The sequence below is a fragment of the Peromyscus eremicus genome, chromosome 4 (assembly GCF_949786415.1).
Source record: "Peromyscus eremicus chromosome 4, PerEre_H2_v1, whole genome shotgun sequence".
Lineage (NCBI taxonomy): Eukaryota > Metazoa > Chordata > Mammalia > Rodentia > Cricetidae > Peromyscus > Peromyscus eremicus.
Window position 1 is genome coordinate 48,775,794 of NC_081419.1, and position 60,948 is coordinate 48,836,741.

The 60,948-nt window shown below is 48.6% G+C and overlaps 1 protein-coding gene across 2 annotated transcripts; it reads left to right on the forward strand.

Moving 5' to 3' along the window:
* Positions 1-7,081: 7,081 nt before the first annotated feature.
* On the forward strand, positions 7,082-46,916 carry Gad1 (glutamate decarboxylase 1). Of its 2 annotated transcripts, XM_059260664.1 has the most exons (16): positions 8,683-8,821; positions 12,013-12,075; positions 18,867-19,025; positions 20,222-20,464; positions 25,593-25,683; positions 32,283-32,395; positions 33,495-33,610; positions 33,694-33,773; positions 34,000-34,054; positions 34,984-35,100; positions 36,402-36,466; positions 38,782-38,860; positions 40,048-40,197; positions 43,097-43,204; positions 45,081-45,170; positions 45,983-46,916. In XM_059260664.1, exons 1-16 carry the CDS (start codon positions 8,743-8,745, stop codon positions 46,154-46,156), a joined length of 1,782 nt encoding a protein of 593 aa, XP_059116647.1. In that variant the 5' UTR covers positions 8,683-8,742; the 3' UTR covers positions 46,157-46,916. The 2 variants fall into 2 exon arrangements, with proteins under 2 accessions (XP_059116646.1, XP_059116647.1); XM_059260663.1 differs by lacking the exons at positions 18,867-19,025; positions 20,222-20,464; positions 25,593-25,683; ... (9 more) ...; positions 45,081-45,170; positions 45,983-46,916 and adding an exon at positions 7,082-7,221 and having other exon boundaries at positions 8,679-8,821; positions 12,013-12,083.
* The last annotated feature ends 14,032 nt before the right edge of the window (positions 46,917-60,948 follow it).

Below are 60,948 nucleotides of genomic sequence, written 5' to 3' on the forward strand. Positions count from 1 at the left end.
TCACAGCAATAGAAGCCCTAACTAAGACAATGACCCACCTGAGATAAAGACTAGACAGTGAAAAACACCAAGGGCAGTGGTAGGGGGGTGGGTATAGGCTACACAGGGTAAACAATGCACTGGATGAGACCCAGATGACTGCCTCATACCTCCCACCTACCCAGAGAAGAGTGAGAGAGGGCTACTTGTATAACTTCTACTAACCACGACCGTTCTGCTTAGCCATGCAGTCTGGAGTGGACATTCTCAACCCACCCTAGCTGGCGTGGGTGAAGGAGGTGTTCCTCCCTGCCTAGATTGAGGACCTCACAGGGACACCCTGTTGTCACCGTGGGCAGAACGGCCTGAGGATCATCGGAAGTTGTTGTGGTGAAAGTGAAGCCGCCTGGAGTCCTTTCAGGGCATCTAAAACTGCTGTAACCGAAGCAGAGACTCCCGAAGTTTGGCGGCTTCCATGAAGTCTTCGTCCTTCCCGCAAGTGAGCCGAAGTCTCCTGACTTATCTGCTACTGGCTTCACAGTCTCCTTCAGTCATTCAAAATCATCGGCAGGGATGGGGAAGCGGGACCTCAGTTTCTCTGCTCAGGCTTGAGCAGTGTGAGCAGAGGTGGGGGCCGTCACCACGAGGTTTTGGAGACTCTCCCAAGTGGCTCCTCCCCCTACCATGAGGCTGACTGGGGTTGCTGTTGCCCTGTTCTCCAAGGGCAGCGGCAACAAAATCCTCCATAACCTGCTGGACTTGGGAACTGTGGAGTCAACAGAAGGTTCTGTCCAACCTCCTTGGACACTGCTTCTGCTCCAGCTGCCCTCTGATGGAGGGGAAAGGGACCCACAACTCTCCCATAGGTAGCCTCACTGCTCCGGCCTGGCCGCGCCACTGTGTTTCATTTAAGAATTACATCCATGAATAGAATACATTTTGATTAAATCTACCTCCCCATTCTCTTCCCTCCGACTCCTCCAGTACCCCCAGGAACCACTTTTCCTTCCTAATCATCTGTACTCTTTTAAATCCACTGAATCCACTTCGTATGTGCCAGGGTGTAGGGTCATCCCCTAGAACATGGGCAGCCTAGCTTTAGTCATTTTAAAATGCAAAAATGTTAAGCTGTGTTGACAAAGATTTGCCATGAAATTAACATTTTCTTCGAGAAACTTTGATAACAATTGACCTCCAGCCAACACTCTCAGGGAGGCTTGAGTCTTCTTCCTGTCTCAAGAGATGCCAAAATTCCCTGAATTCCATCACGGCTCCCCTTAACCTTCTCGGTGTAAAAGACCATAACGATCTGCTGTAGCCATGATACTGATGCATAGCACATCACCCCAAACTCATGAGTCTGAAAATCAGTTTCTTACCAACGTCCAAACCAAATCACATGGCCAAACTCAACATGGAGGAGAGGGCAGAGAGGCGAGGAACTTTGAAGGCTCCTCCCACTCTGAGACTTATCTGTAGAGTTGAAATAAGTCTATAACCCCAGTAAGAAGATAATGATTCCCATTTAATCCTTACATTTACGAGCTGTTAAAAAAATTTCAGTTCAGCAGAATGGTGGCAGCACACGCCTTTAATCCCAGCACTCAGGAGGCAGAGGCAGGTAGATCTCTGTGAGTTTGAGGCCAGCCTGGTGTACAAAGTGAATTCCGGGACAGCCAGGGCTACACAGAGAAACCCTGTCTTGAGGGGGAAAAGACGCTTAAATGGATCTAAAGGATCCCTGGCTCACCCGGTCAAAGAAAGCAGGACTTTGGCCCCCACCTGGAACTACGATGGATCTACCCTCACTATGTGAGGGAAGCCTACAGCACGATCGGGGCAAGCCCAGTGAACTGTTCAACATAATCCCTTCACATAAAATGGACTGACAGGGGCTGGAGAGATAGCTCAGTGGTTAAGCACACTGGCTGCTCTTCCAGAGGGACCGGGTTCAATTCCCAGCACCCACATGGCAGCTCACAACTGTCTAACTCCAGTTCCAAGGGACCCAGCACCCTCACAAAGGCATACACAAGACAAAACATCAATGCACATAAAAGGAAAGTAATTTAAAAATGAACTGACATGCTGTAGAATATTACTTTAAGGTATGTTACTTTTGTTTACATTGCATTTGTTTAACTCTGTGAAACTGTGTTACTGTGCCTGTCTAAAACACCTGATGGTCTAATAAAGAACTAAACAGCCAATAGCAAGGCAGGAGAAAGGATAGGCGGGGCTGGCAGGCAGAGAGAATAAACAGAAGGAGAAATCTGGGAGAAGAAGATCAAGAGGGATCAAGGAGGACATCAGAGGCCAGCCACTCACCTGTACAGCCAGACACAGAGTAAGAAGGAAAGAAAAGCTGTACAGGAATAGAGAAAGGTAAAAGTCCCAAGGCCAAAGACAGACGCGACAATTTAAGTTAATAAAACCTGGCTAGAAACAGTCCAAGCTAAGACTGGGCATTGATAATTAGTAAGCCTCTGTGCGTGATTTTTTTGGGGAGGAAGCTGGGTGGCAGCCCCCCAAAAGAGTAAAAAAACAAATAACACCACTGACAGCTTTGGGAGTTGGAATGAATCCCGCCATTAAGGTCCCAGTTTTCTTCCCTGAGCACTGGTCAATGCCTGGGAAGGAGCCAGATCTGACTCCACAAGATTAAGTAACCAGATCCTCCCTGACCAAATCAGAACACTCCAGAACCTTCTCACAAACAGTACCAGACACATAAGTCTGGAAATAGAGATTAAATACCTGGTATTTTAAACCGAAAAAGAAATGCAGAAAAATATGACTTAGTCGTACTCGTTCACTAATTCAGTTACGCGATAAAATTCCCTCTGGCACATCTGGATCCAGGTCTGTGATTTCTGTGCTATCTGCCTTGCAGCAAAGCTGTTTCTAGCTTACAGTCAAAGGATTCCTTAAGGCACCTTTGGGATACAGCGGCAAGGAAAAGAAACGGATGCCACGCTGCCTGTCCCCTTTCATCAAAGGGACACACGAGCCTGGGTGTTTGAAGTTACATCTGGGGCATTTCTCAGCGTTTAAAAGGGATCTGCTTTGTAAAAAATAAAATAAAATAAACGGCATAGGCATACGCGAAATGGAACCGGCGGGCAGGCTTCCTTGAAGACCAGCTGTGTTTGGGGGCTGTTGTTCTCAGGAATTGTAATCTACCGCCCCCTGCTGGTCACTGTGTTCGTGCTCGGGGTGGCGAGAACTGGGCGTTTCTGGATTCACACAAACACAAATCTCCCAGCGCGGCTTGCTTGCTCGGTTTGTGCCAGAGTGTTTTCAGCAGCCTCGGACTATCAAAGGGGAACATGACAATTATCTGAAGACTCCAGCTCTCCACAAGAAATCATTGCAATTTCTAGACTCGGCCCAGCTGGAGCTCTTCCTCCCCGCCCCCTTTTAACCCTTCCACAGCCTGCCAGGAAGCTGCGCAGTTCTCTGTTAGGATGGGGTGTGCGTTAGGGCCCTCCGAAGAAAGTCCAGAAAGAGTCAGGGATCTATCTTTAAAGTATGGCCACAGAGCGAGAGGGACCTGCCTGCGGTCTGACTTAAAACCGCCTCCCTCGTTCTCCGGGGAGACACGTTTAAACGCGACTACTTCCATTCCTCCTTTTCCACCCTTTTGTTAAAATCATAATTTAATACTTTAAATAGACCTTTATGACCCAGCTAAAATGAACCACAAGTCACGGGTCTAAACTGCCGTTCTTGGAAGCTAATAATGCAACGTGCGTCAAAAGTCAGTTGACGTCTTATCTACTCACCTTGACAGAAAATATTTTAAGCAAAAGAGGGGCGGTGGGGGCGGGGGACTCCCCGGAAGCGGGTTGGGGAGCCTCTTTCCCAACGCTCCTCCCATCTGATTTTTTTTTCCCCTTTCTGGAAAAAAGCCAGGGCCCCAAACGCGTTTTGAGTATCTTTAAATGTCCCGGGGAAAGGGCACTGTGGGCGGAGAATGTCAGTGTCTGTCACTGTTGACCTAGGGGACGTCGTCCTTGGTAGACAGAATAGGTGAGTAGCCTGCCGGCCACCCCCAACGCCCGGAGGAGGGAGAAAGAACGCAGCCGAAGGCATTCCCTGCCCTTAGGAGCCTCAGAGCGTTGCTTTCCCATTTCTTCAAAGCGCTAATTCGTAGATCAAAATACGAACGAAACAGCTGGCCGGACACCACACCCTTCCAGGCACCGCTCACCACCGGTTCAAGTCCCTGGAGAGGAAGTCTTTTTTTTTTTTTTTTTTTTCATCCCCATTCTTCTAAGCATCACCCTCTGGGAGTATGAAGATAAAAAGAATGAAAACCACAAATAAAAATAGTCCAAATATTGTTTCTGAAAAGCCAAATGACAAGGACAGCTACCATCCGTCCAAATTCTTAGGCGGAGAAGAAAGGAGTGGGCGAAACGCTCCACCGCACAATCCCCTGCCAGGCAAAATAAACAACAGTAACTTCCAAGAGGGAAAAAGATGGGGCCCAGCCTGGGGCAGAGGCAGGGGGTTGGCCCAGCACTTGCAGTGAGTACCCAGCAAAGCCCTTAACGAGTGGCGCTGTCCTCGGTGCTGAAGGCTGTTCCTTGCCTCAAAACTCGATGTGCCAGTACTGAGCGGATTTCCAGGCTCTCTGTTTTTAATACCCCGCTGAGCCCAAGAGTCTGGAGTTGGAGCAGGAGAAAATCAGAGATCAACTCAGTCGTGAGTCTCTCAGTCGGTAGAAAGGTATTTATCCTTGGCTCACCGGGATACCACCTTCATGAGCGCAAAGATAATAAAACCCCAAAGGTCGCTAACATCCGTTCAATTGATTACTACTGTTCATATGCTTTTAAACTAAAAACAAGTCTTCATTCTCATCCTCCCCATCACAAAGGAGAGAGGAGAGGAAGAAGGGGGGACCACCTCGAAGATGGGCCCAGCCTGGTTTAATTTGCGATAACTATTGTTGTAAAATATTCTTTTGTTTCCAACATGGTTCTTTTTGCCAAAGCCCTAGGAGTGAGCTCTTCTGAATTTTGTGGTCAAAGACAGACATGGTTGAAAATTTCTCCATCTGCGGCCACAGGTGAAGCGAAGGCACGTTCCTTTGCAGGGAGTCTTGGAGGAAGGGTAAAGGGACAGAGGAAGGGCGGCATCCCAGCAGAACTGTAGGTATTTAGGACAGGAGGACTGGTGGCTTCCTCCCTTCGGCCCAGTGGGTCTTGAGTGACTAAGCAGTGGCACCCAGCTTCCACAGATCTTTTAATGAAGGCCCGAGAAGGGGGCGTGGAAGAAACTCCGAGTTCATCTCCTCAAAAACAGTTTCAAGATATTCCGAAAAGCCATGAGGTGCGCGGTTTGAAGGGACATTTCCCTCGTGAAACACACACACACACACACACACACACACACACACACACACACACACACACACACACACCCCTACCTAACCGGGAGCTGTGACGCGGCGGAACTTCGGTTTATGGCTCAGCCCACCCTTCGGGTGCTTTTTGTCTTTAAAAAGTGCGGGGGCTTTTTTTGCGAGGCGGAGAGAAAGCAGCCGTGTTTTCTTTGGTAGCAGGAGCAAAGCGATTTCAGTCTCTTTTGTTGAACACACCATATCTTCCCAATCCTGACTCTTCCAGCTCCCTCACTGAAATTTCGGTAGTTTATACGATTTTTCTTTTTTTGATGTTTCCGTTGCTTGGTGATGAAAATCGATAAGACAGTCACAGAAAAGGGACGGGTCTTGGGTAAACCATCGAGGACCCAGACGTGCGCATAAATAAACCCTGCCTGCTGCACCGCAATGTGAGGGAAATCACTATGAAAACGAGTAAAGCGATCAGCGGAGTACTCCCCATCACCCGGACAGACCCGAAGATCAAGTTTGTTTTGCCCCCAAAGAATAAGGAACGGAGGGAGAGAAAAGGTGGAGCCAGGAGGTAGCTGCGGGGCGGCTCGAAGAGGGCAGCGAGTTAAGAGCTGGGCGAGCATCTCCAGGTGTCGTCTGGGGCGCACCAGGGAAAACGCAGCCAGCGCAGGGTCCCTGGGCGTTTGGCGCCCTCTGGTGGAAGTTTTTCAGTTACCGCCGTTTCCTGCTGGGGGACAGGGGACTTCACCCCGCTCAGCAAGGTGCTTAAACACTGCTAAGAGAGAATCTTTAAACGCCCTGAAATTGAAAAGAAGTGAGGAGAGTGGGCCAAGACGAGGAGTGTGCTCTGTCCTGCCTTCCCGGAGCCACCTCCACGCTCGAGTTCCCCAGGCGTGTGGAGCGGCACTCGTGCGTGTTATTAACCTTCAGACATGATCAATCACGAAGATTTCTTCTCCCTTCCTCAAGGGAGGTGGGGGGGGGGGTGAGGCTCAGAGAAAGAGAGATGGGGTCCCTTTCCCCTGGTGGTACCAGGTAGCTGTGTTCGAAGGTGGTGGTTTGAGGATGCCTCTAAGGGGGTGAAGAGGCTGGAGTGAGGAAACTCCATGGTCTGGGTGGTCCCCTTGTCTCTGTCTGTTTTGCCTTTACAGCAACCCTGACTCAGTAGAGTGCCCCCCCCCCAGGACACCACCCATAGAAAGCCCTGTGGAGGGTCGTGGATCCTGGGCAATCACAAGAAAGGGATTAAGGTGATGCTGGCCTCTTCTTAATCACCGCTCATTTCTTAGCTCCAGCTGACCAGCATCAGCAAAGACACTGGTCTTCTCCAAGAGACGAGAGGGGGGCGGGGGGGGGGCGCAAAGAGGAGAAGCACCCAGTGAAACCGAATTCGTAGGAATTATCTTTTTCCCTGCTCTCACCCAACATTGCCTATCTCAAAAATTAAAAAAAAAAAAATAATAGAGCGTGCTGATTACGTTCTGGATTACTCATAGGACTTCGTTTCCCCACTTCTGATCGAAAACCCGTGAGCTGGATTTATGATCGCCCTGTAAAGCCCCGGAGGCGGTCAGACACCTGCAAAGGAGCCCCAGGGCTCCGCGGACGAGCTGCCCCCGTGAGCAGAGGCCTCGTGATTCCCCCCGCCGAGCGGGTCCCCGCCTCCCTACTCCGCCCCCGCCTCCCCCAAGCCCAGCGGCCGCCTCTCCGGATCTCTGTCTTCTCCAGGCTCTCGCGTGCCGGACTAGCGACCGTGCAAGCAAGGAAGCAGCCCCGGGGTGACACCCGGCACGTACTCCTGTGGCTGAGCCGAGACAAGCCGGGGACGCTTCGCCGAGGAGCCGCGGGAGGGTCCAGCTCGCCATCGCCCAACCGAGGTGGGTAAACACGGGATCGCCGGGACTTGCCAGCGCCCAGCCTTGGTTATTCAACCCGGTCCTCCCAGCCTGCGGCTTCTTGTCAAGCCCTATCCCACCCCACCCCGAGCGGGCGCCTGTCGCCCACCTTCCACAGCCTAGTGCTTCCCGCCAGTCCAGTCGCAGCTGTCTTTTGGCGCCCCCCGACATCCCCCCGGCCCTCCTCACTCCTGCGATCAGTATCAGTGGTTTCTTCCGGAGGACACACGGGAGCCGAAGTGACACCAGAGCCATTTTCCCTTTGCGCTTCGGGGATCGGAGCTCGCGGCTCTCGGATCCGCGCCTGGGTAGCCGCGGCGGAAGGTGCGAGGAGCGATAACCTGTTACTTCCCCAGCACCCGCGTTCCACCGCCGCCCGCCGAGCTTCGAGAGCGCGCGCGCGGGGACAGATGCCCAGCCCGGGGGACGACGTGCAAGCGGCGGCTGGTGGGCTGCGCTCTGCGGGGTCTTAGATGTACCCAGATTAGCGCTCGTTCTCTCTCTCTCTCTCTCTCTCTCTCTCTCTCTCTCTCTCTCTCTCTCTCTCTCTCTCTCTCTCCTCTTCCCTCTCTCCTTTCTCTCCCTCTCTCCCTCTCTTGACCGCAAGCAAGCACCAAGTAGGGGCGCCGAGCACTCAGCTCTATCCGAGGTCTCTAGCGCCCTGGGCGCAAGTTCGCCTCCTAGGTGATGTTCTCCTTTCTACCCTCCGCCACCTTCCCTGGCTCAGTGAAACGAACTCTGGGGACTAGGAAGAGTAGAAACAGGGAATCTGGGACTCAGCCTTGCCCTAGGCTTCGATAGCTAGAAACGAGGTGGGACAAGAGGCCGACCGGCAAGGTTCCGACCCGCTGCCTTTTGGCTGTCTGGAGTGCAAGGTGACTGGTTCCTAGTGGGTCAAGTCCTAGGGGGGGAAAATGAAAAAAAAAAAAGAATCCCTTTTCCCTCTCACCTTGTCTCACCCAAGTCCCTGTCCCTGGCGCTGCGAGCTTCCTTCTTTCCAAGGAATTAGCCAGACACAACAACGGGAACCAGACACCGAACCAGACGTACCCGCCCTGCGCGCCCTCCCCTTGTCTGCGGGTCGCCAAGCTGCTGGGAGCCCAATGGGGTTTGGCTTGGCTTGGCTGGAATTCACTCGAAGAGTGCTCCTAGCCTTGTCCCCACCCCATCCCCTGCGTCCTGCACTCGCCTCGGGAGCCCCTTAGCTCTCTGGGGTCACCCGGTTGAGCCTCCAGACTTGAGAGTCGCTCTGGGCTACTGTGCCTGCGCCCCAGTCTCGGAGCGAGCGAGCGAGCGCCTCCCCACCCCCTCCCACCAACGGCGCACCCGGACCTAGCCAGCTCACTGCCCTTGGTCTCCCTTCTGTCTCCGAGACTTCGGTGACCCCGGCCGCTGGACCCAGAAGCTCTGCCCAGCACAGCTCTCCCTTCTGTTTGCAGCCTGTTCCTGCGCCCAACCCGCAGGGGACCCTTGAACAGTAGAGACCCCGGGACCACCGAGCTGATGGCATCTTCCACTCCTTCGTCTGCAACCTCCTCGAACGCGGGAGCGGATCCTAATACTACCAACCTGCGCCCTACAAGTAGGTCCTGCCCTAGTTTCCTATTAAATGGACTGCAGCGAGGGTGGGGGCGCTGGGACCGCGGGAGGCTGCGAAAGGAGAGGGTGGAAATGATGGAGGCTGGGAAACAAACGGGGCCCTATCCCAGGTTCCTGCTTAGAGGTCATTTGGCTGCCAGGGACACGAGGTTACCGAAGAGCGAGGACTTCACAGGGGCCCGGAGGGATAGATCCTTAGGGTCTCAGCGGCGGGTAGCGGCGCGCAAGGCGTGGTGGTGGTGTTTTTTGTCTGCTGGGACAACAGGGGTCAGAACAGGGGGCCGGTGTGAGGAACCCGGAGTCCCAGAGAGAACAGTTTTTTTTTTTTTTTGCTGTAGCTTTGAGCTAAGACCTGACCTCTTCCTCTCCTCTCCCTTCCCCCGCCCCCAGCGCTGTACTCACAGTCCATAATCAGGGGAAATTTCGACGTTAATTGCAGCTTTTAGAAAACTCAGGGTCCCTAATTGCTCCAAATTTGTGTCTAGCTATTGACGAGTGAGGGCGAAGCCAGGGGCGTGAAAGGTGCACAAAACTGCCTGAGATTCAATTAATTACATCTTAGAGACAAAAAGGGCGAGGGGAGGGGTATTAGGCATCAGCCGGAGTGGCAAGACGTTGGGGGCTAACTGGGAGGAGAAATGGCGTGCCAAGCTGGGAGGCAAAAGCACCCCTATGCTTTCTCCTGCTGGAGAGACCTGTCAGCAGGTGACAAGTCTTGGAGAGATCAGGGAAAGGAGATAAAGGGGCATTTATGCTTCCTCACTCAATCTGTCTCTGAATCAGACTGACTTCCTGACTCCATATAGAGGAGCGGGGACGCGAGATTTGCTTGTCTTTTTTCCATATTGGGGTGAAGTCTTTCCCCACCCCTCTCCCACAAATCTATCAGCTCCAGACAGCTCTGGCCCCGGAATCTCTACAGGGGAGGAGCTGAGGGAGGTCGGTGTGGTCGAGAGTGCGTATTGCTGCGTTTTTTTTAAGCCTGTGAAAACAATTGTTCCCGTCCACGCAAGCGGCAAGCAGAAAGGCAGGAAAGCCCCCCTTCATTCAGTCTCTTGGTGCAGACTCTGGGGCAGGAGGCCCTAATTCCTCAGGCCACTTTGCAGTCCCCTCAGCAGCCCCCTCTTCCTGCACGCAGGCAGGCTACAATTGCACACACAACAAAGCGGGGCTCCGGAGAATCGTCAGCGCCGGCCGGCGGCACGTGAGCCAGGCGTTGGCGGCGTTGGGAGCCAGCGGTGGGAGCTGGCCTGGCAGAAATCGAGGCCTGCGCCCCTTTTGTCTGTTGACCGGGCCTGCATAGATTGCTTTTCCAGTCCTCCCCACGTCTTACTCCAGTTCTTATCCCCACAGCGCGCGCGCTTTCATTCCCTCTCCTGCAGGGCTGGGGGCAACCCTCCACACTAGGCACCCCTACCTGTATCCTGCATCCCCGCCAGATCGCCCTAGTCCTCAACTGTCCAGCCTCAGCAAAGGCGAGGCTATGGTCTGAGTCCACATGCGGCTTGGCGCCTCCAGAAACTACCTACAAGGAGGCCAGAGATCTAAGGACCCCCGCCGGGGAGAATGCCCTTCTCTAGGAACACCTAACCTTAACCGGGGAGCCCGGGAGCGCCGACCCCACGCCCGGTCCACTTTTTCGCCCTCCCCGGAAGACACACCCCCAGCTTGCTGTGGGTCTTAGCCTCTGCTGGACCCTCTGGAAGGCGTCCGTTCCGCTCTGTTACACACCTTCCACACCTGGTTCCAGCAGGCAGGAGCCCTCCCGCCTATCAGAAAAGGTGTTCCCAACTCCTGCCGCAACAAAGGGGCTCTCACCTACCTCTCTTCCTTCCTGTTTTCCTGTTTTTAATAACGCCTAACTTGAAGGGGGGAAAAAAATAAACAAACTGGATGTTTCTGAACGTCACCCTTAGGCCAAGTGACCTTGGGAAACTCTAACCTCTCTGACCTGAAATGTTTTTGTCACCCGAGTCTTAGACCCACACTCCTGAGGGTTTCGTGGGATGTTTTGATGGTTCGATGAGACGGGCGGGCGTTTGAAGAGAAAGCACAGATACGCGGAGGAAGTAGGGCTCCATGCTCCGGGTACTATTATGAGGGTTTTGCCAGTTGCACCGATTTCCTGTCTGTCAGTGGGATTCCATCTGTGACATACTGTCTCACGACGTCAGGCCGATTCTTCTCCCCTCTGGGGCTCTGCTGTGCCTGGGGTTTAATGGATGTCACTCCGCTTATCACAGCCAACACTCGTGCGCCGCTGGAGGAGTGGGCCCGGGTGGGGTGGGGGATGGGGAGGGGATTTCTCCTTGGGCCCAGCCTACACCAAGGCTTCTGGGGCCGGAGGCTGCCTCTTCGCATTCTTTGCAGGGAGTTAACACCTGAGCGCCTTGAGAATGGCGCGGTTCAGACCCGGAGGAGAGGTGCACGCCTGCTCCAGACTCCGGGAGTCGGAAGGAAGGGTTAATGAGGGGCAGGTTGTGAAGGGGGTTCGGGGTGGGCCGAGGACGGGGCGACTGGCGCTCCATTGTCTTCTCTACTCCTCAGTCTGACTGGGGCAGCCGTGCGCGTCCGATCATCTAGTCAAATACTATTTTTCACCCAATTAATTCCTGAACTCTTCCGCGACCCCATTTCATGCCAGTTTATTTTAAGCTGCCACTCGGCTGGAGACCCGCCAAGAAATTATGAGACGTTTGGGTCCCAGATGCCTCTATGTTCCCTGTCTGAGCTGCTGTGTGGTCCCCTTCAAGTCGGAGGACTGAGTCCCGGGGTTGGGCCGGGCGGGTGGGTGCTGAGCCACACAAGCGCCAGGGTCATCTCTGTGTGTGTGTGTGTGTGTGTGTGTGTGTATGTGTGTATGTGTGTGTGTGTGTGTGTGTGTGTAGCATCTGCCCTGGTGGAGACGCTTGTGGGTGGGGTCCATGGCTGTGAGCCTCACTTCTCCAAAACACAGTTCAGTACCTGAAGGCAGCAGCAGGCAGGAAGTCTGATGAGAGCCGGGAGCTCTGTCTGTGAACCAAAGATATAGGTAGCTGCTTGTTCTTCCAAAACAGAGCTTTTCGTGAGTTGCGCTGGAGAGGACCTCCACAGCCCTCGTCAAAACCATTGCTCTCTACCCAGTTCTCTCCGGCCTGCACCTCGCTAATTTCTTTTCCCTGTCTCTGCCCCTAGCATATGATACTTGGTGTGGCGTAGCCCATGGATGCACCAGAAAACTGGGCCTGAAGATCTGTGGTAAGTGAACAGGCTCTTGGGGGAGGGGGGTCTCCTCAGAGTGGAGCGACAAATGTACCAGTGGGTTTGTAGGAGTGTCTGGCCGGAGGGGGACTCTGGCCCTTGGACCTGGTGTTCTGACTGCTTTACAGTCCCAGCACCCAGTGGAGGCGGTCCTTTGGAGGCCCCGGGCCTGGGCGCGGGAGGTCTTTTCTTTTGGAGACCCAGTAACCAGAAAATGCTCAGATACGGGGGGGACTCATTTCACCCAATAAGGCCTTGGAAGAGAGGATACAGCACCCCCAAGCGGCAGCCAGGCTGTCCTCGCCGGCTGTGGGCTGCTTGGACTATTCTGCCCCCGAGTCTGTAAAAATTGCATAAGAATTGCCAACTGGTCTGATTTTCCGGGCAAGCAAACCAAAGGCGCAATGTTTATCAAGGCCGCTACTGACCCTCCGTGGTTGCCCAGTCCATCCTCTGTCCCCAGTTGAAAGTGACCACCCCACCCCCCCCAGCTTGAGGGCTTTGCACCGACTTGTCACCGTGATTCAAATTTCGTTCCTGAGGCTTCAGGGGCCCAAGAAAGGCACAGGATTGCTTGCAGCCCTGGGTGGCCTGTCTAGGGGAAGTGCGGGCAGCGTGGGCCTGACGGTTTGCCCTGCAGGTCTTCGACGGCCGCAGAAAGAAAGGAAGAGGAGGGGGGCAGGTGTGGGAGGGGAGCTGCAGGGAAGGAGAGAGGTCGCTGGGGGGTGGGGGTGGGGGGCGGTTGTCTGGCACGATTTGCCAGCAGGGAAGGAAAACAGATCTGAGTGGGGGAGAGGAAAAGGAACGAGAGGGTCTGAAATGAAAACGCCCAAGGGTTGTAATTTTTTTTTTTTTAAAGAAGAAAAAAAAACAAAAAAACGAGATTTGTTCGAAGGGACACAGCTGAGTGGCCCGGGCTGAACAATGAGGAGTTGCCTTCCTGACTACATTTCACTGTCTAAATTCTCTAGCCTTATCGGACCAGAAAATACGGGTGTCCCCGGGCAGGGGGTGGAGAGGCGGGGGAAGATTAACGAGGGGCTTATTAAAGAGCCATCCGTCAGCTGCTGCGCGCGAGATAGCAGCCGAGCGTCTCCGCCCCCCAACCTAGGGAGCTCAGGGACCCCGAGGGGAGTGGGTGCTGTCGAGGCCCGACCCTCCCGCCTCTCCAGCTCCTCCTCCCTATGGGGAAGAGTGGTTATTTAGGGCCTTTGGAAATCGGCGACCTTCCACGTTTGGCCGCGCATCGTCCTCCTTGCATCTCTGGGGTGAAAACGAGCTCAGCTGAAAACGAGACCTAGCGCCTATGTAGGAAAAGTCCAGCCCTGCGGCCATAGGACCCGGCGGTTCGGAGATGAGACCCAGTCCCCTGCACGCGAAACTGGTGGGCAACACCAGAAGCGGTCTCTACGCTGGGGCAGTCAACAGCCCAGAGCTTTGTTCTATTAATAGACCCTTCCCACTCCCACCCAGCCATTCCTGGCTTAATGGCCCGTTTCCCGCCTGGTCCCTTTTGGCGCGGTGGCTCTAGCCTTCTGCTGCCGTCACTGGCAACCTGGAGGCAAGCAGAACGGAAAAGACCCCTTGGGTCTGCCTGGGCCGCTCGTAGGGACAGGTTCCAGGTGAAGCCACTTTTTGTCTTAGGCCCCCGGCCTGTGGGAGCTACGGTGTGAAGGCATGGTCTCTACCCTCCCACCTCCTGATCTTGCTACTGGTCCTTGGAAGACGAGGTCCAAATGCTCCTGTTGGAGACAGACCTGATGTCCTGAAAGGGAAAGAGGCCAGGATAAAGTTGGGGCTTGACTGAGACCAGAGTCCAGGCTCTAAGTTGTTATTCTTGTCTCCTCTCATGCCACCAAGGAGAGGTTTGGGGCATGGCGGTGGGGACTGTCATCCTTAAAGAGATTCCTCTCTGTGTACACACACACACACACACACACACACACACACACACACACACACTTTGGGAGAAGTTGCAGCCTGAGAGACAGGAGGGCGCAGAGGACAGTGCTGTGGGAAAATCACCCTTTACCAAAATGCTGTGCCTTTGGAGTCCTCAGGGCTTCCCACCAGGCCTGACACTGAGAGAACACAAAAACAGTGTAAGGATTCAATTCGTTCACTGACTTCGGGTCAACTCCTTGCATTTTAAGCCAGCGGAAGTAGAGTGCACTCGTCAGCTAGTGCTGACCCCGAATCCACAGCCCCCACTCCAGCCCGTTCCCAAACTCCCTTCATCCCACACCTTTTTTCGCACCTGGAGGTTTGCACCCTCTTGACCTAACATCAACAAGATTGGCTTGACAGCCAAAGATCTAATAGTCTCTTTGTACCTTCAAATCCATCACCCTGGATGGCCCCCTCAGCGGCTGCATGCTTTGCTAAGATTCAGCTCTCACCCACCCCACCCCCACCCCGACCCCACCCCTCCTCCTTACTCCAGGGAAGGAAGCTGCAAGGCTGGTCACAGTGTCCCTAGTATTACCCTCAGCTCTAGAGGCAGAACCCCCGGGAGAGTAATCAGATGGAAGAAACCCAAGGTCCTACCAAGAGCGAGAGGGTGGCTGCAGGCCTGGTGGGGTGACCTAGATAGACTCCGTGGCAAGCAAGCCTAAGCTCCAGCTCTGCCCGTTCCCAGTGCGCCCTTCGGCTTCCATCACTTGTCTCTGGAGAGGTCCAAAGCTTACTGCCTAGACAGTCCCTCCACCCATGTTTTAAGTTTTTAACCAATAGCCTGTTTCAAAGAGATACCTCCAGCACCCCATATCTCTGGTTTCTTGTGAACACTGTAGGAGATCTGTTAAGATGCCGTGTGCCCAGAAAAATCAAAAAGGAGCTCCTTTCCCCAAGTGGCTTGGTGCTGGGTTTCAGCATCCCCTGTGCCGGTGACCATGTGTCTTTATGCAACAGCCAGCTTGGAGTTTCCCATGCAAGCAACCATCTGGAGCCTGGTGCTTTCTGTTTCTACACAGCTCACTGGGGCCCTGGCCATTGAGTTGGGCGATAAGAATGCAGAACACCCACCAGGCCAGAGGGGAAAGTCCTCTCAGGATGCTGCTCATCTTCAGTTGAGGGTGGGTGGACGGCCATCTATGACTTGAACCAATACAGGCTGCAAGCTCTCTCCCCTTCACCAGCTACTCACAGGCCAGCACTCTGTGGTGACTGGGGAACAGAGCAAGAGAGAATATAGGGTGCTTCTGGAAGTTTCGGGGACCCCTAGCCAGGACCTCTTGTTAGATCATTGTTAAAGCATTCACCTCAGTATCGTCCTCCACTTAATTTCATCCTCCCTCTTATATCATCCTCCACCACACCATTCCTGGAGAAGCAAGTAGATCCTCGCAGAGCCTCTCTGAGCCAAGAGGAGCTTGAACCAGATGATAGAGACTACAGAGTGGGTCTCAGACAGGCAGGACCACCCTTCATTGAGCCACATGGATTTGGTTTCTTGAGCCAGACATACTCTATAACCGTTGTTCTTGACAACGGGAAACAATGCCATTCTCCAGGCCCCTACAGCCCTCTAGTGAATGAGTGCTGCCTCCTGGCTCTAGACTCTTGATTATGTCTCAAGGATCTTGGTTTCTACAAAGACAGCTTTGAGAGCAGGGCACAGTGCTAGATCCAGGGTGGGGGGACATGCTCCAAGTTGGTAGGCGCTCCAGTCTGTTGGGTTCAACCCTGCTTCCTGGAGTGCTGCTGGGGGTATTTGCACTGTGTACCATGGGTGGGTGAGTTTTCTTCTCCTTCTTAGGGGAAGTGATGGGATGCTGTGAACCCCAGCCTGAGTTCAGAGTTCATTTCAGTATGCTTCTTGGACAGCGTCCTGTCGGTACTGTAACAGAGGGGGCAGCTGCCAGACTGAAGCTTCTGGAGGATGGGAGCTTGGTCTCACGTCATCTGTCTCATTCCAAATAAATAACAAGCTGCTCTTCTACAAGCAGTCCATAAGTACTTAGAGTTAGCTAAGCCTTTGTCAAGGCTGGAAGACGTTCAGGCTTTCTTGTCTTGTCTCTAATACTTTTATCAGTGGAGGCCGGTGCTTCAGGAAAGGCTGAACTGCATATTTGAGTCAAAAGTATTATACCTATATTTACCTGCTGCCAGAAAATGACATCTTCCTTAACTTCCAGGACCTTATCTTTCCTCCCTCTGCTGCCCTCACCCTCCTCCCTCTGCTGCCCTCACCCTCCTCCCTCTGCTGTCCTCACCCTCCTCCCTCTGCTGCCCTCACCCTCCTCCCTCTGCTGCTCCAATCAGCTCCCTCTGCTGCCTCACCCTCCTCCCTCTGCTGCCCTCACCCTCCTCCCTCTGCTGCCCTCACCCTCCTCCCTCTGCTGCTCTCACCCTCCTCCCTCTGCTGCCCTCACCCTCCTCCCTCTGCTGCTCTCACCCTCCTCCCTCTGCTACCCTCCTCCTCCTCCCTCTGCTGCTCTCACCCTTCTCCCTCTGCTGCCCTCACCCTCCTCCCTCTGCTACCCTCCTCCTCCTCCCTCTGCTGCTCTCACCCTCCTCCCTCTGCTGCCCTCACCCTCCTCCCTCTGCTGCCCTCACCCTCCTCCCTCTGCTGCTCTCACCCTCCTCCCTCTGCTGTCCTCACCCTCCTCCCTCTGCTGCCCTCACCCTCCTCCCTCTGCTGCTCCAATCAGCTCCCTCTGCTGCCCTCACCCTCCTCCCTCTGCTGCCCTCACCCTCCTCCCTCTGCTGCTCTCACCCTCCTCCCTCTGCTGCCCTCACCCTCCTTCCTCTGCTGCCCTCACCCTCCTCCCTCTGCTGCTCTCACCCTCCTCCCTCTGCTGCCCTCACCCTCCTCCCTCTGCTGCTCTCACCCTCCTCCCTCTGCTGCCCTCACCCTCCTTCCTCTGCTGCCCTCACCCTCCTCCCTCTGCTGCTCTCACCCTCCTCCCTCTGCTGCCCTCACCCTCCTTCCTCTGCTGCCCTCACCCTCCTCCCTCTGCTGCTCTCACCCTCCTCCCTCTGCTACCCTCACCCTCCTCCCTCTGCTGCTCTCACCCTCCTCCCTCTGCTGCCCTCACCCTCCTCCCTCTGCTGCTCTCACCCTCCTCCCTCTGCTACCCTCCTCCTCCTCCCTCTGCTGCTCTCACCCTTCTCCCTCTGCTGCCCTCACCCTCCTCCCTCTGCTACCCTCCTCCTCCTCCCTCTGCTGCTCTCACCCTCCTCCCTCTGCTGCCCTCACCCTCCTCCCTCTGCTGCCCTCACCCTCCTCCCTCTGCTGCTCTCACCCTCCTCCCTCTGCTGTCCTCACCCTCCTCCCTCTGCTGCCCTCACCCTCCTCCCTCTGCTGCTCCAATCAGCTCCCTCTGCTGCCCTCACCCTCCCCCCTCCCTCTGCTGCCCTCACCCTCCTCCCTCTGCTGCCCTCACCCTCCTCCCTCTGCTGCCCCCGCCCTCCTCCCTCTGCTGTCCTCACCCTCCTCCCTCTGCTGCCCTCGCCCTCCTCCCTCTGCTGTCCTCACCCTCCTCCCTCTGCTGCCCTCAACCTCCTCCCTCTGCTGCCCTCACCCTCCTCCCTCTGCTGCCCTCACCCTCCTCCCTCTGCTGCCCTCAACCTCCTCCTTCTACTGTCCCCGCCCTCCTCCCTCTGCTGTCCTCACCCTCCTCCCTCTGCTGCCTTCACCCTCCTCCCTCTACTGCTCCAACCAGCTCCCTCTGCTGCCCTCACCCTCCTCCCTCTGCTGCCCTCACCCTCCTCCCTCTGCTGCCCTCACCCTCCTCCCTCTGCTGCTCTCACCCTCCTCCCTCTGCTGCCCTCACCCTCCTCCCTCTGCTGTCCTCACCCTCCTCCCTCTGCTGCCCTCACCCTCCTTCCTCTGCTGCCCTCACCCTCCTCCCTCTGCTGCTCTCACCCTCCTCCCTCTGCTGCCCTCACCCTCCTCCCTCTGCTGTCCTCACCCTCCTCCCTCTGCTGTCCTCACCCTCCTCCCTCTGCTGTCCTCACCCTCCTCCTCCCTCTGCTGCTCTCACCCTCCTCCCTCTGCTGCTCTCACCCTTCTCCCTCTGCTACCCTCCTCCTCCTCCCTCTGCTGTCCTCACCCTCCTCCCTCTGCTGCCCTCACCCTCCTCCCTCTGCTGCCCTCACCCTCCTCCCTCTGCTGCTCTCACCCTTCTCCCTCTGCTGCCCTCACCCTCCTCCCTCTGCTACCCTCCTCCTCCTCCCTCTGCTGCTCTCACCCTCCTCCCTCTGCTGCTCTCACCCTCCTCCCTCTGCTGTCCTCACCTTCCTCCCTCTGCTGTCCTCACCCTCTTCCCTCTGCTGTCCTCACCCTCCTCCCTCTGCTGCCCTCACCCTCCTCCCTCTGCTGCCCTTGCCCTCATCCCTCCACTGTCCTCTCCCTTCCGTCTTCTGTTGCTCTTCACCCTGCTCCCTCAGCTGTCATCCCACTGGTTCCACAGCCCACACACCCAATGTGGTCAGCATCCTCTCTGGGTCTCTTCCTTCCAAACCCCATCCTGGGGCGGGTTACTGGAGTGGAAGCTGTCCTTTCAACTTAATTCAGTTTGTTGTCACGTTCAGAGAGGAGATGGGGCTCACTTGCTGTTCTTCTCTCTTGCATGACTGGGTCGGTGCCACTGATGCCACTTGACACAGCCCCTCCCCGCCTGAAGGCAAGCGGTGCAGAGTCACTGATATAAGCCACAGACACCCAGTGGCTTCTCTTCTCAGCAAAAGCGAGAGCCCTGCTCGGAGGGTCAGCGGGGTCAGGCAGCCGGCCTTTGGTAGCTGGGTAGTTCCTAATCTCTCTGACCTACCTTCTTGTACTTTAGGCTTCTTGCAAAGGACCAATAGCCTGGAAGAGAAGAGTCGCCTTGTGAGCGCCTTCAGGGAGAGGCAGTCCTCCAAGAACCAGCTTTCCTGTGAAAACAGTGACCAGGGGGCCCGCTTCAGGCGCACAGAGACCGACTTCTCCAACCTGTTTGCTCAAGGTGGTCCCTCCACAGCCCCACACAGTTGTGCCTCATTTGAGTGTCTTGACTTTCCCACCTGAAATTTTACTTCTTTCACTTAGAAACACCATTACTCTATGAACCTCACAAAACCAATTTTCTGACCTTTGTGTGTGGAACAGACTCCCTCCTTCCCTATTGCCCAGGTCCCTGCTGTTTTGAAAGGTAGGTGAGGGAAGTCTGTAAACCATTAAGTTCTAAAGACACTCCCAGAGACAAATAAGGACTTACAGAATCTCAGAACCTAAAGGAATCTTACCATCAGAAAATTGAATGATTCTCTTAAGAGCATTTATCCTCCAAGATTACCGACTGCCAAACACTCAACCCGCTCTGTGGGAAGCTGTATATCTGGGCCTCATGACCAAAGACGGGAGACTCATTTTCCCTTCAAAGGTCTTTTGTTAGCTCCTGCTGGCTCTGCAATGCAGGCCTTGAGAGGTGCTTTACCAGGTCCTCCTCAGAAGCCCATAGGTACTCTTTCCTTCTCTCAGCTCCCACAGAACCACAGAAGCCACAGCTTCATTAAACCTCTTGAGACAGCCATGCTGTGGATGGCTACACAACCTACCCTTGTGCTATCCTGGAAACTTCACTCAGGGGCCCCAACAGCTCTTCCTTTTCCTGCTCACCCCTCTTTCTAACTCTGCTCTGTAGAGCTGAGAGCCCAAGTCATCTCCAGATACCTAAAAAAATATCTAGTCCCCAAAGGATGAAGTCAACAGAAAGACAATGGTCCCCTCCGTCACCTTCTAGAGCCCATATTCACGGCAGCCCCACCTTCTACTACCCACAGATCAAGCAAATCATTAATACAAGCCAGATGCACAGGGACACCTGGTCCCTGGGAGGCTAACAGCAGTACTTTACATCGTGTTCCTCCCAGGTGTCCATTCAGCAGATGGACAGCTGCCAGGGTCAGCCGCTCAAGGTTTCTCTAAGCACGCCACTCCTCCCCCATATGAGCGACCCTGATTATCCGGAAGTGTGCAGAGCGCTCGGAATGCACCAAATGTTGTTGTGTGGGCAGAAGAGCATCCTTCTGGGGACTGGGTATCCAAAGATCGGTGCAGATCCATGTCCTGGAAAGCAACTGAGCCCCTCTAGAGGCTGACCCGGGAAAGACAGGTGTGAGGTAGGTGGTAATCCCTCGCTGGCTTCCCTTCTCCCCCTAGATCTGCTTCCAGCTAAGAATGGGGAGGAGCAAACTGTGCAGTTCCTGCTGGAGGTGGTGGACATACTCCTCAACTACGTCCGCAAGACTTTCGACCGCTCCACCAAGGTGCTGGACTTCCACCACCCACACCAGTTGCTGGAAGGCATGGAGGGCTTTAATTTGGAGCTGTCCGATCACCCAGAGTCTCTGGAGCAGATCCTGGTTGACTGCAGAGACACCCTAAAGTACGGGGTTCGTACAGGTAAGCGGAAGGACGGGTTGACCATTCATCTCGCCAAGCTGGTCAGGAGCACAGCCAGATCATGTTGAAGAGGCCCTGTCCTGGTGAGGGAGGACTCCAGGCGCTCAGTGACCACAAGGTCATCCTGAGCCACAGTGGATGCAGCAGCAGCCCTGGCAAAAGCTCATCCTTTCTTTTAAAACTAAAAAACGGTACAGCTATATAGTAATAGGTCATTTTATTGTTCGTTTGTTTGTTTTTGTTTAAGGCTGTTCATAACCTAAAAAGAACTTTTTTTCTCAGGTCTACCTCATTCTGGGGACTCCTACCTCCCTTACCTGTCACTTGCACTGGGGAACTGGCCGTTTTCCCTCTCTTTTGGTGTCAGTTTCTTTCTCAGGGTTGTTGTGACAAACTGTCGAAAACAATGAGGATTTATTCTTTCACAGTTTTAGAGGCTGAGCCTTCAAAATCAAGGTGTCAGCAGAGCCATGCTTCCTTTGAAGGCTCTCAGAAAAGACGCCTCACTGTGGCCTCTGCCTCCCTCCACAAGGCCTCTCCCCTGTGGGTGTTTGTCATGGTTTCTCTTCACAAAAGGACACCCCCGCCTTTGGGTTAAGAACCACCCCAATGCAGAGTGGCCTGTCTAATTTGTTTGCACCTGCAAAAATCCTATTGCCAAGTAGAGTCATAGTCACAGGAACAAGGGATGGGGCCTTGAATTCATCTTTTTGAGGAATACAGTTCAATCCAGAACACCCAAAAGAACATCCACCCTTTCTCTCCCTCCCTCCTGCCCTCCCTCCCTCTCCCTCTCTCCCCCACTTATTCCAAATGAGTCACCAAGTCCTATTTCGTACTTAGAGATTGTCCTTTCGCCCTCTTCCCCTTTCCTAAGTCCTCTCTAATCAGCAGACCTGGCTCAAGTGGTTACTTCTCAATCACCCCAAGTTCAAAGATGCTTTAAACCTCTGCATGAGCTGTTTCTTAGCAGTGACATAAAGAACAGTTTCTCTGCCTGGCCACTCTCTTCCTCTCCCAGCCTGGCTCTACTGGGACCTTAGGCAGACCGGTCTTCGGGGATTTGGGGTCCTGGGCACCAGTTGCCATCACAGGGGGAAGCCTTGAGGTGAGGAATGGCACGATATTACGCTTTCTGCTTCTTTCTCTCTCTACCTTTATTTCTCCTCATCTAAACCCATAGAAGATAGGTTGAAGGTCAAGATCAGAGAGGTCAAGATCAAGATGAAGCTGAGTAAGATGTCGGAAACAAACTGTGCTAATGAACTAATGAGGCTAATCAGAGAAGCTGTTTAAATAAGGAATTCCAAGCAGCTTTTGAGGCCAGCCAACCCCACTGGCCTGAGTATAGTCTCATTTTATAATTTCTGGATAGACCGGACTCAATCCCATGCACCAAGTCTGTGTTGTTTTTGAAGAAAGCACTTCTCAGTTCAGCTCCCCTAGCATCCCCTTGGTCTGACGGCTAGCTCACTCCTGAGGAGAAGTGCTGTTCCACTGGCTGAGAGGGGAATCAGAATTCCCTGTTTCAGCTTGACTTGCTGTGGCCAGTACTTGTGGCTCATCAGTTTGCTCTAGACACTTTCTTCGTGTTAGGGAATCATCTATCCATCTACCTATCTGTTATCTATCCATCCACTAAGGCCCAAAATATCTCCCAAAGAAAACACAGAATTGTGTCATGATAGCATCTCACCCCTGTGGTCAGAGAAAGCATATCATTAGCTCATTGCATATCATTAGCTCACTGTATGAATCCACTGAGATGTTTAGTCTGCGGCCATGCACTTCTGATTGGCACAGCAGCTTCCAGAGGCAGACATTTGCATTTAGGGAGTACATAATCTTCCACACCGCGTGGAACTTTCTGCTGCCCTTCACGGGGTTGGCACTGGTTAAAGGACACCATTGCCGCTGTATCAATAGCTCCTGGTTGCTGGCCTATAACTTTGAGTGTACCTTCAAATGATAGGCTAACCCCCAACACACGTGAAAAACATTCTGAAGGGTACTAGTGCCCAAATAATGAACTGGGTTTTAGAAATGAAGCATACTGCTCCAGGTACAGTCTGAGAAGGGATGCGGTGGCATCTAAACTGTTCTACGAATTAACAAAGGACCAGCACATGATTTTCGATGAACTGACGCAGGGACAGGCAGCCTTCAATCACAGCAGCCACTTATGGATTGCTGGCTGGTTCTTTTTTTAACTTCTCATTATGGAAATTTTGAACTTATACCAAAGTAGAATTGAATAATGAACCCCTGCACCCAACACCCAGCTTTAACTGTCCCCAGCTCCTGCCGACGTCACTTCACCCTGACCCCTTTTCGGCATTGGATGGAAGCAAGTCCCCAACAGAGTATTATTGCATCAGCACCTATCTGCACCTTCAAGAATTTCTTTTAAAAATCATGTCAGTGTTCCAGCTGCAAAAAAAAAAAACCCACTTAAGATCCTCAATGCTATGAAATATTCAATTGCTTCATGAATATAGAAGGGCTTTTGTTGTAGGTTGTTTCAGGTCTCTTGAATCAGGATCCAATTAGGTTCCCACATCCTATGCAATAGATTTCTTCCTTCATCTTTCTTCTTTGCAGTTTATTTGTTGGAAAACCTTACTTTAAAATGACTTTCTCTCCTTACTTGAAATTCATTCCTGCATTACTCAGGGTCCTGTCATAATTCAAATCAAAATCTGGGGTTGGACCTGGCGTGTGCTTATAAGCCAATACTTAAAAGGTAAAGTTAAGAAGACCCGGGTCTGAGGACTGGGCTATGTAACAAGACCTGTCTACACAGTAACAGACAGAGCAGGAGATGAGAAGGGAGGAACTCCTGTAAGAGAAGAAGGAACTGACTCTAAACGAGGCGGCTATTCGGTAGAAACTGTGAGAGGACCCTGGAGGCAGAGGCTGCAATCATCATCTGATTAAGGGTTTTGGGGGACCTTTGCAGCTTACCTCAGTGGACAGACTGTTTCACTTTGGGTCAGTCTCTGTCTTGTGTTCTCCCGCCATGCTGTGTGGCTTTGATGCCGTTGTCAAATACAGTGATTGAGTTCATTTCTAATCCAATACTAGCTCAGGATGAAAGAATTGTTTTCTAAAGTTTTCAAGTGAGCACCATATATACTTCAGTGGATTTCAACGGAAGTATTTCTTTAGAATGTTTTTATTATTTGACAATTTCATACATGTATACCATGTGTCTTAATTACAAGCACCCCAACTCCCCCCCACTCTCCCTGCCTCCCCTAAAAGTCTCACTCCTACCTTCAAGTTGTCTTTTTATTTATTTAATTTTATTTATTTTTATTTGTTTATTTTTTTCAAGACAGGGTTTCTCTGTGTAGTCTTTGCTGTCCTAGAACTCTCTCTGTAGAATCGGCTGGCCTCGAATTCACAGAAATCTGCCTGCCACTGCCTCCCCAAGTGCTAGGATTAAAGGTGTGTGCCACCACCGCCCAGCATCTATTTCTTTTTTTATAATCTGCTGAGTCCAATTAGTGTTGCCTGAATGTGCCCAGGTGTGGGGCCTTCCACCTGACTGCGGACACCTCCCAGCAGCGTGTTCCTGAAGAAAAATGACCCATCCTCTCCCAGGACATTGAGGGGAGAGCAGGATCTCGGGGAGGAGACTTAGACCAGGAACATTCAACCACTAGCTCTCTGACAGTTATTCACAGACAAGGCAGTTTCCACTGGAAACACAGCAGTCAGCAAATCTCCCTAACGCTGTCTTCTGTCACTCATATTCCCAGGATAGTCTTTTGTGGTGACTCCTTCATAACAGCTGAGCCAAGCCTGCTGATGTGGACTTGAGTTTTGGGGGAACATCAAGTTAGCAAAAATTTGGCAGTGGTCATATGTTTGCTGAGGGCAAAGCCAGTTGAGGCACACTCTGGGCTACATGGGACTTTTGAGTCACAGAATGTAAGTGTTTCTGTGCTCAGGAACTGAGTGAGGACCGATCTGCCTACTCACAGGGGGATGCTGGGTCAGCTCAGCTCTTCATCTGTTTAGCTCCATTCCTTCAATGGGCATCTAACTCTAGATGGGCAAAGAACAGTGAAGCTTGACATCACATTTGTCCCCGAGACCCAGAGAGTGGCGGGCGGGCAGTCTCTGTATCAGGTCTGACTTGAAACTCCCCTCCCCAGGCTTGATTTGATCCACAGAACTCTGAGGCCCACAGCCTCCTCTCCATTAGTCAATCTCAACATGGAACTTAAAATCCTTGGGATAGTGAATTAAAAGTTGCAATAGATATGAAAAGAATAAGAACTACCACATCCCTCAGTAGGTAGTTAAGGAAGGATCTTCGTTTGTAATCCAAGCTGGCCTTGAACTCACAATCCTCTTGCCTCTGACCCCCAAGTGCCGAGATCACCACACAGGGCGTTACTACATCCCTTCTCATAACTGAAGAAATAGGTGTGACAAAAGAGCTCAGCTGAAAGTCATCAAATAAGTGTTGGAAAGCACAGTTCATTTCATGAGTCTCAATTTTGGGGTGTATGTTTTTTGTTTTATTAATTTGTGTGTATGGGTATTTTGCCTGCATATAGTACAGTGTATACGCATGCCTGTGTACCATGTGCATGCAGTGTTCACAGGGGCCAGGAGAGAGCGTCAGATCACCTGGGATTGGAGTTACCCATGGTTATAGGCCACCATGTGAGTGCTAGGAATTAAACGTGGGTCCTCTGGAAGAGCAGCCAATGTTCTTAACCACTGAGCCATCATCCTAGACCCAAAAAATTTTCAATTTTTAATTTAAAAACATGCTGCCTTAGAAACATAGACATCTGAGGGTATCATTGGTGCTAATTTCTCCTTCTCCAGTACCGTTGGAGAACTCTAGCAGACCATAGGATGGAGATTACATCCATGTGGTCCAGCCCTTTTGCTCTGACGATAGATTAAAAAATCTGGTGGCGCACGCCTTTAATCCCAGCACTCGGGAGGCAGAGCCAGGCGGATCTCTGTGAGTTCGAGGCCAGCCTGGGCTACCAAGTGAGTTCCAGGAAAGGCGCAAAGCTACACAGAGAAACCCTGTCTCAAAAAAAAAAAAAAAAAAAAAAAAATCTGGCTTTGCCTTAATGCTTGCCTGTTGCCATTCTAGGTCATCCTCGATTTTTCAACCAGCTCTCTACTGGTTTGGATATCATTGGTTTAGCCGGCGAATGGCTGACATCAACCGCCAATACCAATATGTGAGTCTCGTGAATTCTTTTCCTATAAGCATACATGATACGTATGGCTTGCTGTTAAAAAGTTCAACTCTGACAGTTCTGTTCTCTTGCAGTTCTTTTTTCTCATAAAATCTTTTAGATTTTCCACAAAGTAAAAAACTATTCTCGAATAATGCAATAAGAGCATGCTTGTGAGAAATGATTCGCTTTGAATGTCTGTGTGAACTTGCATAACAGACTGTTTCTCTGCATGTACATCTTAAAAGGTCATGCTTTGGGCTATGATTTTAGTTTCCTTTTCCACTCAAGCACATTAGTACTTATCACTTAGGCTGTATTTCCTCCATAATTAAGCTACTATTAACCACCAATCAGTTTGATCAACCTATTGATTAACTAAAAATTCTACAATGACATTCGTCTACTGCAGCTATAGCATGTTTTCATTTCAAAATAACTGGTGGTTTTTGCTGAGTTTAACACTTGGAAACCTCAGCTTCTTATGTAGACAACACTTTCATTTAGTTCTGCAATCTCTTAAATTTATATGAAACTTATTCCAAGATTTTAAAGGTACAAGTACAGCCTGGGTAGTCTCAACACTCACCCCAAAATTTCCTGTGCACATGTACACAAAATGTCCTGTACCTTTGGGGGTAAGAATGTATTACAAGATATAGAGGGTCACCATAGCTTAAGGATGATTATCTTCTCCCTCAACCCTAATGACAGTGTTTTACCACTATCAGTTTCATCCAGACAGTGCCATAGCTTTCAATTAAAGTATCCAAAGGAAATTAGTGAAGCAAATTTATTACAATAATTTAATAATAACTACATAAGAACCTCAGGGGTGTCTGTCACTGCTGCGGTGTTGAGAAAATACTTATTTGTCATTTGTGAGTTACTCTGTGGCACTGGGGATCAAACCCAGGCCTATGGCATGCTAAGCATGCATTCTGCCTTTGGGCTTCAGCCCCCGACTCACTTTTTAAGTTGGTTGCCAAGTAGATAGATTCCGAAAAATGAGCTTAGGTGAGTGGGTGGGATTGTGAGAAGCGCCACTTGACAGGAGACGGAACACCGCTTATTAAAACTCAGGGCAATCCCTTTCTCTTCAACCAAACCAAAAGGGCAGCTTTAAACTACGGATCGCTCATGCGCATCCCAAGGCCGCCTAGTGCTGCGACTCAAAACACTAAAACTGCACACAGAAATTCAGACAAAAATTTAAAAGTAAATAGGGCAAGTGGAGCCTTTTATGGTAAACGGCAGAAACATTCAACTGATTGGAAAATGAAAGTGGCTTCACACTCCCTGCTCAAGAGTCATGACATCCTCACGGTGTGAATTCAGGTCAGAGATGCAATTGCCTCCCGTAACTCCCTCAAACATAAAGCCCTCCTTCACCGTCTTTGCTCTATTATGGTTTGTAGAATAAAATAGTTATCAACAAGCACAAACATCATAACACACTAATTATAACCAGAAGAAAATACACTAATGCTTAATTGTAGCATCTAACGGGAAGGAACAACTTAAATTAGAAAATGCATTGTTTGTTTTAACCCAGCAATTTAGGAAGTAAGTGAGAAAAGCAGAGAGAAGGGTGTGTATGCATCTGGGCTGGGGGGTGTGGCTCGGGGGTAGATGACTTACTAGGCTATAGGTTTGATCTTCCCTGACTCCCCAAAAGGTACATGTTCAGCAAGGCCTAAATGTCCGTAGTGATACAGACATTGCATTCACCAGTCTTTAAATACGTGTTCTATAGCCTCTGGCTGTAGCATCTAATATATGTGTAGTCAATATCAAGGTAAATAAAGAGTTCACCCCTTTGAACCATTTATAATTAAATCCTCTCTTAAAAGCTTTTCTTGAACGAGAAAACTCTCATGGATTCTTTTTTTCCCCTCTTCTGGTCTATATTCATAAAATCAAAGTCCTTGACTCTTCCCTTAGCTCAGCTCAGCCATGAAACACTAAAATATGTCCCAGCCATCTGAGGTCAAGGCCAAGCCAGCTAAATGACACATAGTAATTGCCTCTCCACTGAACAGGAGGTATTTGTAAAATATGATTCGATTCCAACAGATCGATAGAGAAGGTTATTTAAAATAGTGAAAGAGTTCCTGTCAGCTCTGGGGACAGGCATTGTGTGAGGAAGTGATAACTGTTCTCTCGACAGTCTCCTCAGCCAGGTGCCCTGGAAGATCATGACATGTGGCAGAATCGCAGGCACGCAGGTACATTTGCTCCCTTGTGACAATTCCTTCCACAGCTAGGAACGCTGTTCCAAATAAGCCTGGGAGAGACTGGCAGGAGAGCTTTATTCTGGCCAATTGTGATTTAATTACTGATATGCTCATACCTCTCCCCCCACCCCCCACCGACCCACATCCATTGAGTTTGGGTAGCCCTGGTGAAAGTGTAATTACCACCTTCTGGAAAAGTCCTTTCCAAGAATGATCCGATATCCCTATTCAGATGGACGTGTCGGGCATCTGACTGGTTAGTGAAGAAAGAACATTAATGTCCATGCTTTCATACCAGTGTGTGCATGCAGCTCTGAGACCTGTTCTCCAAGCAAGGATCAATGAGGATACAACAAAACCTTTGGGAATGTGCAGCTGTTCTTGGCGTATAACCCTCTTCTCTTTCAAAGCAAGTCCACCAAGAACAGCTGTGCAGGGTGTATAAGCAACAGCACCTGGTGTAATATGTAACTGTGAGAGCAAGATCTGCCTCACTTCTTTGCCATGAGCTTGAGGGTCTCGGGCATCTATTGCTTTGTTCTCACGGAAGTTGCCCTGGAGAAATTTCCCGTGGAGTTATCCGTCACCATACACTGAGGGCAAGCTGTTAGAGCAGACCCTGCAACAAGCCGTTCCCATTTGTCATCAAGAAAGAGCTGCGGCATAAAGGACTGGGATTTCTGACCCTGAACCGACAACCAAGATCTCCCACAAATCAAAGTGTTCCTCTGAGTTTCTATCTTTCCATCAGGAAAAGCAGGGGCAGCGATGTCTTCCCTACAGAGTGGTTCTGAGGACTTACCAATGGCCCAGTCCTAAGTGCCTACAGCGTACAAGACGCCCACACCCCCAGGATAGCTAGGCACACACAGCCTCCTGGCTCGAGTTTCTAACTCTTGCCATCTCTGGACAAAAGAACACCTCCCTAAGCTCCCCTTAAGTACCTTACTTATGTCACCTGCCACATCTGTAGAGAGAGGAAGTCTAAGAAGATTGTGACAACAGCCAGTGTGGAAGGGTCTTTTGTTAAAGTCAGAAAATCCAGGTTCTTTTGAGCCTTTCTGGTTCATATTATAATGTAAAGCTCCCGGCTACAAAGTTACTTCGCGTTGCATGCTGATTGCTGGAGTTCAAGTGGTTACTTTCTCTTTCAAAACTCAGGGGAGCAGGAGGGCGTGATGGACTGAGGGGCTGAGAAAGAAAGGAAGAGAAGGAAGCAGGACTGGCAGGCATAGCAGAGGCATAGCATTACCACTAAAAAAAAAAAAAAAATCTCAGAAGTCACCCAAAATACTTCCCATAGCAATTGTTGGGCCATAGCTAGCCCCACAATTGTGCATAACGAAGCTAGTAAAGACAGTCCCTGGTCTTGATGAAGCAAAACTCTAAACAGACTGTAGCGACAGAAAAGACAGTCAGTGTAGTTAATGACTGGCAGACTGCATCTTGACAATCAGTTTACTTTAATTCTGAGTACATCTCACCAGCAAGGTGAGGTGCTGGTGGAGGGGCCGACCCCCTCCCTACTCAGAATCCTCCCTTAGCATCCTGGCATCTTGCTGTTTTTAAATCCTTACTTCCAATCCGCCTTCTTACGCTGTAGCCCAAGGCCTTTTGCAGAGCTACTATACTGATCTTGGATCCTGAAACGTAACCGTGTTCTGTGACTTCAGCATCCCACCAGCTTCTTCTGGATCTGCATTGACCTTTGGTCTCTTGACTTCATCCTTCACCGGTCATTTAGGGAAGGGGTGTCTAACCTGGGGTCCAAGTTGTAAGGGGAAGAATTTCTTACAGTTGTACACAAAATGATGTGTATACCCACACCTTTTACCTGGAGATAGGGGCTATAGGTTTCCTAGGGTTCCTAAAGGGGTCTCTGAAGCAATGAAGTCAAGGTCTACTGATCTAGACTGCAAAGCCTTTCATAAGAATGTGGATACAGGAAGAACCCTCTCACTACAGGGTCAGAAGTATCTGGAAGGAAACATCTCATTGGCCCATTTCTCAGATTATGAGTCAACATCCATGACCAGGAAGTATCCAGAGAAAACTTTGCAAATTTGTAGTTGTCCTAGGCACACACAGCTCTTGTCCCTCAAAAGATTTTTCGAAGCTTCTAGGAAAGGAAAGATATGAGCACTAAGTTTGGGGGTCAGTATAGTACTAGCTGTGAGATAACTGGTCCCCCAGGCCAAGGCAGAAACCCTCAAACAAGATGCAGCTCAAGGCAAGGACCAAATGCTGTATTCACCCTAGTAAGTATCCATCTTAAGCTTGGGGATGGTGTCCTGTAACATCTTTGTCTCCTCCAAACACAGGGGACAGTGAAGTGCAGAACAGCCTCTCTGTATCTGGTGAAGAGAACTGAAAGAAAGCTTAGGAACCACATACCAACATAGACAAGGACTCAGAAGTACATGAGACCAGATGGTCTCCTAAGGGAGCTCTAGATTCTTCTTGCCTGTCCTGAAAGGAATGGCCATGTTCTTGGTCCTTAGCAAGGGAGACTGATTCGTACAGATGTGAGTGCTAAGTTGATTGTATGCTGAAACACACATCAAACCAGCTCCTTGGTTTTCAGTCCCATACATTCTCCCTCCCCAACATGGTTCCTCCCTGACCATCTAATACTGACTTACCTCTAACTCAACTCTCATCCAGGCCTTGAGATGGTTTTGCTATTATAGTGTGTGATTCCACTGTTCCTTTCCTTGGCCCAGGGAGACTTCTTGTTGGTATTTGACAGTGTGAGATCTGAGCACACAGACTGCCCCCACCCAGTACCTCTTCACCATGAGGACGCCTTGGCCGTTCCAACATTTCCAAAAGTCAGCGGAACCACAGATAATACATTTGTTCAACAATGTGGAGATGCAGCCCATGAGTTTGCCTCTTGCTACACTCAGCATCCCAGGCTAAACCAGGAACCCTTCTCTTCTTCTTCCTTCATCAGGCCATCAGACATGAGGGAGTGTTGGTTGCTACGGTGATGGGGCTCAGAGCAGAACCAAAGCATGAGTGTGACCTCCAGAGGTGATGGTAACTGAACACATGTTTTCCAAGGGTCTTCCTCCCAAATTTTCAGGGGACCCCCCTCAAGGAATATAGACATACTCCTTTTGAAACAAAATCCTGTCCTCCTCCCACCAGCCATATCCCCTGAGGATCCTCTTGGGTCTTTTTTTGTCATCTTGTACTGCCACATGATTAATGTGACCGCTTTTTTGCCTCCTGATTAAAGCTCGGTGGCTTCACCTGTGCTTTACCCTATAGCAATAGTTATCTCATCCTTGCAAATAGCTTTTCTAAGTCATTAAGTAAGATTCCCATTAGTCTTTGGCATTGGCATTCAACCCCAAACCCCTAAATGATGACAGGGCCTCCTGTATCACTTGGCTGGGTTGACCTAGGCATCTCTTTTCAGCTAGGATGGTCTTGGCTCAGCCTACAGACACCAAAGCTCAAGGAGTTCAAGCCAAAACAAGAAAAAGAGCCTCAGAGTTTAGTAAATACAGTCTGTCTTCAGGCTCGATTTTCTGTGGATGGTCTTCCTCGACTTCTCTTGGACCCTGTTTAGTACCCTGATCTGCAATGGTTGTCTGACCAGCCAGAGCCACTGCTTTGAGCTTCTTTTAAAAGAACGTGGCTTGCTTCATTTACATCTGTTTGTTGGGACTCAGAGGCAAGCTGCCAGGAGATCTGATACCCGCAGTCAGATACGTACGCAAGTTGGGCCGTCTTCTTGTTATTTATAATTTGTAATTAGAAAATCATCACTTCTAATTATTTTTGACAGACATTGACTCCAAGGAGTTATAGATACATGGTTGTCCTTAGGGATTATTAGAAGAAAGAACATGTAGATAATTACATTGAGATCTTTAAAACACGGGTCAATATTCCCAATTATCTTCAGCTTTCAAATGTTTACATTGTTTCTAAAAGATAGACGTTAGCCCTGCCTATGAGCATGAAACTGGCAGTCCTTTAATAAAGAAAAAAAAAGGCTCAACCAATTGTAAGTAGAAGCTAATATACAGTTTTTCAAATTAACATTTGCACTGCCCTACAAATAGTGATGGCGAATCCTCTCCTCTGGGTGGGCCACACCTGAGACAGGTGAGACTCTCTTTTGCTGGTGAAATATCTCACAGCAGACTTCCCACCACCTCTCTTGATAACCCGGGCTGATTGTTGACACTTTAGGACTGGCGACACGTGATTTCAGGAAGCAAATCGTTTTAGCGGTTTTTGAGCATCCGTTTTTAGTACCTAGCTCCAACTGCTGAACCAGCGGTCTGTGTTCATCCAAGAAGTCGGCTTATTTCTTCGTTTTCCTCCTTCCTCTCATCACCACTCCAGGTTCACATATGAGATTGCGCCTGTCTTTGTTCTCATGGAGCAGATCACACTTAAGAAGATGAGGGAGATCGTTGGGTGGTCAAGTAAAGATGGTGATGGCATCTTTTCTCCTGGTAGGTTTTTTCCCTATAATTGGTTGTCCTCGATACTGCCAATGTGGATCTTTTCCTTTTTTATTAAAATTACCAACATAGGTCAATTATAGAAATTAATGGGTTTCATTGTGACATTTGCATATATGCATATCTTACAGTCAATGATCGTTAACTTCTGCCTCCCTATCTTTGTCAGAATGAAGGCTAGCAAGAACGCTACCCACCCACCCCCTGTGAACTAACTAACCAAGGCTGTGTCTGGGTCATGCTAAATGGTGCTCTTCTGACAATAGCAAAACTAGGGATCAGTGAATCCGATTATCACTTAACTGACTTCAGCCCAAATATTGGATCTACTTTAGTCTCTAATTCAAAGTAGATACAATAAAAATCTTTAGAACAAAGGCAGCTATTCTTGTTGGTAAGAAGCAGTTATAGATGGTGTTAGTGGCAGAGTAAGAATACAATTGGCCAGGCAGCTCCAGCAGACCACTGATTTGCCTATTTCATTCTCAGGGAACTGAGGGAAGGCCAAAGTGACTAGCTTGTGTTGACTAAACTTGGATAGTTACCTCATTTGTTCTTGTATCTTTAGTTAGAGTGACATGGGCGAGTTTTTGTCTGTTTAAATAAGCTTAGACCTCTCCTAGACTCACTAACTCAGCCGGGCTGTTCTTTGAAGAGCATACCCAAGCCGGTAGCCAAGAGATGCACTATTTCTTTGTGCAAGTTCCATTACTCTTTTTCTGTCTTTCTGAACTCAGGGAGCAGATTCAGCTTTGTTCGGTAAAGAGATTACACAGAAGACGGAAGCTGGGAGGCTGTAACTTACCATGTCTCTGCAGCTGCTACCACTGCCTCTTGTATTCTATATAGGCTTTGGATAGGCACTGAAATACATGAGTCATCTCCAGCAGAATTGCCTACACAGCTTTGGAGATACGTGTAACCCCTTCAAGTCTCAAAGCAAAGGGTCCTGAGGAAAGTCCCTAAGAGTAAGGAAGCCAGGAAAACTTTCAGGATACTGTCCTTTCCCTTCTTGAAACATCAGCTCAACCTTTGTGTTGGAAACACAACAGAGCCCCAGCAATCTCCTGCCATGTCTGCTTGTTGATAGGGGGAGCCATATCGAACATGTACAGCATCATGGCTGCTCGCTACAAGTACTTTCCAGAAGTTAAGACAAAGGGTATGGCGGCTGTGCCCAAACTCGTCCTCTTCACCTCAGAACACGTGAGTTGGAGACTCTGACTTGTAGACGGTGGCGGTTTTTAAGGGACTACCTGACTTTTAACCCCAGCCTCCATTTATTGCAGAGTCACTACTCCATAAAGAAAGCTGGGGCTGCACTTGGCTTCGGAACCGACAACGTGGTTTTGATAAAGTGCAATGAAAGGTAGGCAGGGAAAGTGAGCATTAGTTCTTGATGTATTAAATGTGTTCATCTGTTAAATTTGTTTTATTGTGCTTAAGGACTGACTCAGTACAGTGTGCCAAGCTGCTAATGGTCTGTTGAAAATATCCAATTAAATTACTTTTTGCTGCTGATGATAAGGGATTTTTTTTCTTATATAATCTTGTTGATTCTTTATTTTAATGTCTTTCTTTTGTAACAATTACAGGGGGAAGATAATTCCAGCTGACTTAGAGGCAAAAATTCTTGAAGCCAAGCAAAAGGTGTGTATGATTTGGTACATGTGAAACTTCAGTGAATACTTTTTAAAAAATGACTTGTTTCTGACCTATACAGTGAAAATTTTTGATACTGGGATAATTTTATTTCTCAGATTCCTATCTCAAATACTCACTTCTTTCCACCTTTTGCCCTCAAAGCTGAGTCTACAAGACATACATTGTGTGTGTGTGTGTGTGTGTGTGTGTGTGTGTGTAAAAAATGAAGAATCAGCCATTAAATCACTATATGTCAAGTCATCAGTTTGATGTTCTTCACTAAATCTACTACCTGGGATTCAGAAAAATTCAGACAAACTGAACTTTTTGTCTATTTCTTGTTAGATGTAATCTCATTTTAATAAGTGCAATTCTATCTTGGGACTCTGTTTAGCGAAGTGCTCCCGCACCCAGGCAGATGGCTCACAGTACTTGGCAAATCCAGCTCAAAAAACTCTACTAAAGAAAGCTGTGTTCTGTTCCCAGCACCAAAAGGCCTGGCATGTAAAAGTCACTCAAAAGAAACAAAACAAAATAACCCTGTTGAATGAATGAGTGAGCAAGAATACCTTTAGCTGTGGCTCTGATCCACACCAGCTCGGCTCACTGTTAGAAATGAACATTGTTGCCTTCCACTTCCCGTAGAAATGAGCAGACGAGAAGGTTAGATAGCCCAGAGAAAGGGACTGGGGAGCTGGCTCAGTGGTTAAGAGGGCATACCACTCCTCCACGGAACCAGAGTTTCATTCCCAGCACCCACACTAGGCTTAACAACCACCTGTAACTTCAGCTCTAAGGTGTCTGAAATCCTTTTCTATGCTCTGAGGGCACTGGCGCACACACACACACACACACACACACACACACACACACACACACACATGAAAACACGTTTTTTTAAAATCCACTAATCAGCTATCTCTTTCACCTTGCAGGGATATGTTCCCCTCTATGTCAATGCAACCGCAGGCACCACTGTTTATGGGGCTTTTGATCCAATACAGGAGATTGCAGACATATGTGAGAAATACAGCCTCTGGCTCCACGTCGACGTAAGTGCCCCCTTTCATACACAGCCCTGTCCTGTTAAGGGGCAGAAACAGCCCTGCTTTCTGCTTTGCCTCCAGCTGCTCTGAACACCCTCCCTCCCTGGCTCTTTCTACACATGTTAGCTCCTGCTCCTCCCCACTAGTCAGCCAGCCATTCATGAATAGTACCGGCCACAGAACCTGGTCACCCTCTGGGATTCATCCCGGGTCCTTACTGCCCAATAGTTGTCTGGTGTGGCTCCTTCTAGAATCTACTGTGATGAGCAGTGCCTCCCCTGGTTGCTTTATTTGGATGAATGAATGCAAAGTAAAGTATAGTTGATATCAGAGAGAGAGAGAGAAAAATAATACATAACATACAGAAAGTGGCCTTGAGTGTGAACACTCAGTCACTGCCTGCACCCCCGCCTGTGACACTTCTAAAAATGCCCATATGCTGCATGCAGGGAAATAGGAAGTACACAGAAGACATGAGCAACTATGAGAATGAGTCTCAGAGTTTCCCAGTAACAGCAAATGTGCACTCCTACATATGTGATTGGGGCCTTTTATTTCTTCTTTCCTGCCTCATTTCTCTCTCTCTCTCTCTCTCTCTCTCTCTCTCTCTCTCTCTCTCTCTCTCTCTCTCTCTTCTGTCCATTCTCTAACTGGATGTGATTTCTTGGAAACAGACAATAGGAAAGTCTGTCCCACTATTGAATAAATGGCTAACAAAGGCTGTGCTGTGTCTCATGCTATGCCAGGCTATCCAGTAAAACACGTCCCATGGTACCCACAAGAGTGTCTTGCTATGACTGGAACTTTGTGGGGTCTCCAAACCCAGCAGGAGTTGGTGCTTTCTGAGTGTCTCAGCATTGGTTTGGAAGAGGCAGGCAACTGCGCCTGCCTTTTAAACAGCCTTCAATACCTTCTTGGCAAAGGAGAGACATGTATTGGGCTCAGAGAATCCCTGGCTTCCCACAGCACTTTGGGCCATTGGGTCTTGATCCACAGCCACCACAAACTCCACCCGCTTTTTCTACATCATTAAGACATTCTCTGGAGGAAGTTTATGTAAAGAAATAGTAAGTGAAGCAGAGCCTGCCATCTGTGCAACCAGAATTGTCACTGTGGACTTATTCCATAAGTCATCTACCCTTTGTGTCACCTTCACTGGCCTGGAACTTGCTATGTAGGCAAGGATGGCCTTGAACTCAGAGATCTGCCTGTTTCCGCTTCCCTAGAGCTGGAACTAAAGCCGTGCCCAGCTTGGTTTTAGATTCTTCAGGATCACAGCTCTTCTTGTCTCTTTTCTGTCCTTGCAGGCTGCCTGGGGTGGTGGGCTGCTCATGTCCCGGAAGCACCGTCACAAACTCAGCGGCATAGAGAGGTACGGTGGACTTGGTAGCCTTCCCCCATCTGCATCAGAGACACTGTACACCCCGGTCCAGCCCTTCCACTTCCAACCTTGGTGTCAGCCTTAATTCCCCCAGCCCTGATTTTTCAGTGGGGGATCTCAATCTGGCTAGGCACACTTTAGCTCGCCTGGTGCTTCTTGACTGTTTCCTGCATGCTTTATTTGAGTCCTCAGTTCACAATCGCAGGTGCCTAGGGAGGAGAAAAGAAAGGTGAAGGGGTCAGGGAGGTCTCTGATTCCTTCAGCTCTTCTTCCTCAGTAAGGTGACTGATGACTGATAGACCCAGCTCCCCTCACTTATCTCGGTAGCTATGGCAAAAGAGAGATGGGAAGCAAAGATGTAGAAAAGAGTATTTCAGGCAGTGGGCATGGTCAGTACAAAGGGCCCTGAGACATGACAGTCTTGAGGACAGTGGGCATGAAGCAAAGTGAAAGAACTGAAGGGCCGGCCAGTAAGAAAACTGGGCCAGGCAAGCTCACCAGAACACCTCCTAGCAACGGCTCTGGCTTCATAGCTGCTACTGTGCCTGGTCCCTTCTGTCTGTTCTGAAATGCCACTGTCAACACGAGGCTGGCTTCTGAAAGACGAAATATAGGACCCCGTAATTTGGGTGGAAATACACAGAATGTAGATGAGCCAGCCCAACTGTACTTTAGACTTCTCAGAGGGTTTCGTTGTCCATCCTCGGACCCAGGACCAGGTGAAGGAATTGACACTAGACCTGCTCTTTTTGACATTAAGGCATGCGAGTCTTCTGAAGGGCGCCAAACCCACATTGTGTCCTGTTTCCTTCCGCTTGCAGCAGCAGAGACTCATTTACTTCACACCTTCAGGACATTCAGTAAATCATTTTTAAAGACATCTTATGAGATCTAAGTACAGTTTTTAATGGCTTGATTTGTGACAGCCGTGACAAAATTTGTTAAGTTCGTGCCTTCTAAATGTGGCTTGACAGGGATTTTTTCCTGTGACGTCAGCACTTAGTCACCCTTCCTGGGGATTCCTCCCAGGTCTCTTTCATGAGGTTTCCTTTTTATGCATGTAAGGGAAAAGTTCTTCAACCTCTGCCCCCTTCTTGAAACTCAGAACACACACACACACACACACACACACACACACACACACACACACACACCATGAAGGACCTAAGGAAGAGGCTAAAAACCCACAGCAAGGGCTTAGTGCTGGGAGTACACACACAGTATAACTCCAAGGCAGTTGTTATATCAGAGGAAACACCTTTCTCGGGTATTAAAATGCAGAGTCCAGCTGTGGCCAAGGCCATCAGAAAAGGGTCTGTAACCCACTGAAGCATATTTCCCAAGTTTGAATCATTATACATTACACTCAGTTGTTTCTGCAGTGTCCTAGCCTGTGTGCTCCTTAGTCATCTAATTGTGTCTGACAGAGTGATGCAGTTGCTAGGAGACCATGCTTGCTAAGTGAGCATTGCAGCCCAGACTGGCAAAAACCATGCTCATTTCTCACTTAATCACCGCTGTTAGCTGGTCCAAGTCTTCGGCAGTTGCCTTAGGTCTTGAAGATCATTGCACTTAGGTGTGCCATCAGCAGGTAGGTCCTCATCACCAGCCCTTCTTTAAACCAAAACAATAAAGCAGGAAGAAGTCCAAGGCTGTCGCCTGGAAGGAGGCAGTCTAGTGTACGGATTGTGAGTGTTGGCTCTATAAAGAGAATCCTGGACTTGGACCTTGGATCCAGCACCTCCCAGCTGTGTGACTTGATAATGTGGTTAACCTGTCTGCGCAGCAGTTTCTCTGTGTCAACTAGAAGTAACAGGAATATCTGCATCGTAGTGTTACTGTGAAAACTATATGTACCAGGCCCTGTGATAGGCATTACGTATTTTATGAACTTGTTTGATCTTTTATTCCATTCTGGTGAGATAGATGTAAACTCTGAAGCACAAATGTGTTATGCAATGTACACAAGCTAGGACATGTCAGGACTAGGATTCAGATTTGCATAGTATACCTGCAAAGCCTGAGTCCTTGGCCACATATCCAGTCATATACACCTAGAGCTCTGGGAAGAGTGGGACACATAATAAGTAAGTAAGTGGCAGCTGCTGTTGAGGGCAGTTATATAGAATTCAGCAGTGCAATACCTTGAGAGACCACCTGCAGCATGCGTTTCTTGTTGAGGATTTAGGAGATGGGGCAAGGAAAGCATCTGTGACTTCAGTGGAGGTGGGTAGGGTGTTCCTCAGGACAAAAGGCTCTTCTCTACCTTCCTCCAATCTTCTCAGAGGTTCCCATGTGTTTTCCAGGGCCAATTCAGTCACCTGGAACCCTCACAAGATGATGGGCGTGTTGCTACAGTGTTCGGCCATTCTGGTCAAGGAAAAGGTTTGTACTCCCTCCAGAGATGTGCCAGCAGCAAGCACATCCCAGTGCTTGAGAAAGGGACGGTTGGTAGCCCCGTTATGAGCCTGCAGACTGTCCTCACCTACCCTCCCAGCTATCTCTATTTTCCTCTCGGCTCTTGCTGTTGGCTGCCCTTTGTCTTAGGGTGCTTGGGACCTGTTGGTGACAGACCCTTTAGTGAAATTCTTTGAGTATTTCTTCATGTCTGCACAGACCTGAGAGGGATTGCTGAGCCACCCAATCAATGAGAACAAACCAGGCTCACTGGAACATACTTTGATTTCTTAGTGGATAGTTGTAGTCTTAATAGCTAAAAAAAAAAAATAAAATGGAGAAATAAACAAATATACTGGCTTAGGGCACTGGGACTGTTAGCCAGAAGGCTTCTGTGAGGCCAACAAGAGGACTCACTGAGTAAAGGAGCTTGCTGACCATTGTGAGGCTCTGAGTTCTATCCCTGGAATCCACATGATGGAAGGAGAAAACTGATTCCCTCAAGTGTCTTCTGATCTCCACATGTACACCATGGTGTACACATGTGTGTGTGTGTGTGTGTGTGCACACATGCAAAATAAATGTAATCTTTTAAAAAGTTTCTGTAAATGAGTTGGAGACAGACTTTCTTCCTCCCCCACACCCAGTGCATGGATACTTCCTAAGCCTGCTGCAGGAGAGGTACCCACTCCAGCCTGTCCCTTGTGAAAGTCAGAACTCACACAGGCTCTCCTCTACTTACCTGAACTTCATAGAGGGTCTTGCATACATTGGAAGAGTTTGGGGTGTAGCATCTGGGGGGACGGAAGTTCTTCCCAGCACTAACTTTCTCACGTGCTGAAGTTTGTAAACTCCAGCCCTGCCCAAAGAATGACAAAGTAATTCCTCTTTGAATGTGACGAACCTCAGAGTACCCACTCAGATTTCCACAGGTCCCTTAGGGGACAGCGAGGCCCTTGTAAGAATCCAACACAAGAGAACATTTTCTAACAGGAGCCACACAAGGCAAGGCAGGGTTGGGGGCGGGCAGGCAGGGGGTTTCCCAAGAACGGCTTTGAAGGACATCTGAACCCACGAAAGGCCTCAGAAGAAAAGACACATGTCCCCAAATCCATCCTTGCACCCACATCTCTGACTGGCGAATGCAGTTGCTTGTGTCTTGATTTCTGTGGCAGGGTATACTCCAAGGATGCAACCAGATGTGCGCAGGCTACCTCTTCCAGCCGGACAAGCAGTATGACGTCTCCTATGATACCGGGGACAAGGCGATTCAGTGTGGCCGTCACGTGGACATCTTCAAGTTCTGGCTGATGTGGAAGGCAAAGGTATGAAGGGGGACAGCCAGGGAACGGAACTATGGCTAGCACAGACTTCCCGGTGAAGGACAGGCAGCCATGTATCACAGATGATTCACTGCGCGTGTAACTGTGTCCAGATAACTGAGTTAACTATATTCTCTTTGTGGATGGAATCTTCCTCCCTGTACCAATCCTCTCTTCTCCAGCTCATTCTCCTTAGTTTGAGTCACCATGGAAACTTCTTATCCTTACAATTCTCTTATTACTAAAAATGTCATCAAGATAAGGACTTCCACAATAATTCTTTTTAAAATTTAAAAAGAGTTATTTTTATCTATTTTGTGTGTGTGTGTGTGTGTGTGTGTTTATGAGTGTGTGTGTGTGTGTGTGTGTGTGTGTGTGTGTGTGTGTGTGCCATGGTGTGCAGGTGGAGGTTAGAACGACACTTGCAGAAGTTAGTTCTCTCCTTGCACCATGTGGGTTCCCAGATCAAACTCAGATTGTCAGGCTTGGCGGCAAGCACCTTTACCCACTGAGCCATCTTGCCTGCCCTCCATAATAATTCTTAAGAATTCTAAAATTATTTAGTGCAGATACAGAAAAAGATATAAGACTGCTGTGTTAGTCTGAAAAGAATCCAGAATTCCTTTATGAGGCACCTCATCAAGGAATATATATGCATAGTATGTATATGTACATAGACTACAGTTTAAAGTTCCACTTAAATAATGACTACCCATTACTTACACTTTATACTCTACTCTGGAAACTGCATAGGGTGTGCATTGTGTGTGGTGCCTGTGTAGATGGGTGTGTATGGCGCTTTGTGTGTGTGGTGCTATATATGTATGTGTGTGTATGAGGCTGTGTGTGTGCGTGTGTGTGTGTGTGTGTGTGTGTGTGTGTGTGTGTGGTACTTTCTGTGCATGTGTTTGTGGAACTCTGTGTGTATGGTGCTGCTGGGATTAGAACTTGACACTTGATGCTGGGGACTCGTGCTGCTGGACTGAAGTACACTGTGCTTGCAGTCATCATCCCCTTGGGTTGCATTTCTGAATCTATGATAAAGCTAAAAAGAATATGAGGAAGGGAGATTCCCACGTGACTGTTTCCAAAGCATTTTCATGCAGCCTGGGTAAAGGCGATTTGGATCTCACAGCCTTGCATCACATCTGTTGTTTCTATTTAGCTTCTCTTTGCTAGTTTTAATAATTTCCCTAGTGCAGATTTGGACTAGCTTTCCCTCCAAACAGTAAGGCTCTCCAGCAATATCTAGTCAGATATTTATTTATTCTATAGGAAAAACTGGCAAGTGAATAGTTTTCTTCCTTGTTAAGTCATCTTGCCTTAATGTAGAGTCTGGATTTGATTTCTCCCACAAAGTAATCGCAGGCATTCTGAGCATATAAATGCCTTCAGCACTGTAAGAGAAAGAGCCCTATCATTTTACACTGCTGTAATGACCGCATGGTGTGTCTCCATAATTACAGCTTCATTTTGTCTAACAGTGGCCTCTTGAACTGTGCCCAGGAGGTTCGGCCCCTGGCTTGTGGAGGGAAGATCCTGGGGTGGAATTCCTTTGCAAGGGAGAGTCCCCAGGGCCACTACCTAGAGAGCTTCCTGTTGGCCAGCTCTGGGTTCTGCCCAGGCTCATCAACTTCTACAGGCCAGCCTCATGCATCTGCTCTCGATAACACCAACCCACTCAGCAGCCTGCATGCTGCTCTGCCAATCAGCCACGCTGGCTTCTGAAACGCACGCTCAACCAGTTTGTCACTAGTTAGAGCTAGTGCAGTCTTGGGGCGTGCACTGAAACCGTGGCTTCCACACCTGCCTGCTGGCCTGTCGCTGGAAGGGAACAACACTGTTCTGTGAAAGGTGGATTGCCTGTGAGGACTGGGGACAGGTGTGGCCAGGATATATGGCTGGGGGGGATGCAGTCTATGATAGTGTCTTTCAAAGCATCTATGATGAAGAACCAGTTGATAGGTCCTTTGACCTGTCACGGACCAATATGAAGCTGTTAAGAAATGAAATGTAAAACACAAAGCTGGAGTCATTACTTGCTAGTACCATCAATAGGTGTGTGTACTTGCTTTAAAGTTTTTGAGTGGAACCAGGAGGTGATTCAGCAGGTAGGGGTGCTTGCCACCAAGTGTTTGAGCCCCAGGAGTAACATGGTGAAGAGAGGACCTGACTCCCACGAGCTGTCATCTGACCTTCACACATAGGCACACACAAGGACACTCATGCCAGAGAGAGAGAGAGAGACAGAGAGACAGAGAGACAGAGAGAGACAGAGACAGAGAGAGACAGAGACAGAGAGAGAGACAGAGAAAGAGAGACAGAGAGAGAGACAGAGAAAGACAGAGACAGAGAGAGACAGAGAGAGAGAGACAGAGAGAGAGAGAGACAGAGAAAGAGGGAGAGACAGAGAGGGAGACAGACAGAGAGAGAGAGAGAGAGAGAGAGAGAGAGAGAGAGAGAGAGAGAGAGAGAGAGGAGAGGGAGATGGACAGACAGACAGACAGAATAAATAAAAGATTTTTTTAAGCTCTTAATTTCAGCTTCTCTACTCATTCCATCCTGGACCTGCTACAGTCTGTAGTCTGGTCTCAGTCCAGATAGGACATGTTGAGTGGCACTATCCAAAGCAACTAGCTTGCGGCTAACTTGTAGGACGCTAACGTGCTGCTGAGGACAACTTCCAAGAGACCAAACCAAGGTCTTCGGAAGAGAAAGCATTTTCTTACACGCAGGGCTTTGAGGAAGCTGCACGGATTTCATTAGCTGGTTCTTCCCAACTGTCTCCAAGACTACGCTTCCTTATTTGACCCATAAACAAGGACAGCATAGCCTTCCCAAATGACCTTCACAGGGAAATGCCACTTGATATCAACAAACACAGTTCTCTTCTTTGAAACAGGGTACTGTGGGATTTGAAAATCAGATCAACAGATGCCTGGAGCTGGCTGAGTACCTCTATGCCAAGATTAAAGCCAGAGAAGAATTTGAGATGGTCTTCGATGGTGAGGTAGGTTGTCCTCATGGACCAGACATGGTGCTCCCAGAAAAACCAGGAGAGGAGTTCCAGAAGCTTGGATGATTGACATCTCGTAATCTCATCCAAAACAGGACTTACACTTTTCCCATGCATGGCCTCTTTCACCCAAGATATCATTACACAACTCTAGGTATATAGATACAAAAAAATAGGCATATTAAGGATGAATAGTAAAGGTAATTATTTCAAAGTAATTCTCTGGTAGACAGTTTTGCTGTGTACTAAAGACTAAAGCGAATTTTCATACTAATGAGATGGGTGCTCTTGTTTATTTTTACACGAAGAATTAAATTTTGGCTGGCTGTGTGATATTGCAAGATGTAGAGGATCCTTAACAGTTTTTCAGAGTTGAATGAGATTTTGATTTTACAATCTCCAATGCAGAGGACGCTGCTTTGCATTAACGTATAGTATATATAGTACAAAAATGTCAGAATGTCAATAGGAAAATATTAAAGTCCTTGTTTTCTGTAATTGAGCCATTTTCTAGAGGCACAGAACACTTTATCTGTACAGTGCAAACACTGCTGTTCATAGCATGCAGCAGGCTGGATTCTGAGGGGAGCCGTTTCAGGCAGCCCTCCTTGACATTGTGTGGCACTACATGGCATGTGCAGTACAGGTATGAACGCCGTATGCCCAAAACCAAGTCTGTAGTGAGGTGACATGAAGCAACTCGCCAGATTCTTTCATTTAGAGTTAAGTTTTGGTCATTCTAGCATCAGAAGTCTTTGCAGTCCTCCACACTCAGTCATACAACCCCAGATAAAGTGACAATGCACAGTTAGAGGTGCTGAGCCCTGAAGGATGTGGCTGTCAACCAGCCCTTCACACCTAGAGTGCTTCCTGTGACAAGCCCTAACCCTTCATTGTTCTGAGCTCTGTCTTGAGTTGGACTCGATCCATGATAAGTATCTCCCAGACCCAAGAAGCTTAGAAATCAGGTGTACCCTCATCTTCCAAGACTGGCTCTAAATGAGGGTTTGCTGCCCACGGATTCATTATGAAGAGAGCCAGATAAACTGCCTCTGCCTAGGTTCACACAGTCCCCTTATTATACACAGTAAAGCACCTGTCAGCCCCATGTTTCCCGAGTGCCAGCCGTGGGCCAGACACTGGGTTATATATTATTAGCCAAAACAAATACTGTGTCTGCCCTGGTCGAGATTACAGTTGAATAAAGCAATATGGAATCATTGTCAGTCCTGGTAAAAAGAAAGCCTGTTCATAACCCGCTGTAGCCTAGCACCACCCACAGCTGGCATGTGTCTGTTTACACTTCTCAAGATAACACATGAGAGTCACCAAAGATCACCAGAGTCCCGAGCACTCACAGTCAACATGTGGTGGTGCGCCTGCACCTCGTCTGTGCGGCTTTCCTTTACATGCAGGTTTACACTTTCTAGTAGAAGGTTGAAATGAGAACTGATGTCTCCAGCCACCTAGAAGCAGACACAGTGCTGGTGACACTGAAGGAGAAAACTGCAGACCTCTGTCACCAACAAATGCACAATAAAGGAAGCTGAGCAGCTTTCCCTCTGCACGAACGTCCAAGTAACACCCTTTTCTGAATTACTCAAATGCCATTGTTTTTAGTGTTTCAGGGTACAAAGGCAGTAGGTTTGGGGAATCCAGAAAGTTGGTTGGGGGTTGGAGAGACTGGATAAGCTGTGTTTCCTGCCTAGTCTATTTATGCACCCTTTTGCTTTGGAGGTATTCAGACCTCTTTCTTTTGGACTGAGGATGGAAAAAAATGGTTTTTTTTCTTCATAACTGCTTCTGGCTTTTGGTCAAGTTCTAATCATTTTAATTTTGTTTGCTTGATTGTCTCTTGAAATGTCTGCAGCCTGAACACACAAACGTCTGTTTCTGGTACATTCCACAAAGCCTCCGAGGGGTTCCAGATAGCCCTGAGCGGCGAGAAAAACTGCATAGGGTAAAGACGCGCTTCCGGTCTCATCTGTGTGTGTGTGTGTGTGTGTGTGTGTGTGTGTGTGTGTGTGTGTGTGTGTCCCGTTTGCCTCCCTGGTTAGGCCATCCTCCTGCCGCTGTGCTCTTCTCAAAGGGGAAGGACATAAAAGCAAAGCCTCAGGGTGGGCTCCTGGAGAATGGGGTGCTATATCTTGATATATACCTCTGGGGTCTGCATTGCCCCCTTGCTGCGGTTCAGATACGATAGGAACCTCTCAAAGATGGAGTCCCACCTTGGAATGGCATATTTCATTACAGAGGCTCTATGCACAGCAGAATAATGATAAACATCTTCCTTGAAACATCTCACATTCCCCTGTGTCTGTCATTTTACTAAGTCCAAGCCTACTTGAATGCTGACTCATCTTCTCTGTTGATTCCTACATCAAGTTTTATCCATTCCGAGTTGTTGACGTATTTATGTAACACGTTAGGCATGCATCCACCGAATGGATATTTGATAAACTCAGTCTGTGCGAGTATCCTGTGCTCTAGGCCACACACAACCACAACCTGTAGTGTTGTCGTCTGTATTTCTTTTTTTTCATTTTATTATCATTGTTCCAAGACTGGCTTTCAAGATTCAATTGCCCAGTGCTTTCTAATTGAACTCATAGTTGGGTGGGCTGAGCTATTAGCTGTGAAAGACACTTGGTTCTAAAGGTGCTTTTGTTGTTGTATAAATAGCAAAAAGTAAACCAAGTTGATCTGTTAAAAAAAAAGGGGGGGGGTTGTCACCATGGGTGCTGAGTCTGGCTGTATCTTCTCCATCACAAGGTGGCTCCCAGGATCAAAGCCCTGATGATGGAGTCGGGGACAACCATGGTTGGCTACCAGCCTCAGGGGGACAAAGCCAACTTCTTCCGGATGGTCATCTCCAACCCAGCTGCCACCCAGTCCGACATCGACTTCCTCATTGAGGAGATCGAAAGGCTGGGCCAGGACCTGTAAGGACCTGTAAGCCCCCTTAGCTGAACCCGAGTCCTCCACGATGCTCCATCCCCTCCAGCACCCTTCAGTAGCTGACACACCCGGGCCATTTCACTGAAGGAAATGAAAATCTCTTCAACAATGTTTGTCACAACCTCACGTAAGCTTGTTTGTTAGCGCTAGCAAGAAATAATGTTCTTTAAAAAAAAAACAAACTGCACATTAGGAACAGAGTATATATGTACAGTTATATATACCTCTCTATGTATATGTATGTATCGTGAGTGTGGCTTAGTCCCAGACCACAGCATGTCTCCCGTCCCCTAGAGAATTAGCCTCACCTCCCGAAGTTAGGAAGAGGTTAACTGCAGGACAGATGGCGCCCCCCCGCTGCTGTGTCTTAGGGACCCAGGGAAATGCTGCAGGTGGGAGCCTACCTCCCTGTCAGGGCCCTTCCCACCTGAAGGGATGACGAATGTCAGAAGGCACCAGTAGATGACAAGTGTCACGCCCTCCCCGTTAGTCCCCCGCTAGGGGAAATAGTAGCAGAGCCTGTCACAATTGTGCTGTCGCTGTGTTTCTAGAGATTAATTCGTGTAGACGTGTATGTTACCGTTGTCTGTCTTCCGGCAGGGGGGAGCACATATAATGATTTAATTGTACGTCAGCGAAATATTTGCTTATTTATATTTGAATATATACCATGTTAAAGAGGCATCTTGTATTTTCTTCCCATTTGTAATGTATCTTATTTATATATTAATGAAGTAAGTTCTGAATACTGTTTATGGTATTTTCATGCATTTGTGAGCCAAAGAGAAGAGATGAAAATTAGTGAGACTTGCATTTATATTAGAGTGCCCTTAACATAATGATTTAAGCCTACGTGTACTGTCTGGAAAAGAATTCGGATACTGTACATAGAGTCGTGTATATGGAAATTCCGCTTCAGTAGCCTCTGCTCTTCTTCCCCATCTGGCTGTATGTCGGGTGTTCTCAATGCTTTTCTAGTAACTGTTGAATAATAACGACTAGATAGCCTGTAATTTTGTAGTAGTACATGACCAATCTCTGTGACTCGCTTAGCTGAAACCTAAGGCAATGTTTCCGAAGATCTCCGATACACTGACCAGTCCCACAAGTGTTTTTGAAGAAATGAAACCCACACTGTGCGTTTTAGAGTATGCAAGAAAAATATAAATAAATAAAAAATATTCTCCATGAAGAACTTGAACCATTTTTTTTCTTCCAGTTTGTGTTTCATATAATAATAATAATAATAATAATAATAATAATAATAATAATAATAAAGAGTTCCAGGAGCCTTTACGTCGGATCATCCATGGCCCATTCATTTCCCACCAGCTGGCTTGAGGTGATGCTCTGGCTCATGGTTAAGCTGAGCCTTAACCAACAGTTGTAGGTTCCTATGCCCTTCGTTGAGAAAATCGCTGGGTCTGGAGTTTAATTGTATTTGCTCTTTGTGCCCAGAGAAGGAAAAGCAAGCCCTGTTTCTCGCTCTCCTGACTGCGTCCAGGAGTTGCATGTCTCATCAGTGAACGAATATTTCTCCTCTACCTCAGGGGCAGTTGTGGGCCCGAGGCTGCAGTGGTGAGTGTGGCAGACAAATACCCCTTCTAGTTTGGACCTTAGATCATCTGGCATCTTTGCCTGTCAGTCACAGAAGCACAGCTTCCTGTTATCTGTGCTTGTACAGTGGTTCCAACTTATTTCCTTAAAATACATATTTAGTTGCTGGATCATAAGGAAAAAGGCCTCAATTACTGCACCATTCTGTTAAGCTATAAACAGTACCTTATTCACTACATATAAGGCTTGTCTACAGCACACGTGGGAGACAGAGATGTGACCCTTGTACATAGCACTGAGATTGATTTAACAAACTGGGCCATAGGGAGTGGTCACAAAAACATGTTATTCTTATTCCTTCTATTCTTTCAAACCCTTCCTGTGGGTTTCTCCCTCCATGTTCTTATTTGAATTCAGTCCATTTCCATAGCTTTTCTGGCCTCTCTGGTACAAGGAGTGCCTTGTTTTGGCAGTCAAGCGTCCAGTTCCATGAAATAAGAGTGCTTTCAAGGGCCTAGAGAGAGAGGGCTCAGCAGTTAAGAGCACTGACTGCTCTTCCAGAGGACCTGGGTTCAATTCCCAGCACCTACATGGCAGCTCACAACTGTCTGTAACTCCAAGATCTGAGACCTTCACACAGACATACATGCAGGCAAAATGCCAAAGCACATAAAATAAAAACAAATAAATTAAAAAGAAAAAGGTGTGTGTGCTACCACACCCAGTGACATTATTAACAAAAAGTTTTATGGAGCAGAGAGTTCCTCTCTGCCCCCTGATTCTGCCATTGTTTCAGGCTCAAGCTCCTTGTAGAAAGATGATGGGGGCTGCTGGTGTGTTCTCTTTAAAATCTCTTTCAGCTCATTTTTCTAGCAACTGTATTTTCTCATATAGGTCAGACCTGTAGGCAGAAAGGGCTAAAGTAACAAAGGAATAACTTTTTAAAGACTTTTTAAATCATTTTAAATTATGTGTAGGGATGTGTGTGTGTGTGTGTGTGTGTGTGTGTGTGTGTGTGTGTGTGTATCTGTGTGGGAGTTTGTGCACGTGAGTACAAGTGCCCCAGAAAGTCAAAAGCATAGAATCCTCTAGAATTAGAGTTGCAGATAACTGTGACACCCCCACCCCCACCACGTGCATGCTGAGAACCCAATAGTATGAAAGGCAGTGTTCACTCTTAACCAATGAGCCATCATCCAGATACCAAAGCCATAATTTTACCAAGTTGTTATATCTGGCATTAGGTCTTCTGGACCACAAAGGATGTTTTTGTTTGTTTTTAGTGGGACAATTTAGGAGTAGAATTAAGGAGGCATTTTAAAATTAAGGTAAATGCATTCTTTGTAGTGTTCTGTGTGATGTTCTGTGAGTTCTGACAACCAGCTTGTCACGTCACTGACGGCATGATCAAAGCCCTCCCCAGAAGTCCCCCTGTGCCTTTGACCTGAGCTCCCTCATCTCCCAGCCTCCGGAGCCCAGCTTGCTGGCCTCTTGAGTTCCACCTTCCATCTCCTGTTCATGCTAGACCATGTGGCCTTCAAGTGTGCTTCTTTCTCTCTACCTAAAGCATTTGGGACCATGCACGTTGTCTGTGTAAGTGTCCATTTCTACCTCCGCATGCTCTCCCACTTATATGGAAAACCACAAATTATTTGAAATTTAAGGAGTTTCCAGTTTGGGGCAGTACAATAAAATTATTCTAAACGTTAGCATGTATATGAACACAGATGTGATTTAATTTGGGTAAATAGCTATGTAGGTGCAGGATTCGCAGATCATATGCTGAGAGCATGCTAAAGTTTAAAAGAACTGTTGAGCTAATTAAATGAAGCCTGTAGGGACTAGCTTTGGGTTCCTGCTTAGCCCATGGAGGTATGAACACAGCTTCCAGTGGAAGCCTCATATGTTGGAGGTTTACCTCTGATAACTCCTTCAAGATTTATTTTACTATTTTGATGTATGTGTATGTGTGTCTGTGTGTAGAGCAGGTGCCAGAGGAGACCAAAGGTATCGGATTCCCCCGAGCTAGAGTCCCAGGTGGTTGTGAGCCACGCAGCATGGTTGCTGGGAACCGAACTCAGGTCCTCTGCCAGAGTCCTACGTACTCTTAAGCACTGAGCCCTCTCTCCAGCTCCTGATAACTCATCTTTTAAAGATGTGTTTATTTTTAATTTTATGTGTACAAGCGGTCTGCCTGCTATTTGCATTAGTGCATATACTTCAGTTGGCTTGAGCATGCTTTCAGGAGTAAACACCATGAGGTTTTTCAGGTTTTTTTGTCTATTTGTTTCGTTTTCAGTCTTTATGCAGATGTTGTTCTGAGTATCGCTATTTCCCAGTGCACATGTACAAAGGTTTTCTAAGATTAATCTAGAAAGGAAGTGTCAGAATCACGTAAAGCAGTAGTCATGCTGAAGTGGCAAGTCCAGCTCCCGTGGGCCTTACCGCATAGTCTCACCGTCACTTGGCCTAACGTTTTGCACTCTGGAGACAGAATAGCCATTAGATTGATCAGTTGTGTGTTGTTCAGGCTTTTTGAAAGTGGGCTAAGGGAGCCAGGAAGCCCTCCCTTGTCCCAGACTCAGGCGTGTTCATCACAAATGTCTCCCCCAAACCCCCTGCCCTGAGGTAGTCTGGATCCCCAAGTCTAAGACAGAGAGATAGGAAAAGCAGCACACAGCTAAGGGTATGAAGAACATGGCATCCTTGAGAACGGCTGGAAAGCAAACCATTTCCAACAGAGATGGCTGTGTTTATCCCATAGTCTAGAAAGGCTGGCATGGGGAACGAGAAGCTGGACACTCATCCCTAGGAAAAAACTCTCTAACCAAGACTCAGTCAGAACTCCAGCTGACTGCTTCAATGGGGCTTCCTCAGTTGGTTCTGTGGGACGTGGGACGCGCCCGTTGGTGTTATCATCGGCTTTCTTGTCTTTCACTTTTACCCACTAGTCTTAGTTGAGATAACTATCGCTATGATGCAACACCAAGACCAAAAGGAGCTTGGAGTGGAAAGGGCTTATTTGGCTTGTACATCCATTGCAGGAAGTCAGGACAGGAACTCAAGCAGGGCAGGCACCTGGAGGCAGGAGCTGAGGCAGAGGCCATGAAGGAGTGCTGCTTACTGGCTTGCTCCTCATGGCTTGCTCAGCCTGCTTTCTTGTTTTTTGTTTTTGTTTTTGTTTTTGTTTTTGTTTTGTTTGGTTTTTGTTTGGTTTTGCAAGACAGGGTTTCTCTGTGTAGTTTTGGTGCCTGTCCTGGATCTCGCTCTGTAGACCAGGCTGGCCTTGAACTTAGAGAGATCTGCCTGCCTCTGCCTCCCACATGCAGGGATTAAAGACATGTGCCACCACCGCCCAGCTCAGCCTGCTTTCTTATGGCACCCAGGAACACCAGCCCAGGGATGGCCCCACTCACAGTGGGCTGGGCCCTTTCCCACCAATCACTAATTAAGGAAATACCCTGCAGCCAGATTTCATGGAGGCATTTTCTGAATGGCGGTTCCTCCTCTCCAGCGACTCTAACTTGTCGAGCGCACATAAACCATCCAGCACACTGCTTTCTGTCTGGCTGCCCTGGTTGTTTCTTTGGATGTGGTAAGCACCTGATTTGACGATGCTTTGCTATATACCCACGATTGCTCTTCGCCCTATACTTGTACTTGCCACACACTTAATAAACCCACTCCTCTGAAACCAAAATGTTTGCTATTGTAGATAATCCTCTGGGCTGCACAGGAGAGTCTGAGATAGTGTTTCACTGTGATGGATTTCAAGTCTTCCCTGACTGCAGATACAGGTGGACATCCTTCCCCATTGTTATTATGAGCCGCCTGTGATCTAAAGGACTCTTGACCTGTGCCCAATTCTCAAGTGAGATGGCTCCTCCTTTTCATGTTAGCTGGTCTTCCTGTCTTCTCAATGATTGTTTTGTTTTATTTTGTTTTGAGAAGACCACATAGCCCAGGCTGACCTCAATCTTGTGAACTTCCTGTCTCTGCATCTTGAGTATCAGGAAGGCAGGCAAGAGCCACACTAGGCCTTGCTTCTAATTCTTTTCTAAATTATGTGTTTGGCAAGTATCTTCTCCTAATCTGGGGTTTGCCTTTCACTCAGTAAATACTCTTTTGAAAAGCATACATTCTCACATTTAATGTAATAAAGCTCCCAATGCTTTTATTTGTGGTTTCTGTTTCCACACATCATCTTTAAGTTCATTCCTGGCCCAAAGTCACAAAGCTATTCCCAGATATTCACATCTAGGGTTTGAGAACTGCCTCTTTCTGTTTAAATCTTTACTCTACCTTGATACCTTGAATTGATTTTGTGTTTGGTTCTTCTATGAGAGTGAAAGACCCATGATTAGCCCTTTATTCTTTCATATAAATTTTAGGACCAATTCATCAACTTGCACAAAATGATTCCTGCTGGAATTTTTTTTTTTTGGGGGGGGGCTGGAATTGCAGTTCTGTGAATCGGTTTAAAGAATACTAACACCTTTTTCAATATTGCATAAAGCAACAATTGTTGAGCAGAGCACGCGTGCGCGTGTGTACACACACACACACACACACACACACACACACAGACTTTTTTAATTGACTTACATTTAAACAGTGATGACAGTTATCTCACACCTGAGCAGCTAAGCCTGCAATGCTGGGTGTCTCAGCAGTTGGGGTCATCCCCCTGTGGCTGTCTCACACCGGGGAGGCTCACAACCCAGTTGCTTCCTCCACAAGGCTGGATTCCTCAGCAGTCCTAATCTGGTGACAAAAACCTGGAAGACTCTTAGAGAGCCACGGGTCCTTAGCTCATGGTGGAGCCGGAAAACGCTGGTTCTGGTGTCAGCGAAGGAGTCAGCAGCAGCTCCAACAGGGTGAGTCAACTCAGCAGGCAAGAGGGAAGGCCAGGTGGGCAAAAGGTGAACACCCTCCTTCTGCCCGCCCTTTTGATCTGGGCTGCTATACTTTGGGGGTGGGTCTTCCCACGTTAATCAAGGCACTCAGGACCATTCTTCAGTCAAGGCTCACTACTTGGTTGGTTGGAATTTGTGACAAGTTGACACTAAAATCAACCATAACAGCAACCTAAAGCACAGTATAGAGCTCCATTTAACTAGGTCAACTTTAATACCTTTCGATGAATTTTCCTAACAGATATGCCCTACATCCGATGGGTGTTTCCTAGGTGCCTTATATTGTCATATGTTTAAATAGCATCCCTTATAAATCTCATTTTCTGATCGATTATGGTTGATACAAACTGAATTGGGATAATGTTCTCAAAGCCAGAAAGTTTCACAACACCTGGAATATATATATATATTCAGGTGTGGTCAGTCAGTGCGCTCCACCCCTCGGCTGGCTGATAAGATTCTGGACCTGGAGTCATGAAGCCTCAGGCCCAGATGGAGTCCAGGAAGGAAGCAACGCTTGAGACCTTTGTGGTCTGGGTTTGAGATGGAAGTTGGAGCTGTGCTGCCTTCCCATTTCGCAAATCCACACCATTCATGCCAGCATTCTCTAAGAAGGACTGTGTGTGTGTGCGTGTGTGTGTGTGTGTGTGTGTGTGTGTGTGTGTGTGTGTTCTTTTTTTCCTTCTCCTTTCTTGCCCAGCAATTTAGATTAGTTGCTATGTATGTTCTGGTAGCTGTTTTCTTTCCCCACCACCTTCATGGTTATACTCTGGCTTTCTCCAGTTACTCTAGGTGTCATAGAGGACCTGTCTCCGGTTACTCTAGGTGTCATAGAGTACCTGTCTCCGGTTACTCTAGGTGTCATAGAGGACCTGTCTCCGGTTACTCTAGGTGTCATAGAGGACCTGTCTCCGGTTACTCTAGGTGTCATAGAGGACCTGTCTCCGGTTACTCTAGGTATCATAGAGGACCTGTCTCCGGTTACTCTAGGTGTCATAGAGGACCTGTCTCCGGTTACTCTAGGTGTCATAGAGGACCTGTCTCCGGTTACTCTAGGTGTCATAGAGGACCTGTCTCCGGTTACTCTAGGTGTCATAGAGGACCTGTCTCCGGTTACTCTAGGTGTCATAGAGGACCTGTCTCCGGTTACTCTAGGTGTCATAGAGGACCTGTCTCCGGTTACTCTAGGTGTCATAGAGGACCTGTCTCCGGTTACTCTAGGTGTCATAGAGGACCTGTCTCCGGTTACTCTAGGTGTCATAGAGGACCTGTCTCCGGTTACTCTAGGTGTCATAGAGGACCTGTCTCCGGTTACTCTAGGTGTCATAGAGGACCTGTCTCCGGTTACTCTAGGTGTCATAGAGGACCTGTCTCCAGTTACTCTAGGTGTCATAGAGGACCTGTCTCCAGTTACTCTAGGTGTCATAGAGTACCTGTCTCCGGTTACTCTAGGTGTCAGAGAGTACCCGTCTCTTTTGCTGTTTACAGGTTCATAGTTTTTGCTCTCTTCTCACCGACAGATGAGGGCCTTGGAATTGTTTCTCTCTTATTGTCTGCCTCCCATCTACACGCCAGTGACATCCGGTGTTTTAAGTCTCTTTTAACCCACAATTTGTACACTAATAATCTTTTTTAGCTGGTTTTTGCTTAGATGCACCCATCCATTCCCAGCTACCTTTGATGGTGTGACTCCTCTTAGATCTCAGACTTTTCATGTGGGCTGTTTTCTCTTTCCTTGATCTCTTTGTGTCTGAACTTAGCTTTCTCAAAGCCTGTTAGCTGCCCCTACTTTAGGGTGGGCCTCTGAATTTGCTTCCCAGCTTCCATGTGAAGCAGGCTTGAAACAGTCGTTTGGGTGACTGGCCACCTGCCAAATGGTGATGGTAACTAGTGCTAGCCAATGTGGATGGTTTTTAGCAGGGAACATTCTAATTTCACCAAAAGGCTCTGCTTCTAGACCCTGAGGGATTCTATTACCTTTCACGAAGTCAGGAAACCACGTATGTGCATCACACCTATATGCAGATTTTACATCCTTCATCACAGTAAAGGATGCTTCATACAACAAATGAATGCAAGGGACCTCACTGTATTGGAAGCAGATGAATGGGGCTTTATGTGATCTATTTAGCATGCAAGACTCTTCCCCATTCTAATAAAAGCACTTCAAACCTTCTCTGGTTTCTCAGTTCCAATGGAACTGGACATGACTGAGTGAGGGGTTGTTATTTCGTTACACTGTTTCCATTTTACTTTGCATAAATTATCTATTCTTCATTCTTCTCCAAAGTAATTTGGAAAGGCAAACCCACCCGCTCTCCGATTCCAGGTGTGGTCAGTCAGTGCGCTCCACCCCTCGGCTGGCTGATGAGATTCTGGACCTGGAGTCATGAAGCCTCAGGCCCAGATGGAGTCCAGGAGGAAGCAACACTTGAGACCTTTGTGGTCTGGGCTTGAGATGAAAGTTGGGGCTGTGCCCCCTGCCCCCTGTCTTGCAAATCTACACCATTCACGTCAGCATCCTCTAACAAGGACTGCATTTATCTGGAAGGCTCTTGCTGCAACTAATTGCCACAGATTTACTAGCTTAAAACAATACAAAACTCTTTCCTTGTGATCTGTAAGGGAACCTAAAACCAGTCCCCATGGGCTGAAATCACCCTATTGAAAGATCTATGCAGCTGCTGGAGGCTTTGGGGAGGATCTGTTTCCTTGTCCTTTGCAGTTTGCAGGGGCACCCCGCACCCCTTAGCTCATGGTCCTTTCATTATAAGGACCCAAGTGGTCATGTTAGGATCACCTAGAAAAATCAAGAACTATCTCCTGACTCTAAATCTTCCCTGGACCCTGAGGGATTCTATTATCTTTCATGAAGTCAGGAAACCATGTATGTGCATCACACTTATATGCAGATTTTACATCCTTCCCTGTTCCTTTCATTATAAGGACCCAAGTGGTCACATTAGGATCACCTAGAAAAATCAAGAACAATCTCCTGACTCTAAATCCTTAACCACATCCGCACAGTGGTACTTTCTGGAAGTCACGGCTTCCAGGGACAGCGCTGCAGCACCTTCGTGCTCGTGACTCAGTCTTCTGACCTACTGACAGCATCCGATGTGACCAAATGTGCAGAGGGTCAAGGCACCGTCTGACACGGAACTCATCTGAGGAAAACGCAGTGACTTGGTTACTTGATGGTCCCCGGCACAGTGAGTCACCACAAACAGGGATCTGTTATAATCAACTGCAAACACCCTGCTGAGAATTTTTTTTTTAAAGAGAAAAGACACATTATTCCTAAGAATTGGTGCTAGAAATTTGTGAAAGAGTAGATAGTGAGAAGCATTGTTTCCCTGTGATCTGAGAAATGTGGGGTACAGGCTGGTCCGGCTTTAGAACCACAGTGGGAGTAGGGTGTGTATAGTTAAGGGTCTGAGGGAGCAGTCCAATGTCTCCGTGGAAAAGGGCATTTTTCCTGCTTGGAACTTGTCTTATTAGGCCCACGAGAGGACTCCAGCAACACCTCTGCCCCACACCATGTGGCTGGGGTGGGTGTGTGGGACTCAACCAAGGGCAGCCCGGGCTTTCTAGTCCAGGGCCATCAAGACCTCAGAACCAACCAGGAGCCTGCCTCTGGTGCCAGGCGGTTGGGAACTATTATGATCTCTGTGATGAGGAAGCATGATCCTGCCCAGAGCCACCACAGACTGAGCAGGACAAGGAGACCCACAGGCAGGCCTGGGGTGGTCTGCCCCAGAATCCAAGGAGAGAACTCGGGCCCACGCGGCACCTTGCGGCACCAGGTAGATGGACACTATTATGGTGAGCAAATGTATGGTGTGGTGCAGGAGAGAGAGAGAGAGAGAGAGAGAGAGAGAGAGAGAGAGAGAGAGAGAGAGAGAGAGAGAAAATGGTTCATGTCCTGTGAACAGAGGCATATCTGAAGAGGCAAAAAAAAAAAAAAAAAAGGTGAGGATCGGGCTGAGGTGGGTGTGGCTTCATTGCCACCCAGGGCTATGGTGACGTCTGGGCCTGGACTGCTTGCTGCCAGGGCCCATGTCTGGGTTCATGGATCTGATACAGCTGCGGTCTCTGTTGATGTCCGAGGCTCCTGACACCACCAAAGGCCAAGAGGATAGGGCTGTACAGAGTTGGCCACGCCCCTCACTGGCTGTAACACTAGGGAGAGCTGGCCCTGCCCCTCACCGGCTGAAGCACTCAGGAGCGAGGGTCCTTCACCTCACCTGGGCAGCACCACAGAGCTGACCTTGTTCGCAGGGGCATGGGCGAGCTGGCCCTGAGGGTGTGAGAATGGGAGAGCGGGTTGTACCCCTCTCGTGTGCCATGTGGTGGCATGGGTGAGGGAAAGGTGCCCTTCTTCTCTCGTCCCTCACCACCTGCAGCAGGTGGGGGACCTGACCCAGCCCCTCACTAGCTGCAGCACTCAGGAGAACAGAGCCTGCACCTCACCTGGGCAACACAGCAGAGCTGACCCTGTAGACGGGGACACACACACACACACACACACACACACACACACACACACACACACACGACACGGCACAGGTGAGCCACCTGTGGAGGCTGCCGTGAGAAGGGCACAGCTGATACAGCCTCCCTCATCTGTGGTGTGATGGTGGGAACGAGGGAAAGATGCCCTCCTCACTTTCCCCTACCAACTCCAGCTGTCGAGGGCACTGACCCTCCCCTTTACCAGCAGCAACACACAGGAAAGCAGGCCCTGCACCTTGCCTGGGCAGCACAGAGGAACTGACCCTGTTTATAGGGGAGTGGTGAGCTGCCCCAAGAATGTGAGCATGAGAAATCTGGCCTCACCCCTCATCTGCCATGTGGTGGCATGGGCAGGGAAGAGATGTCCCCACCATGCCTGAGTTGGGTGAGAGAGCTGGCCCTGAGGACGTAAGAGCAGGGGAGCTGCCCCTTCCACTCACCGGCTACGGCACTCAGGAGAGTGGCCACTATACCTTGCCTGGGCAACACAGTAGAGCTGGCCCAGATGGTCCACGTATGGGACAGCCAACCCTGAGGGCATGAAAGCAGGAGAACTGGCCCCACCCCTCGCTAATTGTGGCAAGGGATGAACTAGCTGGGGCATTGCCGGAGAGCTCACCCTGGTGGTGAGGACAGCTGGCAAGCTGACCAACCCAGCAACCACCCAGGCCCGGAACCAGAGTTATGAGTTGGTCCACCCCAACATCTACCCCATCTGTGATCTACTGGAGCACATGAAGGGACCGGTCCTGCAGACCAAAAGCTGCAGGATCTCCATGACACAGGGCAACAGGACATCCAAGAAGCATCCCAGTGAGGGCCCAGCATTGATAATGTAATAGAAACCAGAGACCTTGAACCAGACCAATGACTCTTAGCAATGAACACAATATGGGCAAATGGGTTTACTGTGTGACTCACTGTGACACACTACAGCTTCCAGGATGAGATTTTGCCTTTTTTTTCCTTCTTTTTCTTTTTTTCTCTTAAATTTTATTTTATTTTGGTGGTAGGGATGCAAGGGCAGAGAGTGGATATGAAGAGATGGGGAAATGAATGGGATTGAGACGCATGATGTGAAATACACAAAGAATACAAAGGAAAGTTAAAAAAGAACTTGCCTTATTAGATTAAGATTAGTTTTTTTCAAACCTTTAATGATGATTGCTTCAAAGCAGTTCCCTTTTGAGGATGTGGTTTTCCCACCCCTCAATATAATTCCAGGCCTGAAGAGAAGCAGGTGGAAAGGATACAGATTTCCTGCTCACATGCAGGACAACATGACCATCTCAGCATCCCTCTGGTCACTCCAACGGGTATGAGCAGAGGAACACATAGGAGAAGGATGTGTTGTTCCCATCGGTCAGGATCTAGACTAGTTGTTCCCAGGTTCTAGGCCTCTTATTCAAGGAACTGAAATAATTTGCAAAAATAACGAGAGAATTTTATTTAAAGTGAAGCAATATGATACCAGGCTTTTTCTTTTGGGCCACCAACCAGCTCCCAAATCATGACAGAGTCTTATTAGTTTTGAATGGTTGGCCTAGCTTAGGTATGTTTCAGGCTAGCTCTTTTAACTGAAATTATCCTGTTTCTCTTTCTCCACCTTGTGCCTCTGGGCTGTTCACTTTTCTTCTTCTGTAGATCTTACCTTCATTGCTTCTCGTGTTCGCTGGCTGCGTCTGCCTGGCTTCTGGCCCTGGACGTCTGCTTCCTTCTCCCCTCTCCTTCCTTCTCTCCTCTCATTCCTTTCTTCTCTCTTTCCTTTTTCTCTTCTTAAGACTAGATTTATTTATTTATTCTCTCCACCTGCCAGGCCCACCTATCCTTTCTCCTGCCTAGCTACTGGCTGTTCAACTCTTTATTAGACAAATCAGGTGCCTTAGGCAGGCGAGGTGAAACAAATGCAAAACATACAGAATTCAACAAATGCAGCACAGACAAAAGTAACACACCTTTACACAGTTGAAGTAATAGTGCACAACATAAACAAATGTAACAATCTTTGCCCAGTTAAAATAATATTCCACAATGCAATACTACTGATTAGAAAGGGATCCATGTCAGGATTGACAGAGGGTCACATGAGTGAAGGCACTTGTGGTGGTCTGAGTGAGAATGTCCCCCATAGGTTCATATATTTGAATGTTTGGTCCCCAGGTGGTGGAACTGTTTGGGAAGGATTAGGAGGTGTGTCCCTTTGGAGGAGGTATGTCACTGAAGGCCAGCTTTGAGGTTTTTGAAAACCTACAGCATTCTTGGTTAGCTCTCTCTGCCTCCTCGTAGATCAAAATATAAGTTCTCAAGTATTGCCCCAATGCCAAATGCCATGCTACCCTGCTGCCATGCTCCCTGTCATGATGGCCATGAGCTCTAACCCTCTGAAATTGTAAACTCCAAATTTAATGCTTCCTTTTATAAATTGCCTTGGTCATGGTGTTTTATCACAACAATAAAAAAGTAACTAAGACAGCTCTCAAGGGCCCCAATTACTGTCTGGGGGCAGCTGCTGCTGCTGCCTCTCCTCCCCCTCCTCCTCCTCCTCCCCCTCCTCCTCCTCCTCCTCCTCCTCCTCCTCCTCCTCCTCCTTCTTGGTTTTTGATTTTTGGTATTTCAAAACAAGGTTTCTTTGTGTAGCCTTGCCTGTCCTAGAACTCGCTCTGTAGACCAGGCTTGCCTCAGACTCACAGGGATCCACCTGCCTCTGCCTCCTGAATGCTGAGATTAAAGGCATACAGCACTACAGCCTTGCTTGGTCTTCTTTTTATGAGGCTCAAGAGGAAGCGTTTCCTTGCTGGGGAATCATAGTGTGGGTGGTTTTTTATCTTAATTGACAAATTAAGATACATAATCTCTTTTCTACTATGACTGTTCCCTCCTACAATGTATCTGATTTTATCATTGATGCACCCAATTATGCATAGCCATAAGATGGTAAATAAGGGCTTCTCCCTAATAGTTCATTTTGAGGACACAATTTGCCTTATTAGCACTTAAAACCAGTTCAGGCCAGATCAGCCTCCCTAATTTCATACCCATACACAACTAGACTATGACTGAGAAGAATATATTTAAGTCAGATGATAACAAGTAGAGAAGAGACTTATTTCATTGTTTTAAGGGGTGTGTACCTGTGGCTCAATGAGGGTGGTGGTCCTAGGGTGCTCTTGGCCTTGTTCAGGGAGGAGTATGTTCATAGTACATGTAGCAGAGGGTCATAGGTTGTCAGGAACTTTGTTAGAAAAGAGGCATGTGTGAAGCCCACGTCAGGTGAAGTCACGGGTTGCTAAAGAATTCCCTATGCTTGCCTGCCTCAGTATTCTGGTGCTTCATCTCAGCAAGATCTCAAGGTCTCCCTCTAATCCCAGTCCTCAAAGCCTAGCTGTGGGAAATGAAAAAGCATGCTTTGTACTCAGGAGCTTGCTAACAAGTGAGGTGTTCTCTGATCCCCCGTATTGGTGTTTTTTCCATTTTTTTTTGTTTTGTTTTTTGTTTTTTGTTTTTTGTTTTTCGAGACAGGGTTTCTCTGTGTAGCGTTGCACCTTTCCTGGGACTCACTTGGTAGCCCAAGCTGGCCTCGAACTCACAGAGATCCGCCTGGCTCTGCCTCCCGAGTGCTGGGATTAAAGGCGTGTGCCACCACCGCCCGACCCGTATTGGTGTTTTAAATCCAGCAATGGAAACCAAAAGGTGGTCAGCACCCCACATTCTAAAGAGTGCTGCCAACCTACAGGGAGAGTCAAACTGACCCTTCAAACAGCAGCCATGGCCTTGAACCAGCCCGCTAACCTT

What these genes read in the sequence shown, in the direction of transcription:
- Gad1 (XM_059260664.1), top strand. Translation starts at nt 8,743, where the DNA reads ATGGCATCTTCCACTCCTTCGTCTGCAACCTCCTCGAACGCGGGAGCG. An exon ending in AAACTCAGCGGCATAGAGAG is followed by an intron (nt 36,467 to 38,781) that starts GTACGGTGGACT and finishes TGTGTTTTCCAG; the next exon opens with GGCCAATTCAGTCACCTGGA. An exon ending in AGATGGTCTTCGATGGTGAG is followed by an intron (nt 43,205 to 45,080) that starts GTAGGTTGTCCT and finishes AAATGTCTGCAG; the next exon opens with CCTGAACACACAAACGTCTG.